At 48.3% G+C, this 71,324-nt stretch overlaps 1 protein-coding gene across 1 annotated transcript; it reads right to left on the reverse strand.

Moving 5' to 3' along the window:
* Positions 1–23,104: 23,104 nt before the first annotated feature.
* Positions 23,105–27,630, reverse strand: ZNF706 (zinc finger protein 706). The gene is made up of 4 exons (XM_084282829.1): positions 27,478–27,630; positions 25,290–25,426; positions 24,098–24,205; positions 23,105–23,428 (listed from the first exon to the last, which is right to left on the reverse strand). The coding sequence occupies exons 2-3, from the start codon at positions 25,422–25,424 to the stop codon at positions 24,110–24,112; spliced, it is 231 nt and encodes a 76-aa protein (XP_084138955.1). The 5' UTR covers positions 25,425–25,426; positions 27,478–27,630; the 3' UTR covers positions 23,105–23,428; positions 24,098–24,109.
* Positions 27,631–71,324: the final 43,694 nt, after the last annotated feature.

The following is a 71,324-nucleotide window of genomic DNA, read 5'->3' on the forward strand; positions in this document are numbered from 1 at the left end:
TATTTTTCTCTTTGCACCTGACCTAAGGCAAGGACTTTTCCCTTGGTTCTAATATCAGGAGAAAAAAATAAAAAATAAATCCTGAAGTTATGGCTACCTACTAAGCTATTCTAACTTATTTAGTGATGGTCTTTACATAATCAGGTCTTATATAGGACTACAGGCTTTCTGATTATCCCCTGCTCAACACACATGAAAGGCAGGCTTGTAATTCATGCTACGATGCAGGATGCTGTGAGCAGCAGTGGAGAGGACCACCCCGAGGCTGAGTCACGCCACCTACACCAGACACCTCGCCCAGGAGGCTGTGAGTCAGCCGTGAGAGCACCCATCTCCCCGCGGATGGCAGGGACAGGGACGGCTGGCACACGGCAGCTGCCCAGATTTTCGGTGGCTGGGCTTAGGTGAACTCTGCCCCGGCTCCCTGCCATCAGAAATAGGGCATTCTGCCTTTAAATCCCGGTGTTCACAAGTTATGGACTGATCTGAACCCCTTTGCTTTGCTCAGCCTACTCGAGTTTGGTGCTGGAAAGCTGCTCTGCCTCTTCGAGAGCTGCCTCTGGGAGCATTTGTCAAACTGAGAGCATTTACAGGAGACTCCTGCTCTGTAATGGGGCCTCATAAGTCCCTTTGAAACTGCTGATATCTACTGGGAAGAGGGACGGCGGCCTTCTTGCAGGGGTCACAGGGCTTTCTTCATCTTGGCTCCCACCACCAGACACACCATTTTGGCTTCCCACCAAAGCCAGCATCACTCCCGCTGGTCCTTATGGACTCAGGGGGTTCATTTATGTCTCTGCAGTGCGTGCCAGGTGCTGATTTTTCCTTTCAACAAGCATTTCCTTTCATTTATCTACATTGCATCTCCCGTGCCTTGTATTGCCCTTCAGCTCCCTTCAGGTTCTTGAAAGCTCTTTGCTCCTCTGGTCACAGCTTTACTTCATTACTGCCCTATAGCTCAGAAGGGCTCGTGCACAACATTGTGCCTTTTGGACAAACTGTCACCAGCCAGAGGCTCGCGTGGCTTTGTGCTGATGCCGTGCTCTGAAGCCTCTTACGGAGGCTTATTTTCTTGTTAAGTAGCCCTTCTCAACCTGGACACGCTCTCCTATTGACTTAAAGGTCATGTTTAACCTCCAAAATCCCCGTCCAGAACTCTGCGGGCTGCAACGCGAATTTTTGAGCAGAGAAGGATCGAGTCTGGGGAAAAAACTGCAAGGAATGATGCTGCAGAGAAATATCCTACCATCTCCTAAACACCCTGCCTGAGCTCTTGGCTTCTCTTGTGGCTACAGAATGCTACCTAAGCCATACAGCCCATGTCGCAGTTTCCCTTTGGAACAAATTATAACATTTTTAGCTAAACATTTATGGTTTAAGCATCATTTTTTATTTAGGAATAGAAAACAGTGCAGTTAACATTCTGAGCTGTTTGCACTCGTTTTAAATAACTCGTTTTGGTGATGGATGGCTTATGTTTGATTGTTAGACTGGTTTGCACCGAACTGTAATCCAGTAATCAGATGGTTCATTGCTGCAGTTCTGTGCAAGAATTAATTGGGACACCAGGTGCTTGCCTTGTACACCTTAGGTAGAAGTTCCTGAGAACAAGATGCTTCTGTGTGATTGTTGTTCTAGCCTGAAACTGTGTTAAATTCATTAGATTGGAAACCGAGTGGCATGGAGAACATTTGAGAGGGTGAGAAGATTATTGGCCTCTGGGCTGCTAGGCTGTTGTTGTGAGCTTTGAGGATATTTCCCCTTTTTCTCGTCTGTTTTAAAGTGAGCGTGAAACATCTGCGAAGCCTTTTCTACAACGTGCCAGGAGTTTTTAGACAACTCCTTCACATATCAACCCTTATTGTGTCCTATCCATTATTTCCCGTAACCCTTTCTTTGTACAGCCCAACAATTGAATACTAATTACACAAGGGCAAGCTACCTGATTCATCACCAAGCCTTTCATTTTCTGACAAGGTTAGCCACGGCCGGCGTATTTTCCAATAACCTCTTCATTCCTAATATCCTGTTCAAGGTATTCATGCAGCTTCCAGTGCCCATCAAATCCGGAGCGATAAAAAATAACCAGAAATCATGCTAGTATCTGTCACTCACTATTCTTCTGTTTTACAAGCTTGTCATCCAGTTAGGGAACATAAGATACACTGTGTGACTAGTCCAATACCACTAACAGACAGCAACTTGTCAAAATGAACATTTGCAGACAACCCACAGCATAAAAATGTTTTTTTTCTTTTTCTTTTTTTTTTTTTTTTTTTTTTTTTTTTTTTCTGAAGCGTTTGAGAACACTTACAAACAACAATCACATTCAGGAAAGCCTGAGAGTAGCATCCAACCCAACAAAGTCTAAACTTGTGTTTTGGACTCAGTGAGCACTACTCCTTATTCCAAGTGCGCTGTGTGCCTGCTCGTGTGCAGCACTAACCACGTGGCTTCTTCAGCAGTGAAATGAATTAAAACGCCAAGTAATGGGGCTTATATTGTTCATTTTATTCTCTGTGGCTCTTCTGCTCTGCAAAATCTGGAGTGACACCTATGTAGGTACACGGGGCACGTGATGAAGCAGCCTCAGGCACCGAGGCCATCCATCAGACTCTCTCCACCCCCACAACTCAACACCCTGTTAGGAAAGGGCTCTGGCCTCTGGCTGGTCCTGAACGATGCCTGGGGAGCTTTCTCACGCTGCAGTGGAAGTCTATGGGGAATTTTGTGGGTTTCCACAGGTGCTGTCCCCAGCTATTAGCCTGCAGGGTGACCAGCTGCTGAGGTGGCCGTGCTGAGGCTCTGGGTGAATGCTGCAGGCAAGCAGCGGGGTCAGGGCTCTGTGCTCCGGGATTTCTGCCTGGTTATGGGATTGCAGAGAAGAATCGTCCTGGAAGATGCCACAAGGGAAAAAGATGCCCAGGAGAACAAGCCAATTTCTAAAAACAACCGAGGGCTGAGGAATGAACAGTCCTGTTAGGCACCCAGAACAGGGATTTCAGGAGAAGGCCTACGTGCCTCAGCAAGGAGATTTTCAGTGAAGCTAACTGCCAAAAAGGAGGCGAATAATAAGAGGAAACAAGGACAGGGAGCAAATCAAGAGTATAAAAGCACTGCTTGCGGATTTGGGAACAAAATCAGGAAGGCCAAAGCCCCCTTGGTGGTAAAACTAGCAAGAGACCTGAAGGGTTCGAAGGAGTATGCTAGTAACGTAGAAAAGTTCAGGTAAAAAATAGTGTTTTTGTTTTTTTTTGTGTTTTGTTTTGTATGAAAGAGGTGAATAACCTGGGTGAGTAACCCAGGGGGCACACCAGGGGACCGGAGGGACTTTGCTGCATCCTCTGAGGGCAGCAAGCCCTCCTGGAGCGCGTGGGCACGATCCATAATTCCTGCCAGAAAGAGTGATGCTCGTCAGAGAGGTGAGCGAGGTGGGGATTTTAGGTGGGCTCCAACTGGATGGGCTGGATCCAGCCGCCAGGCACCGCCAGGGCAAAAGTGCTGAGCTCCACCGAGGTGGTTCGATGGGCAGGATCAGCCCTTCTGCAGAGCTTTCCTTTACTGCATCGGGAACATCCTGGGGTAGCGTTAATGCAGGGTTTAGATGCTGTAATTTGAAAGCTACGAGGAAATCTCCTTCATTCTGAACACAAGAGGTGTCATTTTCTCTACTTGTGGAGCCTTACAACCATCCCCTAAAGGAAGATTTCCCTTTCCCCATTTGACTAAAGCAGTACAATAAGCAAGACGGCACAGCATGGGCAGGGAAATGGCACACGTGCTTTCATCTCACTGGGCATAAATCAGAAGTGTAAGCCCAGCTCTTTGCCTGACACCTTGGCACTGGTGGTTGTTCTCCATCAGGATTTGCCATGCAAGGAAACCTCATGGCTTTGTGGTGATTTTTATTTCCAGTTGAGCAAAGACAAGCAAGTCCAGGCTGGCAGGGCTTCCCTATTCTACCTCATTCAGCTGAGTGGTCCCTGGAGGAGATGACCTCGCATGAGGTCTGTGCCATGTGGAAATGGCAATTCAAGTTTTATAATATATAAATATATAAACATTTTTTTTCCCCAGGAAGAACCTGTGTCCTTACAATAATATTCCTGGGATGTTAGGGGCAGGCAGAATAACACAGGGGCTTGGGATATTTATTGTTTTACCACCACAGAGCACTGAAAACTTTAAAACTACTTGTGACTCCACCTGAAGAGTCGATTAAATGGAGGAATTTATAGCTTGCTGTGAAGGTATCCTGCCTTTAGGATCCTTTCTTCTTCTTTTTTTTTTTTTTCTTTTCTTTTTTTTTTTTTTCTTTCCTTCTTCTTCTGCCTTTTTTTTTTTTTTCTCTTTTTTTTCTTTTTCCTTGTAACAAAAACAACCCCTGCTATGCAAAGACCAGAATTACTCATCCCATGCTGATGGATTGCCGTACCCATTGTGCTCTATTCTGAGCAGTCACACTTTTCAGCTGGTACCTGGAAAGAACAGCAGCTCTTCAGAGGCTGCCTGGGATGGTTAGAAAATACCTGCCTGGGTGAGTCACCAGGGAGCAGAGGGGGAGAAGGAAGCCTGGAAGCGTTTACTTTTGCAGAACTGTTGCACGCAAAGAAGGGATATTCAAAGAAAATGAGCGTGGAGTTGCTGTGTCCAGCCTGTAATTTAGCACGAAAAACATTTAATTTATTATTATTATTTCCTTTAATAAAACAAAGAAGAAATCTTCACTTCTCAGTTGGAACATTGTTGAAATATTCAGCATGGCCACACCAGTCATAAAAGCTCCCCCACCCTTTTTTTCCTTATAAGCCTTGACTTTAGCCTCCTGTTTTGCAGCTATCAGAGGACACGTTGGCAAACCCAATGGGACAACATCGGATTGAAGAGGGAATTAACCCCAAGAGAGTTGTCAAGCTGTGGTTAGCACCTCAGGGGCTCAGGTTAGTTTGCCTGGAGGTCAACCCTGAGTGTCCTGTCCAGCTCTCCCTTGCTGCACACACTGGAAAAAGGGGAAGAAGTCTCCTAGATCGGCTGCGCTGCCTCAAAACCACCTCCTCTGAATTACGTAGTGATTCCTGCTGGAGACATTCGTGGCCCTCTAATACCCAGAGCGGTAATTTTTGCACTCAGTAGCTGTTTAACACAAGTAGCTGGGAGGCCGTGGCATTAACCACCAGCAGTAATTAGCCATCTCCCTTTAATGGCCCTGCGTCCTCACACACAGAGCCCCAGACGAGCTGGATGGTGGCCAGTGGCAAGCAAAAGCAATCTCCTGGCAGTGACGGTCCCGAAAAGAGCGAAACTAAATAAGAAAATTGCAGCCTGCAGACTTATACGGGTCTCTCAAGACTGGGTGTGAGCTTCCTACAATCTGGCCTCGCTGGGCATTGGCAAGATTAATTCCTGGGGCATCTGGCTCAGTAGCCAGGGTTGTGTAACAAAACAGAGCCGTGTGGGCCATGGGATTTCCTTGGGATTTCCACTGGGGAGGGCACCGAATGGCACTGGGGGAGCAGGAGAGATTGCACTGGACCAGTAAGGACGAGAAGAGCAGGCTTGTAGGGTTGTAGGAGCCCTGGGAGCTGGGGCACGGAGCCTTTTCTTCAGGGCAGTGCTGCTGAGGAGCTGGGTGGCCAAGCAAATACCCCAGGTACCCAACTCCACACCTCAGTTTCCCCATAAATAGAAAAAAAAAAAAACTCAAAATATTGCCCAGTGCTCAAGACATGGGGCCATACCAGGCTGTTTTTACTTATGCTGGAGCAAGTCAGCCGCTTTCTGTGCAAGTCCTTCTGACTTGAGCTGTGTAGGAGTCGAGAAAATTGCCCCCTGACTTTTTCCCGTAGAGCCTGCAGCAAGATGAGCTATATTTAATCTGTGATCTCGCACAGGCTGCCTCACGCAGCCATGCGAATCGGATCCAGTTTGGATTAAGGTCCAGCGCCTGGTGTGGGCCAGCAGGTTCTCTGTACCAAGACATTTAGGGTTTTGAGTGTAGCAAGGGCTCTACCTTGCTACAGCCTGCTTTTTTAACATCTTTAGGAAAACTTTCATTTTAAATTGGCGTATTTGCTTGTTTTTTAAAGTGGCAGTGACTTATGCAATCAAAGTCAAGAAGGGAAGGGAAGGGAAGGGAAGGGAAGGGAAGGGAAGGGAAGGGAAGGGAAGGGAAGGGAAGGGAAGGGAAGGGAAGGGAAGGGAAGGGAAGGGAAGGGAAGGGAAGGGAAGGGAAGGGAAGGGAAGGGAAGGGAAGGGAAGGGAAGGGAAGGGAAGGGAAGGGAAGGGAAGGGAAGGGAAGGGAAGGGAAGGGAAGGGAAGGGAAGGACCCCAGGTCCTGAAGGGTGCCCATCAGTCCACAGCAAGGTTTCGACAGGCCCCAAAGAAACAAGGCTTAGAGTTCAAACATCCTCATTAGTTGCTTGATTGGGAAAATGCTATTTATGAGTGCTGTTTACAAGACTGATGCCTGTGAGTATTGCCACTACTCAAATAGTAATTAATTAATTGCAATGTGTGGCAGCTCTGGGACAACTTTGCTGGATGAGGTCTGTGAGGCTGATTAATGCCTTCTCCAAGTCAGTACCAGCAGCAACCAGGGAGAGTTTTGAGAGTCAAAGCTGGTCTGGAAGGCCACCAGATCTTCCAGCCCGCACCTACTGCACATCCTCATCATATTTTCAAGCCTGTCAGAAGGTCTCCGTCTGAATTTTAGACAAAGCTGCAGCCCCCAGCCAACAGCCAGGGAGGTTTTATTATGGATGGGTCCTTGGTGGGGTTCCTGCAACAAGCTGAGCCAAGCAAGCAGCACGCGAGTTTGCACATTTGAGAGAAAAACCAGCCGAAGAGGAATGATCCAAATCCAACCCAACACCATCTGCCACTCGAGACACTGTAGCTGTATACAAAGCCTCATTAGCACCTGATGAGAGGGAGGCTGGGCCCACAAATACATGTATATTTGCAACACAAGGCACGTGCCATGCTTCAGCATGGCATCCCTCATCCCCTTGGCAGCTCTGCTGGGGCAGAAACCTGTTGGGAAGCTGGGGGCCAGGTGTGGCCTCTTCTAGGGGTTGCACCACATCCAAACATCCCCAGGGAAGAGCCTGGCAAGCCTCGTGGTCCATGGCCTAGGGCAGATGAGGGTGAAGCCTAGCTCGGCTGAATTTCTGCTCCATCAGCCCAAGGGGGGAGAGCTGAAACCAGCAGAACTGTGAGGAATCCCAAAGTATTATTATTATTACTTATTGCTTTATTTTTTAACTGAACACTCGTGTTTCCATGCTGTCTCCCATGGAGATGGAGGCGCTGGCTGCACCACGAGGTGCAGAGCGATGGCACCGGAGGGCAGGCAGAGGCGGTGTGGGAGCGGCAGGGATGGAAAGCACGGCTTCAGAGCAGAAACGATCCAGAGATCAAAAAAAGTAATTAAACGGAGAGAGGCAGAATTAAAGGGTCACGTCAGGGCTGCCATGTGGTAGCTGCATGAAAGCTGTCATGCGAGTGCAGCTGGGGATAGGAATGAGGAATTGACACGGGCTATTGCCCTGTGAGCTCTGTTTCTTTCGAGTGCACCCTCAGCAAGTTTGCCAATGACACCAAGCTGGGTGGTGTGGTCAACAGGCAGGAGGGAAGGGATGGCAGCCAGAGGGACCTGGGCAGGCCTGAGAGCTGGGCCTGTGTGAGCCTCTGAGGTTCAACAAGGCCGAGTGTGAGGTCCTGCATCTGGACCAGGGCAATCCCAAGCACAAAAACAGGCTGGGTGGAGAATGGGTTGAGAGCAGCCCTGAGGAGATGACCTGGGGGTGGTGGTTGGTGAAAAGCTTGACATGAGCTGGCAATGTGTGCTTGCAGCCCAGAAAGCCAACCATATCCTGGGCTGCACCAAAAGCAGCATGGCCAGCAGGGCGAGGGAGGTGCTGGGGCCCCCAGCACAAGGGCATGGAGCTGTTGGAGCGAATACAGAGGAGGGCCATGAGGATGCTCAGGGGGCTGGAGCCCCTGTCCTGTGCAGACAGGCTGAGGGAGCTGGGGGTGTTTGGCCTGGAGGAGAGAAGGCCCCGGGCAGAGCTTACAGCGGCCTGCCAGTGCCTAAAGGGGGCTGCAGGACAGCTGGGGAGGGACTCTGTGTCAGGGGGTGTAGGGATAGGGCAAGGGGGAATGGCTTTAAGCTAATAGAAAGTGAATTTAGGATAGATATTTGGAATAAATTCTTCACTGTGAGGGTGGTGAGGCCCTGGCACAGGCTGCCCAGAGAAGCTGTGGCTGCCCCATCCCTGGAGGTGCTCAAGGCCAGGCTGGATGGGGCTTTGGGCAGCCTGGGCTGGTGGGAGGTGTCCCTGCCCATGGCAGGGGGATGGCAGGGAGATGGAACTGGATGGGCTTTAAGGTCCCTTCCCACCTGAGCTGTTGTATGGTTCGATGATAATTACAGCCTGGAAACACTGCGTCAGGCAGACTCTTATCCTCTGCCTCCTTTCATAATCACAGCACTTGCACTTCTAAAACGATTCAGTTGATTTAGCATTTCGGATTCAATTTCAGGCACACAAGGGGATGCATCAGCCTGGATTATTTCCTGCCAGACAACCCTGCCCCGACCAACACCAGAGAAGCCCGTGGAGGTGTGCGGCAGCCCTGGAGAAGGAGTTTCTATGGTGACATTTGCAGCAAGCAAGCGTGTGTGTGGCTTCTCCTGGTGCTCCGGCAAGGGGATGAATTTCAAGGAGTCCCAGCTCCAGTGGGAGCCTCCTCGCTCGGCAGCTGTAACACAAATCCACGTGTGCATCCCCTTTGTGCATACAGCCAAAGCCAAGGAGAGCCACAACGCCCCGCGTGGAAGCACAGCAGTGGTTTCATGCCTCGTTCTGCGAGGTTTTCAACCCTTTCTTCCCTGGGATGGCTCAGCAAGTAGGAAAATGAGGAGGTGATGCTCTGCTGGTTTTTAAAGTCATTTTTTGCATGCCTTGTTGTACCTCAGTGGAGCTTGCTCGGTCTTCTCATGTTGGCAGGTTTCCAGCAAATGCCTGTGGCCCTTTTCACAGAGGCAGGCACGTGAGCTCCGGTACCCCAGCCAAGCGTTACTTGGGTAATTACAAGGAGCTGCGTGTAGCTGAATCATTTTTCCTGTTGAGGCTTCTCTCGCCGTTCCGGCTCCGTGGAGCCCTCTCCTTTCTTCCCCTTTCACAGTTTTGCACTGCTCTGGGCTGCTCTGAGGCTGCTCCTGCTGCAGGAAGCGCTGCATGGCACCGCAGGCTCAGGCTGACCCCAGGACTTATAAAAAATTTGATATGCCTTATCATTATCAGGGGCTCTGTGTTTGTTTTTTTTTTTTTTTTTTTTTTTTTTGGGGGGGGGGGGTACTCAGCAGATTTTGGGCACTACTCCCTGCTCTCCCCACCAGTCACTACCTAAAACCCAGGACTTGTGCTCCCAGGTGTTTAACCTCTACATCAGGGAGGTGGTGAAGCAGAGGGATGCCCCTGTGGGGGAACTTGGGGTTAATAAGTGAGTTTTTGTTAGGCGGAGCTGTCAGCATGGCCCTTTGGGGTTCCCCACATTTTGGGATGGCAGCAGAGCTTGTTGCCTTGGTAACACACTTGCTTAGGGAAGAGCATCCAGAGAAATCCCATTAGGATGGAGGGAGCCCTTTCGGGGAGGGCCACCACAGAACCTCAGCCCGATTTTTCCCCCTCTAATGCATACAAAAACCCGAGCCAGGAGTCACCAGGAGCACACCACAGCAAGCAGGGCTCACACAGGGTCAGGAGCCTCCACAGCCAGCCTGGGGAGTGTGGATGCCAGCCCAAATGGTGTCAATGACTCCAAAATGTTGCCGTGCTCCCAGGGCACCCGTCTGCAGAGCCGTGCTGCTGGGTGCCGGGCCCGTTTCCTTCATGTGCCGGTTTTCCACATCCCATAATGGGACCTTGCAAAATGGGAGGGCGGTGGAAGGAGGGAAGGCAGGGTGGGAAAGCCCTGCCTGGATCAACGCGTGGTTGCTGGCAGCATCCCGTGTTTGCTGTGCCCCAAGGGTTTGGCTGTGTGCTTTACAAGGTAGGTGAGGTCCTCAACGATTTTCAGAAGGAAGAGGAGAAGGGATCTGGGCACGTGTTAATTAAGGGGGATTTCCTGTGCACCTGAGGCACAGAGAGAAAGGGAAATAGGCAGCACTGTGCAGGAGAGGGATGGGGGTGGCTTGGGGAGCATCCCTGGCATGGGATCTGTGGGAGGGAGAGAGGAAAAACTGGGCTTGGACAGCTTATGGGCAAAAAGGCAAAGCCTGCCCAGAGGGAATGGGGTGATGAGGGTTTACTCAGCAGAGGAGGGAGCTGGAGAAGAAGGAAGCGCAGGAAAGGATGCCAAAATGCCTGACTGCAGTGCCATGATATGCTCTTCATCACCCTCATTAATCATTAACTGGAGCACACCAGCCACGTGGGCCCACAGCTATGGGGCTGCCAGCCTGGGAAGTACGGGCCAGTGCAGAGTCCCACCTCCGAGCATCTCACAACCCTCTGTAACTTCTTCGTTTGATTGTTAAAGCACTTGGGCAAACAGTGGCTCACAGCTGTTGGCCAAACCTGATTATTTTGCTGTGGAGTGATACACAAGGAGCTATCACAAAACAACAATAGCCTGTTGCTGGAAAAATTGTTTTATGCCTGAGGATTATTGCTAGTGATCCATTATCCACGGCTCCGCAGAAGGAGAGGCTTCCAATTTCCCTGACACAACCATCCTGATCTCTAAAACAGTTAAAATGGGTAACAGCCATCAGGCTCTCCATTTTGGGTTTAAATCCCCTGTGGACATGAGCTTGGAGCAGGCATTAACCACGATGGGAGTCAGCAGGGGCTGCTGCATAGGGGGGCATCGTGGGCACGTGGCTGAGCCCCCCAGTGAGGGAAGATGCCCCAAGAGCTGTCTCCGTGCCTTCCCTCTCCATGGGGTTTCGTATCATAGTATCATAGTATCATAGAATCGTAGAAGGTTGGAAGAGACCTCCAAGATCACCCGGTCCAACCATCCCCCTACTAACACTGTCACCCACTGAGCCGTGTCCCCAAGCACCATGTCCAACCTCTCCTTGAGCACCCCCAGGGACAGTGACTCCACCACCTCCCTGGGCACCCCGTCCCAGTGCCTGGCTGCTCTTTCTGACAGAAATGTCTCCTCATTTCCAACCTGAACCTCCCCTGGCGCAACTTGAGGCCAGTCCCTCTAGTCCTATCACTGGTTACCTGTGAGAAGAGGCCGACCCCCAGCTCCCCACACCTTCCTTTCAGGTAGTTGCAGAGAGCAATGAGGTCTCCCCTGAGCCTCCTCTTCCCCAGACCAACCACCCCCAGCTCCCTCAGCCGCTCCTCACAGGCCTTGTGCTCCATGCCCTTCACCAGCTTCATAGCCCTGCTCTGGACATGCTCCAGGGCCTTGATGTCCTTCTTGTAGTGAATGGCCCAAAGCTGAACACAATACTTGAGGTGCGGCCTCTACTGCCCCAATTCTCCCTGCTGTTTTGTCCCCTCTCCACTTTCTTTGTCCTGTCTCAGCCATTCCTTCAGCTAAACTGGCCTCAGGCTCCTCAAGCCTCAGGTTGAGGACCTCCAAGGTTTCCTGAGGATGAGCTTGGAGGTCTGAGCAGCAGGCAGCACTGTCCTGAGGGTGGTTCAAGCACATGCCAACAACCAAGAGCTTTCTGGAGTCACCTGCTCTGGGTTTCAGCCCACAGTTTGGGTTGCAGAGCTGCAATATCCCCGTGCTTCTCTTCAACAGCAGTTCCGCTGGCACAGAAGCTTCGGAGAAGCTTCAGCCAGGAAGCTGAGGAGGATTAAAAAGGCATTTAAAAACACCTTTAGGAAGAGATGTGATATTTAAAAATTAATCAGTTGATCGTGTTTTTAAATCACAGTTTATCTGCATATAGAAGAAGACCAGGGGGTTGGGTTCTGCCTTAGAAATATTCAGACTGCAAGAGCAGGACTGCCCTCACTAACATTAGCTTTCTACAAGCCAAGTCTTTTCTAAAATAATTGCCAAAATCCATGCAGGGTCAGAGCCCCGTGAGGAGATGTTTCCTCCACCCCTAAGCCCACCTTGACCCCACTCCCCCCCCCCCCCCCCGAGCCACCTCGAGGAGGCCAAAGGACATCAGTAAAGTCCTCAGGGAGCACCCAGCACTTGTGTGGTGGTGGAAACCCCAACCCCATCTGTATTTTAGCATAGGAATTGCAGCACATTGGAAATTAGGTGCTCGAGACCAAGGAAATGGCAAGGTGCTGACCCCGATTAGCAGCTCTTCGTTCATTACCAAGCCTTAATTTAACGACTGGAAGTGAAAAGATGGCTCACGCTCCCTGTGGCAACCTTCAGCACTAACACAAGCTTCTGGCTCGACTCCGGAGACGGAAAAAACACCAGATACAATAAGATTACAAACAGACACAAAAAACAGCAGGTACAATAAAATTACAAAGATTGTCTGGAGAAACAGCCCAGTAACAAATAGGAAGGAGCTGCTTGGAAGAAGCTAGACAAGAACATTACGAATTCATTTTAACTGCAGCAATCGCTACCAAACAGCTGGGAGGATGGTAGAAGCGCAGGGTTATTACACTGTGCAAAATTTGAGGTAATTTCTTCCTGAAATTTGCTTTTTTTCCCCTCACTTTATCGAATTCACTGGGTAAGGTCTTTCTAGAACTCCTTGTGCACAAGTAACAAGCCACCCCCAGGGCAGGTGGAGCAGCAGATCCAAGCCACGTGAAATCAGCCCCTGGTGGACACAAAACCAAGAAGACGCTGGCAGGAGGCTGTGGGGAAGGCTGAGGAGGACGTGGCCATGGTGGATGGTGGAGGCCAGGGCCCTGTGCCACCACGGGATGCACTCACACGGCCTGGGGCCTTGCAGGCCGCAGGTTGGGGCTATGGATGTGTGATCACAGCTCTTGTCTGCCTGGGTCAATGTTTGGTTCCTGAATGAGTTAATTAAAAGAAACACAGAAGTTATCTTCCAACTGTGGGTCCGTGGATGTTTAGAGAGGAGAAGGCTGCTGCTCTGAAACCGAGTGGATTTTGCAGCTCGTGATTAATTCTCCCGAGCATGTGGGAGCCGGGCGGAACAATTACGGCTGCGGGCAGTTTGATCCTCTTTGCCACGAGGAGAAAATGGAAGGGCTGCAGAAGGAGACAGCATTATATCCCAAATCTCCTTATTTCGTAGGGGAACAAAATGTACTTTTATGCCCGTGCAGTTCGCAGCGCAGAGCCAAAGCTTTCTTCCTCTTACCCCAGGGTGCTTTCATTTGTGCTGCCTGCCCATTCCCTGCCAGTCAAAGGCTATACATTATTAATGTACAGCCTAAACGCTGCTCTCACTCATCCCTTTGCTCTCAAAAGCGCCGCTTACATGAAGAGGACAAGGAGGATTTGGCCCAAAGATTTTAATCGTGTCACTCTGGTGAATTGGTTTAACGCAGGTTTAAATGGGAAGCTTTTTGTTCTGATTTTTTTTGTGGGTGTTTTAATTACTGAACCGGTTATTGTTGGGCTAATTTAAATCAGCATGGAAGGGAAATACCCTGGTAGCTTCCTGAAGGAGTAGCCCTGTAGCTCTGCTTGAAATGGCAAGAAACTGGCACTGTAAATAAAGCTTTATAAATGGAGATTATGAACAGCTTGTCATTTTTTTTTAAAGGGAAAGTATCCGTGCAGGAAGAGATGCCACCTGCAGAGGAAGCTTGACATTTGGGGCTAATCCTGCTCCAGCTGAAGCTGACTCAGCTCCTGGGCTGTGTTTTTGACTGCTCGTGGCCCTGTTTCAAAACTGAATGACCCCGATGGACAGAAGCCAAGGGCCAGAGCCAGCCAGCGCTGCTCCTCGGATTTGTTGGGCACTCGTGCTGGGTATGTGGCCTCTCTCGTAGGGATTTGATAGCGCCTGTCCTCATTTTGCACCGTGCCAAGGAGGAGGGAAGGCGAGTTGGGGATTAATTTCCCTTCACGCCAGACTTGCTTTTTTTTTCCAGACAGAAGGACATTAACTGAAAATTAAATGAGGTGAAGCCCAAGGAAGGAAGAAGGAGGAACAAACAGGTTGGGCAGGAGATGCTGGAAACCCAGTAAGGCAGAGCTTCGGGATGTTAGCAGCCCGAGGTTCACCTGGGGTAAAGCATGAGGTTGACCTTGACCTGAGCATTAATTATGTTAGATAGATAGTGGTGGAACACACCAAAGTGTTTTTAGGAGCTGTGTGGCTTCTCATTTTGGAAGGGGCGATGCTCAGTACCGTGGTGGTTTGAAGCATGGGGACAGTGGGTCAGGGCTGCTCTGAGCCCTCCTGGCTGGGGCATGCCCAGTAGGCATGTCCTGTAGGGGAAAAACATACCAATGTGAACTAAGGAAAAGGACTTTATGGCTGTGTGTACTTGGGAAGTGCCAAAGGAGGGGTGTGGAGCAGGAGCCAGCTACACCACGGGACGCTGCAAAGGTGGTGGCTGAGCACAGCCGGATGGGGATGTGCAAGAAAATCATGAGAACAGTGACCAGGGGGACAGCAGCGGCAGCCTGGCAGCTGCTGGTGACTTGTGGGATGCATCCTAAGCAAAGAAGAGCTTCGTGGAGGGGTCTGAAGGAAGGCAGTGAGGTCTTGGGCAGTGCAAAGAGGAGGCTAATAGAAGAAAGCAACGGATCAGGAGAACAAACTTCTGGGCAGCTGTCTGGGTAGCAATGCTCTAAGTTATCAGCAGGGCCAGGGAGTACACGTGAAGGCTTTATGCAAGAGGCAGGTACATTTTCTTTCAGTTGGATGGAGCGACAGCTTTTGGCTAGGCATTCACATGCAAATGGCAGAGGGGGGCTGCGATTTATTCCACAGCAAAGAGGCAGATTGAGGAGCTATTGGGAGCAAAAATGGTAGCTGAATCATGGTTTTGAAGAGGAAGGACTTGTCCAGCTCTCTGAGAAAGCTGGCTGGAGACGGGGATGAGGAAGAGTCCGCCAGGAGAATGGGAAGACTAGAAAATGGTAGCCAGTGGAAGACAAAATTAATACCAATAATAACGCTGTTTTGGAAATAGCTTCCTGAATTAAAAGATGGATTGTTACTAAACAATATGAATTCACAGATTGGGAAAGATTCTTAAAGCAGGCCTTAATTTATTTATTTTATTATTATTTTATTAGCAGAAACAAGAGATGCCTACCTAAAAAAAAAAAAAAAAAAGTGATGTGTCTCACACCACAAAGTCCGGTAACTAAAAGATTTAACCAAGGGTAACCATTGGGGTTGTTTGTTTAATGTCTTTGCATATGTCCTAATCCACCAAATTAAAAGGTAAATTCTACACACTAATTCTAGTCTGCTCGTGTTCGCTCTCCAGGGGGACATTACCAGCGTTGCATGTTGTAAGTAGCTGGACGACTAACCTTCAGCTAGAATAACATTTCAGTATTTTGTCGTAATCGGATTTAGCAATCAAGCCAAGAAGCTCTTGGTAGAGCTTGAAACTGCTGGAGAACCAGAGTCATTTGTAAAGAAATTCTGGGACGCGGCGCTCTTTGGGTTCATCGCTGGCCTTTATTTTTTGGTGGCATTTTTCAATGCTCCTATTCCGCTGTTGTAGCCTGCTCTTGAGCAGTGCCTGCTTCATTGGGCTTTCCTGTCCATTTCCTCCCTTGGAGCTCCCTGGAAATGGAAGGACTTCCTTTCTCTCCCTGCCAGCTCGACGGCACATGGCCTGCTGGAGTCAAATTCTGGTCAAAATCAGCTCGTAAACATCCCCACTGACAATGAAGTCCCAGCATCAGCTTTGTTTAAATTTCCGTCCAGTTTTTCCCCTTCCTGAGACACCAGCTCTAAGCAAGCCTGCTCAAGACTATGCGGGGAGATGAGTGTCCGGGTAAGTGTCAGCGCAGCACGTGGCATAGGCACAGCCACAACGAGGAGGCATGGAAGGGGAAAAAAGCTCACTCGAGGAGTTAGCACATTAGTGAGATGGATGGTGCATCAGTAATTGCAAAGTATCTGCCACCGGTGCCATATAAAGCACCATCTCCTCCAGACATTGTCAGTTTATTGCCTTTAAATGGACTTTGACCATCATTAACAATCAATCAATTGAGAGCCAGCTTCCAGTGTTCACAAGCAAACACTTCCTGAAAGCAAATGCAGAGTAAATTGTTCTTGCAGCCTTTTGCTGGGATCTAACCTCTTCCTCTCCTCCTTTCCTCACTATCAAGGAAAAGCTGTTATTTCTTTGCTGATCTTGTAAAGAAAGACAGGCTCCCTGGGAAGCTGTCTGAGCTTAATGCATGCTCCCGAGGAGCTCAAAATACATCACAGGGACACTCAGGATGGGATTTGGCCCCCCGTGACCGTGGTCCATGTGCCGTGGTGAGGAGGGAGGACTCCTCTCCTGTCTCTCACACTCCCATCAAGCTCACCCTGCCTCCCTGCTCTGGGGTTTGGCAGCCTCCCCGGGGCTGACCCCTCTCCTGGCCAGCAGGAGCTGGTGGGATCATTTTCTGTCGGAGTGCTGGCTTGGTTCGTCCTGTGGAGGTGCCCAAAAACACCTAGTGTTTAGGATTGCCCTTAAAACACCCCCTTTCTACTGTATTTGGCTGTGTTCAGCCAGAGGGGGTTAAAATTCCTGCTCTAGGGGAAGCTCGGCACGACTCCAGTGTGACTGCACGAGCCTCCCTTCCAGGGGACAGCACGTCTACAGATGCCAGCTTGCTCCTGCCCCTTCGCAGCAATGAAAGGTGAAGTCAGGCCACCACCAGCTAAAAATAGATGGTGCAATCAAGCCAGTGTTAGCTTCACGCTGGACAGTTTCATTGTTACATGATTGCACTCCTACGCCTTCACCGCCCCAGCTGGGATAAAGGGGGTGACACGGAGATGTTCGGGTCCTGAGAAAAGGCCCGGAGCCTCCCAGCGAGTGGGACAATTAATTTCCCAAGTGTCCAGGACAGCGGTTTCCAAATCTCTGTCTATGGGGCACCAGCATCTGTGAGGTCCACGCAGAGTCACGCTGCCCACACAGCCTTTGCAATTAAAGGGCTTACGATAAAACAGCAGGGCAGGGCGGAAGAAATGTTGAGGATTGAGTGACTGCAGCTCAGAAACATCCGATGACTTTATGAACTGCAGTTTGTGAAGTCTGCCTTACCTTGCATTCAGTACTGTGTGGGATTTCTAGGCTAGAGCATCTCCTGCGTGCCCAGTAATTGCAGCTTCTTTTCGGTGCAGAGGGCAGAGGAACCGGACTTGATTCATAGATCGAGTCACAGAGGTGCTCAAACTAGCAGATTTCTGCACAAACACACGAATATTCACCAAATGACAAAACTAATTTCCTGTCAGGTGATGTAGAATGAAATTATTACTTGAGAAAAACAGCGGCGTGCTCCGTCCGTGTAGAAGGCAGTCTAAAAGCTGAGAAGTTTTCCTCATTAGTTAGTGGCACAGTTATGACCCAAACGGCGTCACTTTCTTTCCGATGCATAGGAGCAAATTCTTTGAATGATTTACTGCAGCAGCAAGAAGCAGCTGTGTGCTATTTCTCAACATGGCCCTGAATAAACAGTATTGCTTAGATCTCTGGAGAAATGCTGTCTTTTAGCATTGATTTGGTAAGAGCTAACCGCAGCGGCAGACGCTCTTTAGAAAATGTATCTAAGACGAGTTGAGCATTTTCCGTAAATCATGATCTAAACATGTTCTAAACAAACAAACAAAATAAACGAGCAAGTGGGATCTAGTCACAAATGTAAATTATTTTTCCCTGTGGTCCTGCATGAAGGAGCTCCACTGCACAGGCAGCTGTTCTGGTCAGCTCTCATAGCACACGAGATCTGAATCACAGCCCCCTCAAAACCAAAAAGTGCCATTGTGTTGAGTGTTGCTGCAACAGAAAGTCAGTAACGACTGTTAGAAGGCTCCTAACGCCAGCACAGCACACACTAACATTTTAGACTTTTTTTTTTTTTTGAGATGATATTTCTTCCATTATTCTTTCGTTTGGAAGTAAACAATTCTTGCCCTTCAAAAGATGCACGGTATTTCAAAAGAAAGCAATCGTTTTATTGCAAAATACGCAGGAACCACTAAAAGAAAACACATCGACCAAAAGAGAGAGAAAGTTATCATCAGGCAGTGGCTACTGGGACTTGAAGGCACATCGGGAAGAAGGAGCTGAAAATGAAGGCCCACCCTGTTGGCCTGGGAGCATGAGGTGTAACTGATGTACATTTGTTTTCCAGGTGTACTTTCATCTTGCAAAGCACCATTATAGTACACCAAGAAGGCTTGGGTATTGCCCCAATACTACTAAACAGAAGGTAAAGAACATAAATAGGATGAACTGATGACGGTCTGGATGGCACAAGCCTCCACGTGAAAAGTGAAAACGAAGGAGAGGGAGCAACCATTAAAGCTTAGGAACAATCCTGAAAAGCGGGGAAGAAAAGATCAGAGTGAAGTCTGGTGAGAAGTCGTTCAGTCATTTACTCTAATTAGCAGTGTGCAGGTTTAGGCAGAGCCTAGCAGCTACTGCACATTGAGATTTATGGGGTCAGCCCAGTCTGCTGCATCTCTCCCCCGCTGCCGTACTCCTGCTGGCGTGCAGCCATGGCTGATGTGAGGCCGGGCAAACACCGAGCACAGCTCAGACTTTAATGAGAAAGTTCACAGCTCTGACTCGTTCGGGACCCTGAGCTTATCAGAGCGAAGTATAAATAGCCTCTGATATCTTCGTAGTGAGCAAAGGGTGCAAAAAGCCACCACCACCACCACCAAGTCAGCCTAAATTGCCTGAGCCCACCCCGGGGCGCTGAGCTCAGGGCGAGGCCTTGTCTGCACGCTGCCTCTCGGACACCAGCTCGGCCCAGGCTGTCCCCATGACACTAAAAAAAGTGTCTTTAAAGACCCGTGTGTTTTAATTTCTGTGGATTCTGGCAGGCAGGTGACTGGTTTTTAGGTGGCTCTAAAGCAGGCAAGGTAACAGCTTCACTGGCAGAGTGGAAAAAAAGAAAACAGCCAAGGGTATAAGAGAGAAATACAAAGAGTCTATAAATATCTATAAAAAGATGAAGTTAAGCTGAGGTACATTACTTGTCAGGGAAGGAAATCAAATGAAAGAGGTTTACCAGTAAGTAATAAAGAGCAGTTTTGACTCAAGTCCACACACTCCAAGAAGTTAACAACTAAATAAAGCACGACACGAAGTGGAAAGAGTAACCTGAAAGTATTTATAGGATTTAGGTGGTAGTTCTAGCCTGTGCTGATATAACTAATGTATGCCAGTCCCTGAATGTGCCTGTTCCACCTACTCTGTGGTAGCCTTTGCCAGCACTTCGGGTCACATTTTGGACAATGTGTAAGTGAAGAACACAGCCACACTGGAGATGATACAGAGAAGAGCACAGGCAATCAACAGACTTTGAAATCGTGACCTATGAAGAGTGACTGAATTACCTGGGTTTACTTAACAGAGGGGCCCACAAAGAGGACATGATGGCAGTGTTCAGCTGAGGGCACTGCTCATCAGATCTGTTGTCAGTAGGAACAATAAGTAATGGACTTAACTCGCAGGGATGAACTGTTGCTGTGATAACCCTCCAGCTGTGAGGTTCAGCAGCGGGACGTGCTGCTTACAAGGTCAGGGGATGCCCTTGGTTGGAAGCTTTTATGGAAAAGAGAAAGAATTGTGATAGTCTTGGCAGATCTGACCCAATCTCCAAGCAAGGAGACGGCCTGGGTAGCTTTTGGAGACCTCCTTCAGCCCTTCCATCTCCTGCATTTACCACTGTTTTGTGTAACACCTCTTTGAAAGCTACCACAATAACACTGCTCCCTCAGGGACTCTCAAGTGTACCTACATGAAAAAACGTAAGACGGTAAACAACGCACTGAAGTTTTCCAAAGAGTTTCCAAAACACTGATAGCAAAATTCCACAGACAGAGCAGACCTTCACGCCTTTCCCCCGCCTGGACCGCAGCAACGGCTCTGGTGGTGCTGCACGATGTGGAAAATCACGGACTGGACGCATGTCCAAACCTGAGGCTGGGGGCTGAATTCAAAATCCGCTGTAAAAACCTGTCAGGTTCTAAGTAAATAAATTGAAAGCCCCAAAATGCAGTAGAGTGAGCAGGCAGGAACACACGCTGACCTTTACACTGTTTATGAGTGCTGTAGGACGAATGGACCTCACCGGCCAGAGCTCGGGAGACCACCCTTGTAGCAAAGCCAGATAGTCCCCGACTCGATGCTGTGGCAATGGGAAACGAGGCAGACCTCGAGCCACTCTGATGACAAAAGAAATTCCACTCGTTAGCTCATTTTATCGGGACAGGGCAAGGGCTCAATACAGCTTACAGAAATGCTACAAATTCCTTCAGTGCCATGCGGTTTGCAAACAGCCCCTGGTCATTGGCTTCACTTGAGCTGAAGTGTTTGCAGCTTTGGAACAAATAACCCAGAGGGACAGTCTCCGGGGACATTTCAAGAGCGCTGCATAAAGCCAACTATTTCCTTACGGCTACATTGCAACCGCCTCCCACGTCCACTGCGGATTTTTCCTGGCTTTTTTGGTAGCCAGAACCCAGAATCTCTCAGAAAGAGGCTAGAACCGAGCTCCTGCACCTCTGCTTTACCCCAGTGAGCCCGGGCGACGCAGCTCCTCGAGCTGTTCGTAGCGATTACTCAGCGCTCCCTGGGATGACCTCATCTAACTACACGTGCTCACTTACTTTCTGGGAATTAAGTGGGATTTTTTGCAAAACATTCTGAGCCTCGCTTAAAATTGGATTTTAGATACTTCCAGAAGAGACATGGGCTTTTAAAAACCCCAAATCCCTTCCTAACGTTGTTCCACAAGCACCCATACCCATACTGATGACACAAGAACGCTTTACCTAAACGCTGTCCCTACACAAAGGTGACTCTTAAGAGGACATGGGAAACTTTAATTTACAGTTGGATGGCTTCAAGCTCCAGGACTGTCCACAGCTAGGAAATTCATTTCCTAAGTGCAGCGATGATTGTTTATAAAAGCAGGCAGGAATTAGGCCATTTTACATTTTATTTTTTTTTATTTTTTATTTTTTAATTCTCTTTAATCAGCCTTTAATCTGACCTTCCAGGCACGAGGAATATCACAGATATCCTAAATGAGGACTATTCCCCCATTTCGTGAAGCATTCCCGCTACACTCATGAAGCCCTTATAACAAGTCAGTGACCGCTTTCATTTGCTCCTGTATTTTGAGACTGCAGCTACTGCACCCAGGGGTCTTACTGCACTGAGGGTCACCCTTGCCTCCTACAAACACCAGTTCATAGGGTATTCTCAAATTGGGCATCACACAGTTTGGGAAACACAGTCCTAACTTCACCATCCCGCTAGCGATGCAGCTTTCCAGCTCTTCAGCGCTCATAAAGAGAGATTGTTTTAAGAAACAAAATCTTTTTATTTAATGCTACACAATCTGGATCGAAGGAACAGATACTTCACCTCAAGACCAAGCCATACGGATACATCCCAGAACATTTTCCAAAGTAAAACCAGGTTACCAAACAGCAGTCAGGGCAGGAAGCATCTTTATCCATTTGCACTCGGCATTATTTTAGACAAACTACAGCATCAGAACAGTTAAGCACGCCTCCCCCGTACAGCACAAAGGTTGAGAGCGGATTTCTTGCCTCGTGGGAGCCAGTTGGTCAGGATGTAGTCACTGATAACATCAAAGAAAAAAAATAAATGCAGGGTTACATTCTGATGTCAGGTGTACAAGTGCAGTAGTGGGTTACTCGCGGAGGAGAACAACATCACCTATAAAAGTTAAGTGGCACACAGGTTACCCCAGAGTGACTCCAGTACAGAGAAACTTCATGTCAAAGGAGGTATTTACACAGGTACTGTCACAGCAGAGGGGACGGGAAGCTAGGCTCACAGAAGTAGTTCATTAAAGAGCAAATGAGGGGACGAGGACAAAGGCTTCGACTTTATATAATAAAATACCAAGTGCATTCTTTGAAGTGAATGAGTCTTTGAGGCTACGGTCCTAGACTTCAGGAAGCCATCTGAGGGTGACAGGTACAGCCCTGCTGCGCAGCAACGGCACCTGGACCACCACCATTTTTATTTTTACATCCTTTTTTAACTACAGTAAGCCACAGCAGTTGTAGCGTTGCTTCTTACTGGGAGCTCCCAAGGAAAGCTCTGAGTAAGCCCCCTCCACGTCCCAAAGACAGGGTTTTGTACATCAGACCCTGTTTTTTCCCTACTTCTGCACCGTGCATCTGGGATTAGAGCTGAGCCCAGAACGTTTAAAGGCTAATCATGGTTAGCTTCTCAAGTGTTTTTGGCCAGAGTTGTTATCCAGCTTTTTCTTGTCACTGCAACTTTTAATCACATGCAATTTCTTAAGCTAGCCATAGTTTCAGTTGCTTTGGCTCCCTTCCAACAGGCTTATTTTAAGCTGGTCGTGAAGAGAGGTTATTAGTGGCTGGCTATTTTATGTATTTCCTGAAGAGCTGCTACTGCCATAACCAGATGCATTTAGAGGGGGAAACACATGCTCGAGTATCTTCAAAACTCCTTCTCAAATCAAATTTTCAACTCAGAGCTGCTTCTAACTACTATCTGCGAGCACTTTTCAAGCCAGCATCCCCAGAAGCACTAAATCCTATCACCTCCCAGCTTCCTCAGGCACCTACCAAGGATCACAAGCCTACCCAGAGTCTCTCCAGTGGAGGACAAGAACCCCCTTTGAAATGGCTCGTGGTACAGACTCCAACACACAGGGCAGAAGCGTAGAAGGAAGTCTCCCGATTCTCATGCAGCTTCTAGGAGCTGGCCGTGCCTCTCGAGCCTGTAACTTGAACGCTAGCGACCGAGCTCAAGCAGGCAGCACATCGAGCAGGGAATCCGAGCAGCTTCCCTCTTCACTTCAGATTAACCTACTGTAATGTACATTACTGTCAGTGGAACGATACTGCTCGTGTTTTGGCAGGACGGGGAAAATTCCACTCTGTCTTTTATTATTTTTATAAGGCAGACAATGCAGGAAGTTGAAACAGAACTTCTACAGGCGTTTAATCTGTGATATTGTAAAATCAAAGTACTACTTTATTAAATGAGTTATTTTACACAATATGAACATCAATATAATTACAATTGTAAAAAATTCTTTTTTTTTTTTTTTTTATAACAAGTATGGACTGATTTTTCAGGATTTCCAAAGAGGGCACAACTGTACATTTACACAGAATTGTCTTTGCATGAAGCCCGAGAGGGAACAGCATAAAAATATGAACGTTTCTGTAGCCCCTTCATTTTTGCTGATCAACAGTTTTAGAAAAGCAGCTGCAGGTTTGTTATGTAAGGTCTGACAGTAGAAGAGTCAATAGGTGCCATGACTTCACCTACAAAAAACAAGAACAACTCCGTTAAGCTGAACTATTGCACGATGCTGTTTACCTTTCAGCGAATGAAATGCCATAATACCGTTTTTTGCCTCATTTCAGCCTTTAATTATAACCACTTTTAGTTACAGCCTCACAACTGGCCGTTGGGGAATCTCTTCTAGAGTTAACGCAGAGGTTACATTTTGTATTTGAATGCAGAAAAATCTGCATTCACTTGCATAGCTTCAGGAACAAAGAAGGCTGAATTGTTGGAAATATTCTAAACAATTCTGCTTTCATAACATGTTTTGTAGCCCACAGATCCCATTTATTATAAATACTTTGTTCAAAGCAAAAAGTGCAAGAGCTAATGTTTCAAAGCAGTAAGTAATGAACAAAGTATTCCTCCAACTCTAAGGATGACCATTTCAAAGAACATCAATACCTTTCAAAACATCCTCTGGACACAGTGAAATGCCACAACCACTTCAGCTGTGTAAGTATTAGCTTTCTTCTTGATATAACAATTCAGAAGTTTAAATTTAATTTACAGTTACATATTTCTTTATATTAAAGAAAATGAAGCAACTTGTAAGCCCCAGTTGGTGGGGGTAAAGAACCCAACAAACAAAAAACTGGTTCATAATATACCTTCTCAAATAATGATTTAAAAATTAAGGTAATGACCTGTAGACAACTTTATGCCTGAACATCAGCCAGCTCTGGAGGAAGTGGAGTCTTAGGATGCTTGCTTTCAAAGTGCTGTTTGAAGGTCTTGGGATCCGGCATTTGTGTCTGATTGAAGAGAGACATTTAACTTTACAAGAGGTAGAAGATACTACAAAACCTGTTCGCCCCCTGGTTTATTTATTTATTTATTTTAAATATCAGGTTTTCTGAGAGATACTTAATTTTAAGTACTAGTATCATATTGCCCTGGCATCTTCACCAGCAGTTATTATTCTTACTAGCAATCTGCCTGCAAATCGTGTGTTTCATACGCTAGTTTGGTGAAAAACCCACCTCCTCATTTCCAACAGCTAAGAGGTGAGCATTCATCTTTTTCCAGATCAGATCTTTATGAAAGCTATTCACCGTTTATCAAGAGGCCAGAGTTGTGTTGCACAGTCCGACCCTCTACTTGGCACAAGCAGTCTCAGACTATTGCCACAACATATCTGGGCAGTTGTTGCTTGGAAAGTAATGGCTGCTACAGTCCCATTCCACAAAAAGAGAAGCTGGCTACAAGTACTTAAGTGAGCAGCCCTTAGTTTGGAACCTTGATTAAGACATTCAAAAGTGACAGATCTATTCTAAAATTGACCATTTAAGTGAAAATGGCAAGTTTATACTTCAGCTCCAGCACTGGAACACTCCAGAAGAACACCCAGAAGGAAAGTCCCATCTGAACAGCGCTCAGATTTCTGTTCTCTCATCAAGCCTTCTACCCTAACAGAAGTTCCTGTATATTGAACTTGCACTAAAGCTTTTGGCAGCATCCAATACCACCTTTCCCTCTGCACATTGTCATCAATGACCAGGGATGTTAGGGCAAGCCAATTCCATCACAAAGAAATGATCTTTCGACCCAGAGGTTAATCAGGAAGTATTTACAGCATACTGTAAGTGCACACAGCCCTTACAATTTAGGGAGAGAACTACCTGAAACCACTACGTGACCTCTCAATTTCTCCTATCTCAGTTATCAATACAGCTGAGTGATCTGTAAGCAAATAACAGAACAGATACAAATGCTCACAGTAACAAACTAGACAGCCACTTAAAAGTACTTTAGTTTACGCTATATAATCTAAAAGTTCTGCTCTCGGCCTGGAGACAGACCTGCCCACAATACTGCTTTGCCTTCAGTATCTCTTACCCTACAGACAGTGCAGGTATATATCAAGGCAGCCTTGGCTGCAGCCTTCTGATCATGTCCTTGTTTCTTTTTTTGCTCAGCTTGCTTTTTGGCATTTTTCTGCTGCGACTGAATCTTCTGCTGTCCACGAGCCATATCTACAAACAAAAAGAAGACATTTAGTCTACAAGTGTGAGAAACTACCGCTGCTAGCCGACCCAGAAGCTGTAACTACAAACGTAAGCAGTCATGGGCTGTCCATGCACTCTGGCCGACAACTCCTGTAATTCATACACAACAAACATCTGTTCAGGCTCTTTACTTTGTGAAGATCCTCTGGTCTTCCTATCTAAGAAGGTGCAACAGTTTTTTAGTCCATACTAAAGTTTCTGCCTCTGAAAAGCTTCCAGGTTTCATTTTGACAAATGTCTTCAATACATGGAGACTCAGCCTTTACTGCTGGAGCTTGGAACAGGTTTCAAGAAGGGTAACTCAGAAACATTCCCCAAGCTGCATCACGGTCTTCTGGTGTACCTGCTGTGATCTGCTTTGGAATCAGGAATGGTAAGAATGATGTGTCATCCCTCTTTATCCAAGGCTGTTTTTAGGGGTGGCCACCCTTCTCGATCTCCAGCTGATTTTACATGCATGCATACACATTTCTTGGAAAGACAGACACAAAGCTGTGTCCGTCAGAAGCCACTATTCGACACAGCCCAGGAGCACCAAGGAAGCAAACACTACAGCCACCTGCCATCAGGAGGTCCACCACAAACAGAAACAAGCTACGAAAGCCACATTTGATGGAGCAGCAAAGCAGCATGTTCCACACCAGGAAGGCTCCACCTGCGTGCAGCCCACCAGGACACTCAGCTCAGCCTGTTCCCAAGCAGGACCGGGGCGCACGGCCACGGCAGGGATCAGACTGTGGTTATACAAGCCAGCAACCCACTTCCAGCTATTATCTTCCTCACAGTCCCTGGCGTCCCACGCATAATCCAGTTGCGTGGCTCTCACAGCGACGCGAGGCTTACTGCACAAGCACAGGAGAGCTCCTGGAGTCCACTGTCTTGAGAACAGCCTGTCCAAACACAGGCCGAGCTCCGTCAACACACAAAAAGCCCTCACTGCCATTAGAGAAGCGATGCTTCCCTGAAACACCCCTCCATCTGGGCATCCACCAGAACCACAGGGATTTCCAGACGCGGAGCATCAGAGCGCCCAGCACCACGCGGAAGGACAGCCCTGACCCGAAGCAGCTGGCAGGCAGCTCTCCGGCCATGCTCCCATTTTTTCAGGGTGGATCACGCCACCACACAGCCCCGGGCAGCGACATCGGGCTATGTTTTCAGCGCGCCCTCCTCCTTCATCATCCGTTTCTGTAAGAGTCCAAGCACTTCCAGAGAGATCATTTGTACGGCTAACAAATTGTCTGAAGGCAAGAAAACACCGATTGTACCACCATGAATGCAGCGATGTGACATTCAACAGGGCGTTAAACTGAGCCCAGCAGCCTGTGTCACTGCCAGCAGCTCCTAGACACCCCGAAACACCCCAGCCAGGGCCTCTCGCTGTTGATGTGCATCACGGCTCGGCACGAACCCCGTTAAAAAATACAATATGAGGTGCTGCCAGCTGCTTTGCGCACGCTATAAAGAGCCACAGGGTGTATTTCAGTTCCATTTTCTCGCGATCGGAGCGATCTTTTCAGAGCCAGGGGCAGCTGAGGGGCATTTTCGTGCAGGATTTTTGGCGTTTTTGTGTTCCAGCCCCTGGCAGGGAGCTGCTGAGGGCCACGCCGCCCAGCCCAGTCACGCTGACCTTGGGTGCAGCGGGCGGGCGGTGCTGCCGGGCAGGCCCCGCAGCAGCACACACAGCCGGGAACATCTGCTGAGGAGCCATCGGCCTCCGCACGACGCCTGCGAGCGGAAAACCGAGCGCTTGAACGCCACAAATCGCACCGATAGGGCTGAAAACGCAGAGAACGAGGCCTCGAGGAGGGGATAATTAAGACTAGTGGGGTTAATAGGACACGAGGAGAGGAATAAAACGCCCCCAAAGTTTGTTTATGGGCAGAAAAGGAGGCACAGCGCCCGCCGCCGCCCCGCACCCGCAGCCCGGGGAGGCCGCGGAGCCCGGGCAGGGCCCGGCGAGGCCGCCCCGAGCCCCCGCTGCCCGCCCGGCCCCGGCCCCGGCCCCTGCCCCTCACCCGGCCTGGGAGCTGCGGCCTCAGGGCGGCCCCGGCGAGCGGCAGGAGAAGGCTCCGCGCGGCCCCGCTGCAGCCGCCGCCGCCTGCCCGCGAGGAGGAGGAGGAGGAGGAGGAAGGAGGAGGAAGAGGAAGGTGGAGGAAGGAGGAGGAGGAGGCCGGGCACGGCGCATGCACGGCTCCGCCCCGCGCCCGCCGGCAAATGGCGGCGCCACCGCCGTTACATAACGAGGGGGGGCCGCGGGGGAGATGGCTGCTGAGGGTTGTGGCATCGTTAGGGTGGAAAAGCCCTCAGAGAACACCAGTCCCAAACATCCCCACACCACCCCTGTCACCACTGAGCCGTGTCCCCAAGCACCACGTCCAACCTCTCCTTGAGCACCCCCAGGGGCGGTGACTCCACCACCTCCCTGGGCACCCCGTCCCAACACATCACTGCTCCTTCTGACAGAAATGTCTCCTCATTTCCACCCTGAACCACCCCTGGCACAGCTTGAGGCCATTCCCTCTGGTCCCGTCACCTGTAAGAAGAGTTCAACCCCCAGTGCGGGGAGCAGGCCTGGTAAAGGATCAGTTTTGGGACAGATCCTCACGTATCCCAGAGGAATGTGTACGCCTTCCTCACTCACACACCCACACAGAAAAGGGGAAAGGGAGCAGGCTGACAGCCCACCGCTCTTTGATCAATTGCTGCATTTTTGAAATAAACCTGGGGTCCCCAAACACTCCTGCATCTGGGGCAAAACAGTAAAACACAAACACGCTTACCCTCACTAATTACTAGGTGTTGGCACTTTACAGGTCAGGCTAGATGACTCTTACGTTCCCTTCCCATCCGAGAGAGAAGAAAAGCTACAAAAAAAAAGTCCTCAAAACAACAATGGTGCCATTGTTACGAGTCATGCCCGTAGCGTGACAGCAGCGACAGGGCAGCTGCGTAGCAAATTTGGAGACTTAAGTCACTGCAAGTAGGTCTGGATGTGACTACAACTAACACAGTCAAGCTATAAGCATCTGATTTAAATATATATACATACACACACACATATATATATACACGTATATATAATGTCTTTTCCCAACATTCCCATTTTCAATAATTTCTTCCACATTAAAGTGACAGTGCTGAAAACGCACGTACTTGATCAATGACATCCACAGTCCACACCGCATTCAGATGGTCGTGTCAGTGGGTTTTGAACCTTATGGAAAGCACAACTCTAAAAAACCCTGAAAGTGCACGTGTGTGGGGTTGTGGGGTTGCAGGGTGAGGTGGCCAGCTTGGGTTTGGTGTTTGGAACAGGTGGCTTTCAGAATGAGGTTTTGCATTGATCAGAAAGAAGGTTGTGAAGTGAAAAAATAGCTTCTCTCCTGGCTGATGCTGTTCTGGGACGGCTGCTAACCTCAGCAGAGTTACCAGAGTCTGCTTTCAAGGGTCGTGTCCCCATAGGGAGTCACTGCCACGCACCGGGCTGGATGAGAATTTCAAATAAAGCTGATTTCTTGACCACACATTGAGCTCTGGCTTGTCTCTGAACCTTCTCCTGCTGTCGGCAGAACAGAGATCTTGCAGGACAGAGGACCACGGTCACCCCTCCGGCTGCTTTGTCTACAGCTGCTTGTGCTGTAGCCCCTGGTCACAGCTTCGGGTCCTATATTGCCCAAATCATTTTGCAACTGAGACACTTCCAAAGAGACTGTTAGGAAACAGAACCAACTGTGAAAAAAGAAAACGAGTCCCCATAGCTGACATTTCTATTATGAAGATAAAAAAAGAAAATTTCCCTTTTGCTCTCAATGATTTTTCAGAATTTATTCACCGGGTGAAAGCGATTTATCACACCGAAGGGGATATTTACATGCACACGTATGTGCAGGCTAGCAGAAAGGTGCAGGGTGGGTACAGTGAGCTGGTGGAGGCGAAGCCGGGCTGTGTGCTGGATGTTTTGCATAGCTCTGTCAAAACGAGGCAGTTAATTGCAGTTTATCTGGCTGACGGACTTCCTGTGCTTTGTGTTGCTCCCATATGAGGTAAAGCAAGCCAGAGTATATGAATGAAAGCAAAAATAGAAGTTAAAATGAAGAATACAATAAGGCTTTAGATTGAGATGTCGTATTTTCAAATTACTAGAAATATATTGTATTTTTTTCTGTCTTCTTGTTTATTTATTTATTTATTTATTTTATTTTAAAACAACTCTCGAGCACCACTGATGTTACCAAGTATTCTGCGTTAAAATAGAGTAAAAAAAATCAATAATACCTCTCAGTAGTTAAGGTTAGACCAAGTGTAAGGAGCTTGCCAGTATGTCCAAGCCAAGCCATACAGAAATGTTTCAGAGGCTGGAATTCACTGCAACCTGTAGGGACATCATACACATAGAAAATAGCTCCAAATGGTATTGTTAAGGCACTGTAGCTCCTGTGGAGCCCCTGAGTGCAGTCTATATTTAAAAAAAAAAAAAAAAAAGAGAGAGAGAGAGAGAGAGAAAGAGAGGGATCTTTTCATGACACAATTTATCAGAAATAAGGTTTTAATTCAAGGCCAAGTATCAAGGTGGTGAACAACAGGTTGAAAAGGACTGAGTGCTAAGGGCAGTAGTCACTTACAGGATGATGGTAAGAGCTATATAGGGTAGGAGTATAAGAAATTCCACATCTATTAGTACAGTCTTATTTTATTTACAGATACAAACAATGGGAAGAATGATGTATGGCAAGATTATTTGTTAATTATAATTTTTAACAGTCCTGGCTGTTAGTTACTCTCATGCTTATTTCCCATCTCGTTGAACTCTAGGACCCCATCATTTCCTGGGCACGCACAGGGGTGCGATTTCTGTCACGAGGCCAAAATCCCTGTCCTGCTCAGCAGCAGCTGGCTGGCACTCGGCTCTCACTGCAAGTCAGCTTGGGCTATCTCCCTTCAGAGCGACGGGTGTCATTAAACCCACGTCGAGCACTGTGGTGCTGCGGTGCAGGGCAGGTTGGCTCCCAGCAGAACAGGTGGGGCTGCATCTCCCTTCTGAATCAGCTCCTGCGGGCGCCTGCCAGGTCCTCCCACTGCCGTTCCTCGCCACGTCTTCCTCCTGCTTCTTTTCTGGCGTGCTTGCTCTCGATCTGATGCCACAACCATCAGACGTCACCTCGTCAGCCAAACGCTGGCTGGCGGCCGCGGGCTGCCTTTTGCTGTCCACGTGTGGGATGTGTACATGCTGGCATCGTGTGCGTGGCTATCAAGAGATTTTATTTGGTGCCCCACCACGGCACGTCTGCACGTCTTCACGAGTGAAAGGGGACGTGCCCCAGGCCTGTGAGTGATAGAGATCGCACTGCATTTTGTGGATGCAGAGCAACGCTGACAGGAACACAACCAGAAAAGATTGGCTCTGCAGCAAAAGGGTGCAAAGCTTAGGCTTTGAAGCCAAGATCCTTTGGAAGGGTGTCCAAAGCTGGTGCAATGGTCAGTCAGGGACAATGCTGCTGAATTTCAGGGGCAGGGTGACACCGTTGTAGGCAGAGCACCAGACAGGATGGAATCCTCCCCTGTTAGTATTGCCATAACCCATCGTGTACCAGCACTTACCATAGCGGGGGGGCCTGGCAGTGGCATTTTGCTCACTTACCCTTCCTTTGCCTTATGGACTTTACTTCCTCCCTCCTCTGTGTGTTAATATATCATTTTTTTCCCTGTAAAAGCATTTTTCTCAACCACTGCTTCAGCTTTCATACGTCCAGTTCGTGCCTGGGTGACAAAATATCGACTCCTGTCCCCCTTTTGCCCCTTGTGTGCTACTTTTCCACAGCCGGGATGTTGGCATCTCACAGGCTTGTCCAACATTGCTGTCGTGGCACACACCAAAAAGAGTGAGATCTTAAACCAGATGCTTGTTTTTCGTGTTCACTAGATTTTTAGCTCTGCTCTTGCATGAGATGCTACCAAATCATGACACATACCTACTGCAGAAAGAAACGTTTTGAGGCATGTGAGGGTATGCATCTAGTGCACAGCATGCTGATCCACAAGTCGCTTCAGTGAACGCTCCTTTTTGTTGGAAGGAGGAAAAAATGTCCACAGGAGGATGTGACACGGAGCTGCCTACATCCTCTGAGAGACAAAAAAAGAGAGGGCTTGAGGAAAAGGCTCGTGCAGATTGACAGAGAGGGAGGCAGTCAGAAGCTGGGAGATTCAGGTGCCAAGAGGTTGGCAAGGCACTTGAGAGAGCAGGGCAAAGCTTGCCCTGTGGCCTGGAAGTATTTTGCAGTCTCTCCTCTTTGAAATTCACGTTTTTGGATGTGGCTCCTGCTAAAAACAGGGCGCAAATGCCTTTCTCAGCATGTCACAACTTTCGGACCAACCCACATAGGCGAACTGGAGACCTTGAGAACATATGCTTCCGTCCTATGTAAACAGCCAAAAATAGATTTCAGCTTTGCACAGCATTACATACAGTTTCTATTTTTAAATGCACACAAATTAATCTCATGCATTCATTCCTTTTTTTGCACGTGCCCTCCATTCATGCTTTTGAGTCTGATGTGTGCTGAAGTCCCCGCCTTATCTTGAAAACCAATTTATCTGCAGATTTTGAGTGAAGAATACCAAGATTTCACTCCTGCTCCGAGGATATATTTAAATATGTGTATGAGGAATGAGAAAAATCCTTGCACCATGCCACGTGCATATTAAAACATGTGCAGCAATTGTAATTAGAACCTCTTACAAGCATGCCAGCCTTGTTCACAACTTGTCTCTAGCCTCGAGGAGGGCAATACGTCCCTCTGTCTGTGCTCTGGGGTGGTTGCACATCCCAGAGAGGCCTCTACATCGAGGCTTAAAACATCTGCCGGCTCTGCTTGCTTCCTTCTGCAGCCCATCTGCAAGGCTCCACCCTTGTACCAGCAAATATTTCGGTAGCTGCTTACTGTACCTTGCAGAAGTGGTGCTTTTCTTCCACAGCCAGCCCCTCCATCTGTCTTTCAGTCATCCACGTGCAGATTTCGTTGCCGTTCTGGGACTGCTAAGCCGTTTGAAGCCCTTTCTGCTGGCCAAATAGCATGTGAAATGGTGCTGGCAGGGAAGCAGAGGCCAAGGACACATCCCAGAATGACACATCCTACGATGAGCACACAGGAATGGGCTCCGCAGCTGCTGACCATGCCCTGTGGAAGGAAAGCAGCCTTGGGCATCCAAAAGCACCACACACGTTGCTGGTGCTCCCAGGTCTGCAGCGCTGGCTCAGCCTCAGCAGTCTGCTGCTTCAGGAAGAGATCAGCGAGGAACATCTGCTGGATTGCAGCTCTTTCCTCTTCTGGTGCCCCGTTACCCTCACGCTGAAACCCCCGTGGGACTTAAAGGCAGGAATCCAAAGAGCCTGCTACAAACACAGGCAAAGGGCTGCTCTTTTGCTTTGTACTTTAGCCTGGCTCCTGCTTAGGAACTGCACGAGAAAACCAAGGAGGATGAATTATGCTTCTGTGAAAACCCTCAGCGCACACCTCCAGTCAGGCAAGACACAATAACACTTCGAGGACAGTCCCAGAGCTGAAAAGAGCTGGGTATGGGGTAGCACTAGGTGCAGACTTTGCATATGAGTATTTACAAGGCAAGAACAATTTCAGGCTCTCAATTAGGGCCTGATCCTGTCCTTGCTCAGAGATAGGAGCTCAACACCTGCTTGCTGCACTCTCCCTGTCCCCAGGCCAAGCGTGCAGCCCCTGCCATCCTTCACATAAATCTTCCTCTTCCCACGTCTCCCGTGTGCCCTTCTCCAAGCCAGCTGTCCCGGCTTCTTGCTGACACCCTCCCATGCCTGGCAGCCCCAGTAACAAATAACTCCAGCTGCACAAAGCTCACACCAAGGGCTGCCGGCACAGCCCAAGCCCTCGCACCCTTCAGCTGCTCCCTATTTTAAAACGTGCACCTTTGAGCATGATAAATTTAGACGGGAAGTAATCCCCCAGGCCTCTTGCTTCTGTGTTCTTCTCTGGCACCATGAAGAGGTCTTTCATGTGAGAAATCTTTTCATCACATATAGAAGATCATTAGCAAATCCTGGTTTTTAGGTTCTTTGATAACCCAAAGAACCTGAGCTAACATTGAGCAGGGCTTTGCTGAGAGCAGGTACCAACAAAGGCTGGCACCAAGGCTGGCCTCCCATTTACAATTATTTTTTGTGATTCCACGCAGTCAGATCCCAGGCTGTTCCCATGGCTCCCACCAGTTGTTTTAAGCAGGATAATTGAATTTTTCTCTTGGCTTTCTGACTGTGCTGTGGACACGGCGTCCTTGGGTGACAGGCACTGCAGATTCGCCCTGCCCCAGAGGTCCATGTCTCTGGTGTCCAGCAGTCCTGGTGGAGACACTGACTGATTTATGGGGTGTCCAGAAGTTCTGGAGATCTTCACAAATTCCTTCTTCGGCTGCCCACATAGGCAAAATTCCCACAGAGAAACACCAAAGGCTGTTCCCAGTACTGCTCCAGCAGATCTTGAAGCAGCTGTGTGTGGAGAGCAGGCTGGTGGAAGGCCTCGAGCTGATGTAGCTGCTCTGAAGCTCAAATCCCTTTTTTCTCAGCTCTAACCCCAAACCCTGCACAGGCACAGAGCCTCACGCTCCTCACAGGCGCTGCAGCTCTTAACACCATTAATTAGGCCTGGAAAACGACCTTTGTGCTCAGCGTGGCTGGAGGGCCCGCAGCTCTCCCGGCTCGGCTCGGGGCAAACAGGGGTGATAAGGGTGAGAACCCGTGGCTGTGCTGGCTCAGCACTGGAGGTGGCTTTCCACCACACCCGGCTGTAAAGCAGGTGGAAATGTTTGTCTTGGGAAATAGGAGGAGGTGGAAGGAGCCACCCTCCTGCTTAGCTCAGCTCAGGGCAGAGAAAAGGCTTTGGTCAAGTCAGCGCTCTGTGAATTTGGGGAGGATTTCGTGACAGCCCTGAGGAATCAGAGAAGGGCTGTTCCACTGCCCTGTGACAGAAAGGCTGCAGCAGCGATATCCAGCACGGCACCCGTAATCCTCCAAAAGCATCCCATAAAAGACATCTGATATTCTTCAAAGGAAGGGCTGAAACCAGGTTGGGCAAGGCTGGTGTGCGCGAACAAGTTCCAGCCTGTCACAAAAACCTTCACTGGAGGCACAGCAGAGCCTGGAGAAGCCAAACCCAGCCCCTTTGGGGTCGCTGCTCTCAGATAAAGCCTCCACCTCTGCCTTTCCAGCACCGGCTTTGGATGGGGCTAGCGGTGACTGAAGCGTGGCCTTGGCCAGCCCCAGCCTGGATAAGGACAGACAGCGTCACGGAGCCCCCACCAGCAGACACAGAGGAGCTCGGCTGAGCTCAGGGCTCCGCTTCGGCCTCAGATCTCGCCGGGCTTCAAATTCTTTCCATTAGCTTTATCTTAACCTTTCTGTTCCACACACAATGATATCAGAGCTGCTTAGGCTCCACTGGCACGGCTCCTGTGCTCGCTGTTGCATTTTGTTGGCAGCAGCAGACTGGCCGAGGTAAATTTGGGCTCACTGGCTGATTTCAGGCAAAACCTGCAGGAGCAGTTAACCATCAGGGGCAGCCGTCCAGGCACAGGGCAATCGCCCCCTGGCCTGGAGGTTGTGCCGAGGCTGCTCACAGACACCAGAGAGTCCACATGGAAGAGGCACTGTGTCCCTCCCACCCACGTTTTGGTGGGAATCTGTGTCTTGTTGGATGCCAGAGGATCCAGCTATAAATCCACGGGGAAACCAGGCTTTCCTGCCTCTGCTGCTCAACTTCTTTTTAACATTTTGTGGTAAGGGGGTTTCTTTTTCTTTGTTTTATAACCCAGAGTGCCAAATCGCAAGAAACTCTCAGGTGCCGACGAACTTCCAGTCATCCTTTTGCTTGGCAAAATCCGCATTAGCCCAAAACTGCAGCCTGAGAGAAACAACCGAGGAGATGCCTGTCATCAGCAAATGATAGCAACTGTTAATTATGCAGTGGTGCTATAAATGTGCCGCGCTGCGTGGTGATGAAAAAGCACCACTCGGAAAGACTCACGGCTTCCAAAAGGCAGAGCAAACCGAGGCGCTACCGAGCGAGCACGAGAGCAGCCACGTTTCCCAGCGGTGGGGTCCTGATGCTTGTGCTGGAGCTGCAAGAAGCACCGCCAGTGCGTGAGGAGGTGGCAGATATATGGGATTGTTTGACTTGATATATGGGATTGTTTGCCTTGAGGCTCAGTTATGCCAGCAAGCAGCCCCCCAGGGTTTGCTCCCCAGCTTGTGGGGGATGCTGAAGAGGGAAGCCCTCATTGTATGGTGGGATTTCCCCAGAAGCCTCGCTGGGACCCAGTGAAGGTTCTCTGGAGCTGGAGGGGCTGCTTGCTGGTTCCTGAATAAATAATATATTGCTTTCCTTCAGGGCATTAATATGCATTAGGCAGAAGAGCTGAACAAGCTCATTTTTTTAACCGATCCCCACCAGATTTATGACAGCTCAGAAAGCATGAGGGCATGGCAGGGAGCTGCTTTGTCGAAGCGCCCATCTGTACGGCAACAGAGCTGCCCGTGGGCATCTTCTCGGCACGCATCACTTCACCAGGAGACCTAAAATAATTCCTGGCCAATGCTGTTATTTGCTTGACCTTCCTGAAATATGTGGTGGCATGGGCTGCCCGGCCAGCACACGCAGGGAAAGAGCCCGTGAGAGCAGGAAACGTGACGCATGGCCACTGCCGGGCAGGTCCCGGCGCTTCCCAGAGGAGCTTCCCCTCCCTGCGTCAGGGCTGGCGCAACCAGGGGCACCTCTCGCAGCGGTGACGACATCTGGAGTGATTGAAGCTGTTGTAAGAGATGATTAGGGATGCCTCTCTCATCGCTGGTTTCGTTGTTTATTTCTTTTCTTGTCTGGATGAATTTGGTGCATGCGAAGCCTGCAAAAAGAGTGTGGCTGTCTTATTCCAGGAAACCAAGCAGAGGCTGGTACCCAAAGGCTTGTGGCCACAGACCCTTTACTCCAAGGTAAAGGGCTCACGAATTATCCCAGCTCCCCCTCTTTCTTCTTTTAAAGATAATCTTCCCTCTCAGCCCAAAGCAGAAACACAAAATGAACAGCACAAGCACTGCTGGAGGAAAATATGCCAGCTCCCCTCTCACAGTGCCCACAGGCTGGGAGCTCAGCCCCAAATCCCCACTGGACCTCAGCCCCAGCACCTTCCTCAGAAGGAAGATTTTTGTTTCCCTTCGCATTAAAGGTGTAGGGTTTTGCACCAGCTATCATTCTGGACTACACGACCAATACATTATGTCAAAATAAATGTTAGAAATGAAATTTCACAACGTTTCATTATGCATTTTCTCTGGATTTGCCTGCACAAAGTTCTCCCAAACTGAAGTATGAGGTTTGGGTATTTCTTTCTGTCTGAATAACTGCAATGTGGCGCTGGCTGAGGAAGGACAGTCGCCTCTTAAACGTGGCGAGACTGCATGAGGCGTGCAGCTACATTTAGGAACGTTTTCTCTTGCCCACAGTAATATTTATGTATATTTGATGGGTCGTAACTGCTCCATTAACTTCAGAGGATGTCGGAAAGAGCCTTGAATGAGAGCCCTGGTGTTTTGATTATTATATGATCGTTTGTGTTTATATACTTATGGGCTGAAAACATTTCTGAAAACATTGGTCTGGCCTCATTATTCAGAGCAACTTCTTGGTGAAGAAATTGTTAAAATCTTGAAATGCATTAGACATATGTGCAGCGTGCAAGAGCTGAGGGCTCCATCCTTCCCTCACCCAAAGCTGCCGATTTCCAAGGACCGGAGCTTTCTAGGGCGGTAATTAAGCTTTAAATGGAGAGATCAAATGTAAAATAAAGATCTCATTAGCCTTGACGGAGCGCAGGCTTTCTCCACGGCAGAAGGGCGAGCGAGTGTGGAGGGTGGGATAAGAGGAAATGGGTCTGATGCGTGCTGACCCACGTGTGTCTGTGTGAGGCAGGGGAAGAGAGTTTTCCTCAGGGCACAGCAGGGTTAAGCTGGGCGTTTAGGTCTGAAATTGCTCCAGTAACGTTCCTATGCAAATGCAAGCTGGAGCCTTGAAAATAAAAAAATAAATAAAAAAAAAGAGCCATGGTGCCAAGTGACTGCAACAAGACAGGGCAAGAGCTAGCGAGGATGAGGCTGGCCCCAGCGCTCCCTTTTGACAAGATAATAACAGCTGAAGGGACGTAGGCTGGCTCCTTAAGACGAGTATAACTCGTCCTTAGCAGCGTGGAGCAACGCAACCGCAGCTTGCAGCAGCTTTGTGGGCGTCGTGGTGTGACGAGACAGAGAGAAACATTTGTCCAGTGGAAACCCATGGAAATGGGCTTGCACTCTGTGAGATGTTTTACTCTCCCTGGTGGTGGTGAAGCCACCGCTGGGTGTCCTGGGCTCCAGGGGCTGATCCGGGCTCGGGGAGAGCCGTGCTTGGGAGGGCAGTGCCACGTTGCTGTGCCCCAGCCTGTCTCACTCTACTTACCCCATTTCTTGGTGGCTCCCCAGCTGGGGACAGAGCCTGCAAGCCACCTGCTGCAGGAGGGACTTGCTTTCCTTTGAGCCTGGCAGGTGTCTGCTTTCAGAAAATCGTTCTGCTCCCACTTGGGAATAAAGGAATTCCCCCAGCGACCTTCCTGTACTTTTGTGTCTTCCTTCGTCGGATGGAGCTGGGTCAGCCAGGAGCTTCAATGAAACAGGCGCGAGGCAGGTGCTGGCAGTTCATCACCACCAGCAAGTGCCAAGGAAATCATCACCAGCAGCTTCATCCCTGCCCGTCCTGGTGCTGGCAGCGCCGCAGCCAGGCGTGATGGATGTTGCTCCCTGCTGGTAAAGCTGGGGAAGGCCCAGCAGGAGGGCAGCAGGATCGTTTTGCGCCTGCTTCTGGCCTCCTGGTGTGGCATTTTGGCAGCTCTGGGCAGCCCCCCACATCCTCGCTCCGATGGCAATGGGGGAAGTGGAGTGAGAGAGTGAAACGCCTGGCTGGAAAGCAGCCCCTGCTAACAAGGTGACTTTTCATTTAGACCCCAAATGCTTGGAGCCTTTGGGAGAACTGTGCTGCAATTTGCACTCACTGTGTGCCAGAGGAAGCCCACTGCCTTCGGAGGAGGCATCCGGGTAGCAGCGAGCTGCTTTCTTCTCAGGCAGCCCTTCCCTTCCAGCATCTCCTCACAGATCCTGGCTGAGTTACTATGGCAATCAGAGCACATCGGGGGCATTTACGCTGAACTCGCTGTCACCAGGGCCACAGGGGAGGAAAACCAGCAGGCCAGGCTGCTTAACTCCTGAGTTAAGTGTCAAGGGAAGCAAGGAAAGGGCTGGAAGCAGCTGGAAAGGACCGGAGGCCCTGCGCCTTCCTCCAGGTCCTGCTCTGCAGCCCCGAGCTCTGCCGCCCTCCAGCTCCACGCTGCCCCAGCCAGGCTATTTTTATCGCTGGGACCGCAGTTTTTTACTTACTAATCTTATCCTGTGGTGCTGATTACTCCTGATTACGATGGAATTTAAACTTCCTTAATGGCTGTGTGCTGCACGGCATAAATCAGAGGATGGCGTTGGCAGCCGGAGCTGGGGAATGGGGCACGGCTTGGGCTGCTGCAAGGGAGCCGCGTGTCGTGCCAGGAGCAGGCACTGCCAGCTCGTGTGAAAGAAGCTGTAAGAACCTACACGGCTTTATTCTTCCTTTTTACTTGACTGAACAGTCAGTCAGGAAGAGTTTTTAAGTCACCATCGCAAATAGCCAGAAGAGGGAAACCCAAGCAGCTGTCAGGACGGATTTCCCTGGAAAGCTGCGCACAAACCGCTGCCCGTATTTACATTGTTCAAGCACATTTTTCTAGCTCTGAAGGATTCACTAGGGCATATGATGTACTATTTCCAATCGGATGAGCTAAGTTTTCAGTAAATCGTTCTGCTTTGCCATAATCCATCTTTTTTATTTTATTTTTTCTTGTATCTGTTGGAATTATTTAATCTATCATCTCTGCAAAAAGTTAAGCTGCATTGGTTAATTGAGAGAAGAGAAGAGAAGAGAAGAGAAGAGAAGAGAAGAGAAGAGAAGAGAAGAGAAGAGAAGAGAAGAGAAGAGAAGAGAAGAGAAGAGAAGAGAAGAGAAGAGAAGAGAAGAGAAGAGAAGAGAAGAGAAGAGAAGAGAAGAGAAGAGAAGAGAAGAGAAGAGAAGAGAAGAGAAGAGAAGAGAAGAGGAGTGTGTCAGTCCTGCCTCGGACAAACTATCATTTATCCTCCAATACCTCCACGTCGTGCTCTTTAATGTGTAGTTAGGAGAAAGAATTGCCACGGTCCTAGGGACTACATTTGCACTTAAATGAATTTTTAAACATTTTCCAGTTTAACCTTCCTGATGGAACAGACATGTTTGCCTCTGGAAAAAAAGGAGAAGAAAAAAAAAAAGGAAAAACAATAAATAATATATCCACTGAGCGCTTCACCTTGGGAAAGGGCTTATTTTCCACATCAGTCTGTTCACCAGAAAAATATCGTCATGTACCTACCAGTTCACAGCCCAGGTAGCACCACAGGAGCAACCCCAGGGGTGATTTAGTAGCACGGAACTGCTGGCATTGTCAGTGGCACAACCATGTGGGCATTTTCTCAGCACATCACTCGTCTTAGGGACAAGCCACGATGGCTTTCTACACGTGCTGCATTTACTCCGTTCCCCTGTCGTTGCAGAAGGCCAAGATGGGAAAACGAGGCCTGTGTCGATGCACAGCACAGCCACAAATTCGAGGAATGCTTCCCAGGCAAGTTAAAGCAAATTAGTAATTACCGTGAGTGACAGGTGCTCTGCAGCCACCACGGAGCAGCCTCGATGAATACTGAAAATCTCCGAGCAGAGGAGTTGCAGCTCTGGCTGTCAGCACGGCTATAATTAGGCAGCGCTAAGCGAAATGGCTTCTGCTCAGATGTTCTCCCTCGAGGATCCACAGATCTGGACAGTCTTAGGAAGGAAGGAGATTAAAAAGGGCTGCTTTTGAGCCGTGGGGCCTGCGGCTGCCAGTCGAAATGGGAACCAAATGTGGTGGGCACGGGGCTTGGGCAAGAGCGGGGCGGCTCTGCCTCTCAGCCCAGGGTGTCAGGCTTTGCATTCCCCTCGTGCCTTATTTTCCAGGGCCTCCGAGCACCTCCCAAGCACTCGAGTTATGCCTCTCAAGCAGCCAGGAGTATTAATCACTTGAAGGATGAGTTAATAATCTCGGAGTTGTTGAGACACGCTGAAGGACAAGCTGATAAATTTTCATTGCGCGGTGGGGAAGCGCTCCTCGGGCGGGGAGAGCAGGTCGATGACAAGCGCAGAAGTCTCCGGGGAAGCAGATGAAGAGGCAGAAGTTTTCTGTGCGAGCAGGAACAGTCACTTCTAAATAAATAAGAAAAAAAACTCCTGTGGAAAAGTCAAGCAGTGTTAAAAGAGATCCAGATCTCCCTGCTTGAGGATTAATCTTTGTATACAAGCTAATTGTTGTAGTATAATTTCTCCAGCAAGGTTTTCTTCAGCATCGTGCCTCTGATTTTTTTTTTTACAGTTCAGAGAAAATAAACACCCATGGAGCATTCGTGGACAGAAATAGCCCCCCAGTTATCAGTGAGCTCTTGGGTGTTTTTCACGCTGGATATCTCAGCCCCAACCTTGTTCTTCACGTGCAGTGTATCGGGAAGAGCTCACCTTTGAGGACACCACAGCGGCCTGTGAGGAACAGGGCTGTGACCACAGCAGTGACAGCAGCAGCAGCAGCTGTGATGGATATTAAGGTGTCACTGCTGCAATCAGCCCTGTCTGTGGTGTCGAACTCAGCCCAAAAGAGCAGGGCTGAGCTTCCCCCAGTGCTTTCACGGGCAAAGCCAGTGCCACCCACGCGGGCTCAGGAGAGAAAGAAGCGCAGGGGTGACGCCGACACAGTTCGGGACAACGAAGGAGGGGGAGAGGCTTCGTTTTGGAGTGGGAAGTGGGAGTACAGCTCCCGGATGAGTCAGTGAGGAAGAGCCCCCGCAGAGGAGTCTCACACCTCAGAGCTGCTCGCTGCTGCCTCTCGGCTCCTGTCCTACTTTCCAGGGAAGCCGCAAAGTTCACTGCATTCTCGTAATGCCCCCAACAGCAATTCCGAGCAACCTGCACCGTCACGGCACTCCTTCAGCTCCACAAAGAGGAATCCGAAGGTGACAGACAGCGCTGCTCACCGGCGCTCCTCCTTGCGTGAGTAAGAGCTGAGCGAGGCAGGGAGGGAGCTTCTGTGAATCACACGGGAGTGTAACGTTGTCTTTTATGTATCTGTGCAGAAAATGATGAGGCAGAGAGGATGAAGAAGCACTCTGGGAACTCCACTCCACATCAGTTGTGCGTTACCTGATTTATTCTGAGGTAATCACTGCCTAAAACAAAGAAACCTGGCCGCTTTTCCCAAAGCCCTGTGTGTAGCCCTCTGTTCTTGACCAACAAAAAGGACTTCGTGTCAAGTGTACACTGGCCTCCCCTGACTCTGCAGAAAAACCTGCCTCATTCAGGAATTTCTTTACCTTGCACAGCGTCCTGGAACAACCAATGCTGGCAGGCACCTCTGGAGATCATTTCGAGTTCCCTGCTCTGCTGGGTTTTGGGCATCTCCAAGGATTGAGGCTCCAGAACCTGGCTGGGCAACCTGCACCAGTGCTCTGCCACCCTCACATTAAAATGCTTTTCCTGAAGTGGAATTTCCTTTATTTGGGTCTGTGCTCGTGCCTCGTCCTTTCACTGGGTGGCACTGAGAAGAGTCTGGCTCCGTCCTCTTTATCTTCCTTATCTTTCCAAATCCGTGACATTCCCTGTAGCAGCAGAGAGGATCGACTGGATTGTATTGCTGGAAGGGCACAGACCTCGCTTCCCAGTCTGTGGAAACCACTTTGAATTCACGACTAATTTGTTTGCATTTGGTTTTTATCAAACATCAGGCACCACCTGTACCACGGAAAGTGAGACCTTTCAAAGCTCCCGTAAAGAGCTCAATTGCAGCTCTTTAATGCAGATCTTTAACGTGCTTCTTTTCTTCCCTACGCTTAATTTGCACTCGCAAATTCCCATCTGAGGATGCTGTAGAAGTGCCAGCGCAGCACCAAGTAGCTCTCACACGCTGGAGCCGGCCTGTAACGAGGTGGGGCTGATTCCTAATGACAGCCACAAGCTGGCACGTTTGCAGCCAGTCAAGAAGCATCACTCACTTACTCGGCTCCCAACACGGGCGTATTGGTAAAGCACCTCCTGGCTGTTAGGGTACGGGAGAATCTAAAAGGGCTTGAAGTGGAAAAGGAAGCTCTCCCTTACATTTATGTTCTTGCAGACAAAAACTGCTTTCTGGAGCAAAGGTCCCCCAAACTGCACGCTGGGGATTTCTGGGAATACATCACTGTTCTGTTTAGCAAGATCTCTTCTGATGTGTACATTATCCACTGGCCTTTTTCATCACAGTCGCGATATGATCAGCTACAACCCTCAGTCCCTTCCCTCTGCAGTCCTCTCGGACCTGTGGGTGGCTCTTTCTCTCTTCTTACGCACTTACGGGTGGCTTTTTCTCTCTTCTTAGGCAGTCTTCTTACAGTCAGGATGGCTCTGACATAGCTTTAGCTGACCAAATATGTTTCAGAGCTACCTCAAGGTACAGAAGAAAGACACCTCCCACAGGTAACCGCTTCAGAGCACTGTCTGAGGTGGTAACATTGAGCAGCCTTCCAGAAGCGCCTCGCTCTCTGCATTACTGATTAAGATGCCTTGATATCTGCTTGGTTTTGATGTTTGATACCAAAACGGCTCTTACCTCGTACACATCTTGCATTCTGCCCTAGACAACACTACCTTATCTTCACTTATCTTCACCAGCGCCGCGCAGCACATCATCCTGCACTCCTCTTCCATGTTGCCAACACTTTGAAACTTCATTAGCACGTGCCACGATAAAAAGTGAAAATCTTTAATAGGATCAGGCCCAAAATCTCGAGGAGTTCCAGTATTAATTTCCTTCCCACTCAATAATCCTTTGTTGACGTTGCCTTGTGCTGGCTCCTTACCCGCTCTGTCTGTCCAGCCCTAAGGCTATCCTGCACCCTGCAAGGCCGGTATGATTACAAGGAATCAAATCAACCTGATTTAAGAAATTATCTCACCAATCTGGTGTCCAGGTAGATGAGTTATGCCTGGAAAACCAACAAGAGATACCAGGCGAATTTGCCATAATCATTTTATCTTACCTCGTTTTCTACTTACCTTCAGGTCTTAATTATTCTTTTCTTCAGAACTTGTTCTAAAGATTGCCTATGATTGCAGGAAGACTGATGAGCCTTTGACTGCCAAGATAATCTTTGTCTTTTTAATAAGCATGAGTACGGTGCCTCCTGTTCTGCTGTCAGACAGGAGCAGTGCTAGCTTAAGGGATTTTTAAGCTCTCTGTTCCTGGGATGGCGGTTTTACGCGCCAGTTCTTCAACACTCTCGATAGAGATGATTTTGTTTCTTCTCTCAGCCTGAGCACACCAAATGCTGTGAGTTTCTCTCCCACTTCACTTACAGTTCCTCCTGTGTCTCCATCTTTTTTCCAGCCTAGCTTTCTTTTCCAGCGTAGCAGGAGTGGGAAAAGAAGTCTTTTCTGCCTTGGGGTTGTGTGAACGTGCAAGTTATTGCAGATTCCCTCTGAGAAGAGAAAGGTGATCATGAGATCGCGTTACATGCAAGGCCACCTTTCGCTACCCACTGTTTCATTCACCTTCCACCATAACATTTTACAAATATACAGACCTCTCTTATTGATGGGCTTTGGAGGAGAGCTGAGGAGTCCTGACAATGTGAGGCTGGAGATGGTACATTAAACTCCAGGGGAGCTCCTGGCAAAGTACCTGAAGAAGCACTTACGTCAGGGAATAAAGGTAAAACTGTTCAATTAAAGCCTTTGGCTTAGGCAGAGGCTTAGGCAGAGGCCTCTTCTTTTCCTCAGGTGCAGATTTTATGTCAGGCAAGGCAGCAGCCCATGGGTAATTCATCTGTTGCTAATCTGGTGGAAAAATTACATCAGCTGGCTAACTTTTCTAAGGATTAATGTGATTCTAATTCATACCCTAGCTTTATTGACCTTTGGCTGCGTAAAGTCCAGGTGAGCCTGCTGGAGTTTGCAGCTCCCCGTCTCCTTGCTTTACAGCTCACAGAAAGGCTTTTTGCACCAATACGTAACAGAAATCAAGGATGCTTTTGTAAAGTCTCACTAAAAATCATTCTAGTTTCTACCCCAGAATTTTTGCATGTGGGAGAGAAACAGGCATGTGTTTATTTTAATATAAGGAGGATCACATGGCTCTCGCTGATGGAATAAAAATATTATTTAATCAGGGATTATAATTGTACACTGGTTTTGCGTGTTTGTAAACTATGTAATGGAGATGTTTTAGCATGTCTTAATGGACTATGAGTGAAGGTAGTGTTTTGGTAAAGCTAATCTTTTGCAACCCTACAGTAGTAATATTAGATAAATACAATAGCCATGGCTTAAAGATGCATATGCAAATTGTATAATTTCTCAAAATTATTAAAGAGTATATTTGTAGAGAGGAAAAAAAAAAAAAAGTCTGATATCTGTCATGCAGTCCTTGTGATTTTTTAAAAGGATGAGCTAAGGAAAAGTTCAGGTCTAGGCACCAGGAAATGCTGAAGTCCTGCAGAAGGTAGTGGGAGGCGTTCTGGATCTGAAGCCCTTGCAGGAACGACTCCGTCATGCTTGCACTGTTTATTGAAAGCCATTTCAGTGAACTCTGCAGCTGGATGATTGATTCTCCGCTCTTGTTCAGAGGGAGGATTTTTTAATCATGTTAACTGAGCAGCAGGAAGGTGCACTTGGATATATGCTGAACAATAAACATTTTACAGTGGGATATTGAATTTTCTACCAACTTGGCATCTCCCCCAGGCTTCCTGCCAGAACCAGAGCACACTGTTGAAACTGGAAAGTTTGGCAGTTCGGAGAAATCTGCGTTTTATGCTGGTTTCCAAACGGACTCAAGCCGGTTAACAGCATGCAGGAGTTATAATCAGGGCAGCTTACACCTGGAGCGCAGTGTTTGTCTTGGATGTCTTTTTGGCAGGGCCTGCATGGCTGTCAAATGCGGAGAAAGGGAGATGTGGAGCAGGCCGTCCACACGACATGGGAGAAATTCACAAAGGCAGGGCTAGCTGAGCGCTGTGAAATACCTGCGTGCTCATTTCCAACGGGAGTGGCGTAAATCCCAGGGCAGTAAAGGAGAATGCACTGCACAGCAATGCCTGACACTGGAGTGTCAGTCATTCATTGATTCATTTTGTAAAAAGAAGAGGAACAAGTTGTTTATTTCGCCAGAACGTACAACCTGTCGGTTTCAGAGATGCAGAAAGCTGACACGAGATGTGCTGGCATGCAGGAAAAGCTACAGCTGATTAGAAACTATAATCCTGGGGGTTCAAGAAAATAGCAGCACAAAATCAGCACAAACTGCCAGTCAAATCCTCGCAGGCCTTCCTTTCTGTAAGCTTTGGCTGACACATGAGCATTGCTGGACCTCATTGCAGACAGCAAGTGGAGGAGAAAGCCTTACTCTGCTTGAACAGCTGACCCGTGGGACCTCCCTGAGCAGCAGATTCTCCTGCAAGCCTTATTTCCTAGACAATTTCAGGCTACAGTGCAATGGTCTCCCCACCAGACACTCCCAGAGAGATTTCTCCTGCTGTTGAATAGACAAGATGTGAACTCCTGGGAGTTCTCTTCACAGCACGTTACCGATTCGGTATGAGAACTCCATGGTAACTTGATTATACGGACTTGTTTTTGAAAGGAAATGGGTCAATTAGCAGCATTTTCTCAGTCGTTACTTTGTTCTAGATACAGGATTAGTAAAATCTCATGCCCCATGAAGTGTATTTGGATTGCCTTCTTGTGGCCAACACTCTGTTCTTGAACCCCAAGCAGTGGTTTCATGTGCATCATGATTGTACATAAAGGAAAACCTGCAGCTCACTAAGAACTTGGGTTTTGGGGCTGTCTCTCCAGGCTGGAGGCAGAGCTGTGTTCAAAGGAAAATCGCTCCCAGAAGCCAAACCTACACAAGCAAATGTTTCCACTGTCTGCTACGTCTTCCCTCCACCCTGCTGGCCCTCACAGAGAACCCACTCCAGAGGTTTTCCAGAGCCTTGCTGTCGCTTTCAGTTTGCCCATCTCTAGCTTCACGCTAACTGAAAACTCCTTTCTTCTTATCCTCACAAGGCAGCCGCCCAAAATACACAGCTTATTCACTTCCCAAACCTGTAAGATTTCCAGCGACAAAAAGCAGCTCGTTTTCGTTGCCTTGGTATTCCCCCCACATACATTGAAACAAACCAAAGAATTTGGGAGCCGTCATTTTCCTGACCTTCCAGATAAGCTGCTTGCCTGCCAGAGATACAGTAATCCTGTCGGATACCCATGCATCTCCAGGCAACTCCAAAACTGCAGCAGAAATACCGAGGGAAACAAAATATATACATAAGTTTAGTTGAAAGTCCTCAAAACTAATGGCTCAAGGGGTAAGGAAAAATGGATGCAACAGCTACAGTCTCCTTGCTTCTTGAACGTGGCTGGGCGTAGGAAAGCAGTGTGCTGTCAACTATAACCTGAATACTTGCTAGCCCCAGAGAATTGCTCGCTGTGCAGACAGAAATTGTGTGATGAGGATACAAATGCAGCGAGCCTGAGAAGAGGAGGGCTGGAAGCGAGGGCCTGCGGCTGCAGGAGCAGCTCTGGCAGAAGTGAGCCGAGCCCCCCAGCAGGTGGTGGTCTCTGACAGCTTCAGCTGCTGCAGCTCGAGCAGGAGCAGGCTCTGCTACCGAGACAGGGAAATCCCTGCAGGTGCCCCATTTATTTCTCGGTGGAGAAGCAGCAGGATGGGTTGCCCCACGTTTCTAAGACTTCCACTGCTGTGTGCTTACAGTGGGTGAGAGTTGACTTCAAGTGTCCTGGAGGACAAAACACAGATGTCTCATCATGCCCAGCTATTGAAAGGCAGGACTGTGGTCTGGCTGTGTGCAGAGTTCCTGGTACTCAGTCACCAAACAATACGAAGCTGTAGGGCTCCCTGGCTCAGTCACTCTGGTTTCACTTTGCTCCAGCACTGACCTTTATATGCCCAGGACTTCTGTCCTCATGATACAGAGTGTACCACAGGGACACCAACCACCCAAGCTTGTACAGGATGCACAGTCTGGCACATTACAAAGTTTCCAACATGGACTGGATTTTTTGCACAGGGTTGAGCACTGTTTCCTTCCAACTGACTGTCCATAAGCATATTTGTAATGTGGAGTATTGGCTTCACGGTATTGATGCTAGGCAGTAAGTGTAATGCAGCAGGACACAAAAAGCTTATGGCAGAGGGGCAGAAGGGACTCTGGAACAGCACAGCACAAAGCCTAAACATTCCTGCTATTATCACGAAAGTCATGACACTGCTAATAGTTCTGCTGACCCACTCCTGGGGCTGGACCTTTGCCCTGGGAGCTGCAGGATTAGCAGAATACAGTTCAGGCTGCAAAATCCAAATCCATCCCAAATCAGAAACTGTTAAAATGAAGGCTGACAGCAAAACAATCTCCTGTAGGTGACATAGCTATGCTGCAAAGCCAGGAACAAAAGCCAGTTGTCCAAGCTAGCATGACCCAAGATGCTGCCTTTCTGCCTCTCCTGGCCTTTCACAGCATGCTGCTATGAGTACTGCAGCCTCCTCCTTCACAAAACTCCCCATCCAACCTCCACACCCAAACAAAAGCTGCAGATATATATACGGATTTTAATGCACATGTACAAGAGGTGGTGGAATGATGGTTGCACAGTCATCTTCTGTGTTCTGAAGTGGTTTATTTGGCTTTGTGACCTTAAATTCTGTGGCTGTTTAACTGGTGAGGTTTTCAAAGAGCAAATGGAAAAGAAACCTACTACACGGCCTCATATCTACATCTGTATGGGTCACGAAAGGGTCTGGATCATCTACTTGATGATACCCAGCTCTTTGCTTTAGCAGAGTATTTAACTGTTCTGAGACATTGGCACTGAGTTGCCACGCTCTCTGAGAGCCATCACTAAGGGGAGTTATGATGTCTCTGTCCGATGTTCAACAACACAGCGTCCCATGGCAGTCAGAAGTAGCTCCTCAATCCCTGGCGGTCCTATGCTGGAATCTAATGCATCTTCAAGGAGTTTAGCTGCCAAGTTCTTAAGAGTCCCTTCTGAGAACATTAGCTTTTAAAACAGATTTTAATGTTTTAATAGCTTGGGGTACAGTTACATCCTTGGCTCCATGCTAAACTCATGCCTCGGTGGGTGGAGGCACTCCAGTTTGCACAAATTTGTGTGTGCTTGTTTGTGCAAAATGACTATATGTGATTTGCATGTGGGCAAGAACAAGTGTTTTATCACTGGTCCCAGCTGAGCTATTTTTAGGATTTTTTTTTTCAAGATGAAATTCAACCTGAGGCAGGGAAATGATATGCGAAATCTCAAAGAAACGAAGTTTGGCACACGCAGGGAAATAGGGTGGAGCAGCACCCTCCGCTACACCCTGACAAGCTCTGAAGTAACACCAGAAACCTGAAACCAACGAAGAAAGTTTTTCATCTTTCTTCATGAAATTTATTGTTTCCTGAATAGTTTTGAAAATTTCCCTCATATATATATATATATTTATTTTTTTTTTCGGTTCAAGCTCCTTACTAAGATACCAATTCCTGTAAAAACCACCAAAAACCATTGGTCTGTCCCCTCTGAAGGACACCCACCATGCAGCTCTCACAACCCGCCCCGAAGCGGGTGGCACACCTATGTTCACCAAAGCCAAGCACTTTTGTGCCCTTTATCTTCGCGTTTTCCCTCACTCCATTGCCCCAGCTGCCTTTTCTGCCTGCCTGTGCTCAGCCCCTGTGCACCCTAAGCCGCAGCTCCTCGCCAGCTCGGTTATTTTCCCTAATTTACTTCAGCCCCCCCCGCGGGGCCGGGTGCCGGCGGGAGGCCGCGGGGGCCATTTTGCCGGCGGCGGGGCTGGCGCGGCGCTGGCAGCCGCGAGATGGCGGCCGTGCGCTGCCGGCCGCGGGCTGGCTCTGGCCTCATGGCGGTGGGCAGCGTGTCTCCGACCTGTGCTGTCCTTTATGTTCCTGATCCCTTTATGTGCACGGCCCACGGTGTCCCACACAGAGCGGGAAGCATTGACACTTTATGTTTCTCCCTTGCCTGCAGCAAGCCACTCTCCTCCTCCTCCTCAGTCTTCCCCCTCACACCTTATGTCCTTACTTCAGAAGATCAGAAGCAGCAGTCACCCATGCCGCTAAGTGCAGCTGGCCATGGTGTGTTGCTGAAACCCATCCTGAGAAAGGTGTGTGGGAGCTGCTCCTTTTGGGCTGCCTTCCCCAGCACGGGAGCGAGCCAGGCACTTCGAGCCCAGCCACCCCAGACCACCCCCTTCTGCTGCTTGCAACAGTTTGACTATTAAATGCAAGGGATATAGTTTAATCTTCAGGCTTTGTGAAGGCAGCGTGACTTGAACCACTTCTCTCCTTCTGCAGTGAAAATACAAGATATATATTTATTTCCCATTATATTTAAAAGGATAAAAACTGTGTTGTTTTTAGCTTGCATACCTACCTACCTACACTGTCTCCTGCTCATGCCTCTAGTGAACCACGCTGCTACCCTCACCTTTCTGGCACTTCTCTGAATAAGATAATCACGCTACTCCAACGTACTACCACTCACTCTTCTTGCTCTGTGCATAAATTACTTTTCCGTAATTGCCTTTCTTGACTCATAGCTTGAGCCTGCAGGTGCTGAATCTCTTGTGAATGGTACCAAGTGGCATCATTCCTGCTCGCGTTATTTCAGGCCTGAAATAAGCCTGTGGCTGGATGCAGGGTTAAAAACAGAACAAAATAGGCCTTGAATAGTGTGAAGCAGGAGTTATTCTGCTTTGAAGGGCTGGTATCATATACTGTAGGGAGGAGCTAGTGCCAACTGGCCATGAGTTTTATGAACCTGTGCAGTGGTTTAGCTATGAAAAGAGCTGAGTCGGGTGTAGATTCATGCTCTGTCAGTCAAAAGTCATGCTACTGCAGAAGTGAAGAAGGTGTGTCTGGAGTCCTGTGAAGATCTGAGACAGATGTAACCAAACATGTAGCAAAATTTCAGAATATTTCTGCTTTTCTGAAAAGTACAGTTGTCTGTAAAAGCTGTAGAACAGTTGCAGCATTGGGAATACTCTGAGCAGAAGAAAGGATTGGAGCTGAACAGTTCACAATAGTCTTCAGGAGCACTTGGTCAAAAGAATACTTTTTAAAATGTAGCCTACTAGCTAATAATCCATCTAATTTAATAATTACTGAATGCAATGAAGCATCTAAGCATCTGAGCATCTGCTTTTTTTTTTTTTTTTTTTTTTTTTTTTTTTTTTTAAGAGCTGCTGTTTTGTAAGGTAGTTTACTTCTATATTGCCATCAAAAGAGAGAGAGAGAAAATGAAGTATGTTCTGCTACTGCAAGCCCATCAGTGCATCAGTGCATGAACATCTTTTCTCATGCACTTGGAGAGAGCAGGATATTAGAAATCTTGCCCCTGTGGGACCCATTGCTATTTTCCCTTTTCTGTTTTTTTGTTGGCACACATTACCTGTAGGTGTGAGCTTGAGCTTCCTGTAGGATGTTTCCTGGCAGCTGTTTGGTTACTCTGTACTCTGAGGTGTGAAAGACACCTATACTTACACGTACTTTCCAATAGTCTTGTAGTCACTGTGGCTATGTGTCCACAAGGTTTATAACGGTAGTTGCATCCTTAAGTCACAAAGCACTTTAAAATGGGAAATGATGCATTATCCCCATTTTAGGTGCATTGGCTGCGTTTATACTAGTCAACAAAACATGCCCAGGCCCTCAGCTGGCATGGAGCAGCCTGTGTTCATGTGTTTCCCTCCAAAGCAGAGTGGCTGCTGTCTACATGTCTATGGGGAACGGCCTGGGGTTGTGCTAACTCCTCCGCAATGCTGCCAGTTGGCTTCAGCGAAACCAATGCCAAGGATTATGTCAACAGTTTATAAAGGATTGAATTCCAATGCCCTGGAACATCCCCTGGCAGGGGTTCATTTATACTACAGACATAGCCAGAGAAAGTGCTTTTCCCAAGGTCGCACAGTATGCTCTGAGCCTTAATCTTGGGAGATTCTCTGAGAGATGCAGTTCCTTAGGACACGGTACACTAAATATCCCACAGAGCTTGTGGATGTGCCTGGGCTTTGACATAGAGGTGCTGGTGCTGTCCCTTCCCTTCACATAGACAGAATTTTTAAATATAGTTTCCTCGGTCTTTTCCCGGTCTGGGAACACACAGCAAGCAAAATAAACTCTTAGGACTGAAAGCAGCTGAATTATACCAGGGCTAAATTTGCGTTGTTATATGAATCACCTTTAGAAAAAGGGATTTGCTGAACTGTCCTGGGGCAGTGGATAACAGCTAAGCTCCAAGGCTTAAAACTAGGCATGAAACACACAATTTGAAGCACAGTGGAAGAATTATAATATTTGTCTTCCCATGTTTAGCTTGGGTTCATTTAAAATTCCATTTAATTCCGTTTAATTCCATTTCTAATTCCTATTCCAATAAACCAAGACACTTTATTGCTATTGTGACATAAGGCTTTTGGGTATCTGTTTTACAAGCAACTTTCAGTGAGAGTCAGAGTGCTTGAAACTGGATTTTGGTGAAATGTAGCTGCCTTAGATCCAGAAAGCAACCCCAAATACCTTCTCTTCTGCACAGCCAAAATCTGAAGTACCTACATTGCCTATAAAATGAAGGGAATGCACTGAGAAAGTAGGCACATGTAAACTCCCTCACAGTCTAGACTTCCAGCATAAAAAGCCCTAAAATCCACCAGGTTTCACCCTCTTTTTACCCATATGACTAGCTTTGAGCTCACCACCAGGCACTGCGGCTGCTGCCATGAGAAAGTGACCTGTAATGGTGACACATCTTCGTGCCACTGGAAATGAGCTCGATGGTTGGCATTCTCCTGTAGCATTGGGAAGCACCTGGATCCAACGCTCTGCTCAGCCCGAGGGCATTCAAACCCACGGTTCTCATTAGCATTTATATTCTCTAACCACCAAGACTGGGGCTGTCAAGAGGAGAGCTGGGCTTAGACAGGAAGGCAGGAAGAGAGAAAGCCCGAGGGTATGTGTGGGTGGGTGGAGGAAAGCCTGGATTATGATCACGCTGAGGAGGAGGAATTGCGAGGTGGTCTCCCATTTTGGGGGAGAGTCCTCCAGTCACTAAATTATGAGATAAAAGGGGGATGGTTATCTCTGCCTTTTCCTTTGGCTGCTCAGGTGAAAGTAGTACTCAGCTCAGTAAAGCATCTCCCTTCGAAGGCTGTTTGAACTTCAGGAGGGTGAAGAAGTACAGGAAAGAGGAGAGGGTTTGAAGCTCAGGCTGCACCTTGTGGCCCTTGCTCAGAGCACAGGAGCACTGCATCACCTGTGGGGACACCCCACCCCACCTGCTGACCCTGCCAGCAGCCTGACCACCTAATTCTGAGGCTGTCAGTCACTGTAATGGCTGTGGGCATTACAGTCCCCACATTTTAGGGGATGTATTTTCCTGTGATGGATGCTCAAAGGTGGCTTCTCGAGGTGGTCCCATGCCCACGCCCTGCCATGCAGACTTCTCATGAAGGCCATGGTACAGAGCCAGGGCCTCTCCAGAAACATTAATACCACACAGCAGGGACAAGAGCCTAGCTCTCTAGTTGTGCCCTGAAGCTTTCTATGATCTGATATGGTAATATTCATTATATGTCTATAACACCAAGAGGGGAGTATGCTGCCTTCCACAGTGATGGTCCAGCCGAGATCTTCAGCTTCCAACGGAGCCCTTGGAGAACAGAAAGCCCTTGTCTGCTCTGATATTAATAATTTTAATTAAACTTGTAGACTTCACATAATTGCTGGAAAAAAATAATGAATGTCTTTGGACATGATGTTTTCTGGCTTTATTTGCCTTCCCCTTCTGCACACAAGTGTGTACATGCCCACATGAACACCCAGATGCAGGGCCTCGGTAGGCTGCACCTCACCAGCTGTGTCAGCCTTTGGGCTGAAGGACAACAATCCCACTGAAATATCTGCCAAGCCCTTACAGCAGTGATGGACAAACAATACTTTATCCCCGTGGCTGCTCCAAAAAAAAAAAAAAGAAATCTTTTGGTTGTGACTTGTTCCCTTGTATATATTGGGACAATGCCCAAGTCCATGCATGCTATACCCCAATTTAAGTTACAAGGAGGCTCCACCAGAAATGACAGATAATATCATCTTGAGAACTTGTCGGGTGTTATTTCCCATTCAGGTCTGTGGATGTGTTTACGTGTTTGGTAGCGCTGCAAGTTGGTTGATTTATTACGGTTATTGTGGTATGCATCCTTTTAATTGGGTGTTAAAAGGCAAACAAGATTAGATTAAGCCAGAGGTTATTGGAGGGTGATTTGCTGAACTTAAAGTAAATTAATAAGTGTATGGCTGGTGATTCTAATGGCAAGAACTTTTTTTGTCACTGTTTCTCTGTCATCAGTGCAGATTCTGTTTTTTCGCCATAGGTGTGCTGTAGGATGGTCAGAACGCTTGGTTTGGTGTCTCTGTGTTGGCTTAGGCATGCAAACTGTGTCTGAGCCTAAGGGAAAAAAGTCGGTAGAGCAAATGAAAAGTGACAATTACTTTATTTTGTACAGGAACACTCTCCCTGGAGGACTCTTTGCATCTGGTTTCATGGGCTTTGCTTGGAGAAATGATCTTTCACAAATCTCAGCCTTACTCTTCAGACTAGTTCATGCCTGATATCAGCTGAACCCAAGCAATCCTTTGCCCTAATCACACAGGATAACTTCCACTTCTTTGAGGCTTCCAGAGCATCACTGATGCCAGCAGGCAGAGGCTGCACTTCTCTTGTTTACACACGTACAAATGTGCTGCTAGTGCCTCCCTGTCTTTGCAGTTTCATCTCTTTGCTATTCCCCAGCTCGATCTCACTCTAACATCAGTAGGATCACTTTCAAAAGCTGCTCTGCACTTACAGGGGTTCAAATTCCCTCTGATTTTTGTGGACAAAATTGCCTGGTTATTAAAAAAAAATATATTAAAATGCCTTCTGGGAATATTCACAGTCTGTGGGCTCTGAAGGTGTGGAATAGGTCTACAGTGTGAGTACAGCTAATCCTGCTGCAGGGGAGATGATGGACTGGCTGGTTTCCTGAGGCTCCTGTTACCTCTTTCTTCTATGGCCCTTTGGTCAGACAGAAAAGCATGTCTAGGTAAAAAAAACAAACAAACAAATAAAAACCACCGTTATGTTCTTTACGTAATGCCAGTCAGACGGAAGGATTCCAGTTCATCCAGCAAAGTGTAGGAGAAGTATCGCAGGTGCAATTTGCAGCAACCACAGATGAGATTTTCAATCGGCTCCTGGCCTAGCTGGTTCAATTAATGAATTCTGCCAATTTATATCAGCTGAGAATCTGGTCTCTGAGGTTTTCATCTGCATTAAGTTCTCAGGGCTGGGATACATTTTGGGAAGGGCATGTTCTGTATTCAAGTAATGATAGCAGCCCAGTGATGGGCCTCAGTCCACAGCCATGTTTTCTTCTCCAGAGGCTTTGTTTTCCACATGCTAGATTCCATTTTTCTATATTTTTAACTTAAGGCACCTTTTTGTTTGTTTGTTTTTCCTTGACACCAAATCCTACATGTATGTTGGGAGAAATTCCTATTATTGTGGTCATCACTGAGATGAAGGCCATAGATTGGGGTCTGGCATCCAGGGTGGCCAACACAAGGCACCAGCCTTCCTGGACGGTACAGAGCTGAGTAAGATCTGGCCATAAAATGGTTTCTTATACTAGAAGTCAGCTTGACAGCCTGCCTGGGAGCCAAGAAAGCCAGATGTGGTTGGATTGGAAGTTTGGATGCTCCACATCATGTTTTCCATCCTTTTTCAGCCTACCCGAGCTGACATACATAAATATGAGTTTTATGAGAACTTTATTCTCATGCTCTTTTCTCTTCGCAAGGTCATTCCCAGCATATTAACTAGCTCTTAGTCTCTGAAATGCCAAGCTGTGAAAATGTTGAGAAGAACAGGACTGTCCCTTGCTACTGTACGTGGTATCCGCTGGGGCAAGATCTTAACAATCTGGCATCCAGGAGCCACAGTTTTATGGAATGACTGCGTCCTGATTGCCAAGGGACCAGAACAAATTGAAATGAACTGAGGGAGCTTTCAAGATATTTGAGATGAATCTTCATGGAGATGAGTGCATTTTTATGTCCTTTTCCTAAAAGTCATAGGCAAAATGTCAACAGTCGTGGGACTGTTTGTTCAGCCGTTTTGTTTGAAAGCTGGTAAACTGAGATGTATTTCAGTGCCGTTGTTTAAAGATAAATGTTGTTAAAGAAACCCAGAGCCAATTGGTTTATTATGAGCTCTCCTAGTGTTTTTGTCCTGTCTCCTTTGAAGTCTGCATGTTCTGCCTCGTTATTGTTTGACATTATCTGAAGAGAACACCATGAGTGATGCATTGGCTTTACTTAACGAAGTGCAACAGAGAAACCAGCATTTGGGCAAAATAACTTTTATATTTCTTTACTGCTTGGCTGTGAGGGAGACGCTACATTAATTTCACAGCAAGGAAGGAAAATGTTCTCTTCTCAACATGTTTTAGATGGTCTAAATAAAAGGTTTATGGATTATCCAATATCAGAAGTGCTCAAAGATTGTGTTCTTTTTTTTGGTGCTACTTGTAAAATTCAAGCTCATAAAAAGATGTGTTCTTTTAATTTGCTTTTGTTATTGTTGAAATTCACCCAGTGTTAGAGGGTTTGCGCTAATAGGGAGTCCAGCCAGATAAATGCATGTGGAGCTGTTTTGAAGGGCTAACCAGTCTTAAATTACCCGTGCTGTTCCACCGTGTGCCCCGAGGGAAGGTCATTGTGATCTGCACAATGTGCAGCAGCTTGAGACAAAGAAATATAGAACGTATTATAGAACTGAAAGGATGTGCTATCACCCTTCCCAAGGGGCCGTTTTGTGGCAGTTTTGCAGTTTTGCTGCCTCCCTCACAGTTTCAGAGGGGGCAAGTTGGGTGCAGAGCAACAGGACCCGAAGGTTTGGGTGAAGATCTCAACCTTCAGCTCACCAAAATCCTTACTACAGGACACCAAGGCCTGCTCCCCGCTGGCTTGGCAGCTCGAGCATCACACGTGCCCACCAGCCCGAGGGGCAGAGCGAGGATTCGTGCTGCACAGGTGCTGTGCTGCTGTGCGGAGCTGGCCATGTGCTGGCTCCGCTCCTTGTCTGCTGTTCATCTGCCGGCGTGCCCTAATCAATAGGCACCATCCTTGCTCGTAGCACCGACAAGTCGGTGCAGAGCCTGCTCGCTCACTGCTCGCCATGCTCTTGCTTGGCACGAGGTTTGCACAGCAACTTTCCCACGCTGTCTCCTTCCAAACGCCGCCCGTGGAAAGCAAACGGGATCCACGGGGCCCTGCCCTCGCCAGGAACGGCCTCTCTGCAACGGGGATCTGCTGCGAGGGCTGTAAGGGAGACACGGCTCCGGAGGAGGGCTCGGGTGGAGGAGATAAACGCTTCTTCTGCAGCGATATCTCCTCTGGGACGGCGGCCAAGCAGTGCCGCGGAAGTTGTTAATTTTATTCTGTGCACCTAATGGAGAGCTCTCCCGCCTAGGAGTTCGTGTCCTCCGAGCCCAGATAGAGAACGGCTTATGGAGGATGAGGAGAGATAATCCTTCTAATTGTCTTTTAATAATTGCTAGCGTTTCATCTCTATCTCAGATATTTGACTGAGCCCTCGGGGCTCCGAGTTTCAAGAGGCAACAGGTTCTGTCAGGAAGGATGCGCAGTCCCTGCTCCATGGGAGAGCTCCATGGGAGAGCTCGGGATTTGCCTCCTTGCTTTGTGCCTGCTGCTCTAGGCTGCCTGCTCCTGCTCCAGCAGCTGCAGCATCACAGGCACACGGTGAAATACCCCAAAACTGAGCCCCAGCTCCTCTCTTTTTTCCCCTCCCGCTCACGCATCAGGCAGGGGGATCAGCTGGACCTAAAGACCCTGCTGAAGGAAAGAGCCAGGAGATAACTGCAGAGGTGGATAGAGGAGGTAGATGATGCCAAATTAACCCAGTGCCTTTCTTTTATAAGGTAACCAACCTTGCCAACAAGGCAGATGGCGTCATTCTTCACCAAGAGGTTGAAATAAAGACAGAAGAGTGAAGATGTATAAGAAATGGGAATTTTGAAGTGAGGAAAACACCGACAAACAGGAAGATCGTGATGGATTACGATGGGATGAGAACAAACGTGCCAGAAGCAATTACTGGTGGAATTCCTCCGGGTCTGGACTCGGAGTGGACCTTATTTAATGCTTCGCTCCCAGCTGTGGCACTGGACGTCAGGAGGAGCCGGTGGCAGTAACTGGTGACACAGTGCTGGGTATGGGCAGTAATGGGGCGCGTGAGATGCTGCCCACAGAAAGCTTGTTGGCCTGAGCAAAGAGCAGTGGTAGGTAAAAGAAATGAGGTAGTAGGGACTAATTGATCTGAGAAATAGTAAGTTCTGCCACGAGCTAGGTGCTCCTCAGCTAGAAATAGGGGCAGAAACCCTAGAAACCCTAGAAATGAGGCACAAACCCTAGCCAGGCACAGCAAGAAGACACTGCCTTCTGCCAGTTCCTTGTCCAATGCTCAGGGATGGGGCTATGGGCTCTGAGCTGGCTGGTGCAAGGGGGCAGATGTTCAGTTCCTGGGCACTGTCTGCTACCAACAAGTCTGTTTCCCGTGGGGAGAAGACGTCTGGCTGTCCAGGAGTGTGCTGCTGTGGATCTTCCTGCAATACCCCAGTCAGCAGGTGGCAAGGAGGAAATGATGCATCTCCTCCTTTAAAGTCACTGAGGGAGCTGCATGGCCACTGATTCATAAATCCTACCCAGTCTTCAGGCAGTGCTATTTCCTGGTGACATACACACGTGTACCTGTGGCTACATGCAGGACTGAGAAGGGCCCAGCACTCACTGGGATGCCATACCAGCAGCAAAATGGGCAGTGAAGAAATAGAAAGAACGTGCCCCGTATTTTTCCATACCAACACTTGCACATGTTCACGGTGGTGCTTCTAAAGCCCCATTTTGGCCAGTGTACACGTGTGCACATGTGTATATGTATGTATAGATATCCAAAATGTGGGGAGGGGAAGGGGGAGTGGGGAAGCAGATGACTAATTTCAAATACAGACATTAAAATACACTAAATTTACATGCCTGTGTTACAGGACATTATAATTTCAAGGATAATATTCTGGAGACATCACTGTGAAGTTATTTTTGTAGTTAAATTGTGGACATTAGTGCAATTTGTGTTACTAAAATGGCCCATAGTTCCAGTTCACCCCAGAGACAAATCATAGCATCACAGATTCACAGAATGGTTTGTGTTGGAAGGGACCTTAAAGACCATCTGATTCCAGCCCCCTGCCATGGGCAGGGACACCTCCCACCAGCCCAGGCTGCCCAAAGCCCCATCCAGCCTGGCCTTGAGCACCTCCAGGGATGGGGCAGCCACAGCTTCTCTGGGCAGCCTGTGCCAGGGCCTCACCACCCTCACAGTGAAGAATTTCTTCCTAATGTCTTATCTAAATCTATCCTCTTTTAGTTTAAGACCATTTCCCCTTTTTCTGTCATCTGCCTGAGTAAAGAGTCCCTCTCCATCCTTTCTATAAGCCCCTTTAAAGTATCAGAAGGCTGCAATAGGGTCTCCCCGGTGCCTTCCCAGCTCTCTCAGCCCTAAAACTCACAGCAGGAGGCAGGAAAACTAAAGCCTATAGCAGAGGATGGTTTCGATCCATCGACCTCTGGGTTATGGGCCCAGCACGCTTCCGCTGCGCCACTCTGCTCACTGCCAGCAGCATTTTATAGTTGATGCAGGAAAGTGATGGAAATCAGCACCCAGGAGGAGCTGCTGTGACAGGGGAAATCCTCCCTGCTGCAAAACTAAGCGTGTCTGGGGTTTCTTCTCGAAGTGTGTACGCAGCTTGGAAAAACAGAGCTGCAGTGATTGAACTGGGGGAGATGGGAATGAGAAGGATCTTCACGGGGTGAGTTATTCCACCCTGGCAGACCCGGGCTTTCCCCAGAATTGCAGTCAGATTGCAGCCACTCCTGTGTTTCCCTGGAGACTTTTGCTAGTCACAGACCTGCCGGTTCATCCTTGGAAGCTTTTGATGAGAAGGTCATGATGGGTACCCTCTTCTGCATTCCTAACAGAGCTGCCACCCTGGAAAGTCTGCTGTGAAGTTAGCATCGTGGACACAAGGACACAAAATAAACTCGTGTAGTAGATTTGAACTGTTTGCTTACGTATTTTCAGTCCTGCTTCCAACACAGATAGGCCTTGTCTTGGTCATTAAATCATCTTGTGAGAAAAGTCTAATGCTATTTTTGGTTAAGTTACTCCTTCTCAAATAGCCAGGTTTTAATTTGAAATGTTTTACCCCAGATATTGGCTTTCATATGACTTAGTGAAAAAAATGTTAAACGGAATTATTCAACTATTAAAAAGGAAAAAAAAATAGAGTAAACTGTATGTTTGCTGTCTCCGGGGAAGTGTTGGAAACACCAGAGTTAGGTATTGGTGGGAAGGAGAGAGAAGAAAGCGGAGAAGTTGCATTTCCATAAATCACATTAAAAAAATCTGCCCACGTTTTATCAAATTTTGGAAAAAAAAATAGGGTAAACTAACATTTTCCCCCTCCTACTGTCTTTATTGGCAATGCTTGAACTTTTTTTGGCCGACAATATGAAACAGGGGTAAGTAGAAAAGCACATGAAACAGCCCGGGGCAGCGCAGAAACATTTCGGCCCTGAGAGGCAGACGTGTGCAGGGCTGAGCGAGAGCCGTGCTGGGGGAAACGTGGAGCGTTTCAACTGAAATGCAGAAAGATGCCAGGTAAAGAGTGAAAAATCACGATGAGAGACACTTTATCACTAAAACTCTTCTGGTGGGGTAATAACTGTACAAGGCAGTAGTGCACATCTTAGGCCTTTATCCTTAGATGTGCACTTACATTGTCCTGGGGAACTTTGTCCTGTTGATAACTTAAATCCCCTGTTTCTTCCAGCACACATTAAAACCCCTTTCCCCAGAAGCTCAGTGGAATAAATGCCCATATATCTCTTTTCTCTGCTGCTGGAGGTCCTCAGGCTGCCTCCACACAACTCCTACGCAGACTGCGGAGAATATTTACAAGCCGTCTCTCTCACACGTGTCTTGGTGCATGAACAGCTCTTGTTTTATTTATTGTAGGAGGTTTCTATTTTGGGAGCTATTTAAGTTGGGGCCAATAGGCTTTGAGGTAGCTCAAGCTACATCATAGGCTTAATGCTATGAACAGTTTTGAAGTGTAACAGGTGATATGACAATGCAAAATGACTTTGAACTTTTCACTCTCAAAGACTAAAAGGAACCGAGGGCCTCAAGTAGCAGTATTTGACAACTACTAGATCAAAAATGTCCATTTAAGTAGTACCCTGCCTCTCACACTGACCAGGGCCACACACTTCAGAGCTGACTATGGGAAAAAATTGACCATACAAGTGATTTCTTGGCACCTCAGTAAGTAAGTGGGGGTCTTGAACTACTGCACCTATGAGTGTGTTTACTAGGAAGAGTGTTCCAGCGTGTAAGACATTAAACTTGTGTTCAGGAGACACAATATTTTTTTTTTCTGTACCACAGATTGTCAAAAAGCCCTAGGCAATTCAATTTTCCCATCTTCCAGTTTCCCAGCTGTAAAATTCCTTGTCTTGGTAGGTCACTGAGGCATATTTGGATACCATCATGATGGTGCCCCCGTAGCATGCAGAAAGTTATTGGGATGCCAAGAGGAAATGCCATCACGCTATGCCCCCTCATAGGATGTGGTGTGATGGGCAGGAGCACCAGGGCTGTGTGCTGATGGTGTCTGCAGACAGCAATTTCTTGGACTTTAGATCCATCAAAATGGGCTTAGGTGACGTACACTCCTATGCATACACACGCTTCAACTAAAACTCCCAGAGATTAGGTGGAAAATTATTTTTCTATACCCAGTGGAGTCTGTGCCTCTTGACAGAAGCCAGCAGTTATTGCCTCTGAGCATGGCTGCTGTGATACGATCTCCTCCCACAGGAACTCCGTGCAGACTCGCACATGCTTTACACAGGACACCGAGTCGGTGTCAGACGTAATGATTTATGGTCACTGTTCAGCCAGCCTGAACCCCTTGAGCGGATGGGTGACCTTGAGTTACTGGAGTTTGGACTCTCTTGCCAATTCCTTGAACTGTCCCCCAGATAAAGTTTATTGTGAGTGTCTGTCTTGCCCAATCCGAAGGCAGAAAAATGTGTTTAGCTAACTAGCTGCGAGATATCCTCTGCATTTTTTTCATTGCTCGACTGAAGCAAAATATGACCTTAAAAGCATCAGTAAATAATGCAGCTTTCATGTAAACACATCAGATACACATCTGTGATTTCTTTGTTCTTTACTGATAATAGAGAAGTTGTAGCAGGGAGGCATGTGCATACCTTCCACTGTGTGGGCTCCTTTCCACCCCTTCAACAGTGGCCCTTACTGACCAAGAAGTCTTTCAGGGAGCTTCCTGTGAAGAAAGGAGATAGGCCAAGGGGGTCTGGAGGAGCTGGGTGCTCTTCTTGGTTTTACCAGAAATTTATCCTCCCTAAAAGCAGTCATTCCTACCCAGGGATGCTGAGAGATGCTTCCTCCACAGAGATTTTGGGTGGGGAGCCTGGAAATCTTGTCTTCCTTTTATGTGTTGTTGTGTGGACTGCCAGCCTGCTCTGAACTTGCCCTGCACATCCTCACAGCCCTGCTTTGGGATTTGGCAGGGTGGGGAACATGTAGCTCAAATCTTCTGCAGCAGGCTCCTGAAGGAAAAATGTCTGGGAACATCAATCCACTGCTAAAGAGCTGGTGTGTGATCATAGACCCATAATATGGCCTAGATGAAAGGAAAAATGCCAACGGGTTGCCTTCCTCAGTAAAAATACATCATCAAAATTTGAAATAATAAGTAAACACTTTAGTACAACAACTCACTAAGTATTTCAGTTTTACATATTTCAGAGAACTGCTTAGCACACACTGTTCTGGCTATAAACTACAGATGAGCCAAAACTAGGATCATTCACCTTTCGTCTTCAGCTGAAAGCTCTGTTATCTGTGCTGTTTCAAAACCAGCAAATAAGTTTGGACAGAGATCTGTGAAATTAAAAATAGGTCTCAGTTTATGAGGACCTGCCACAGACAGAGTAATGTAACTTGATTCATTGATGAGATTTATCTGGATTTAGAGCAAGTAAGAAACATATACTTTGAAAATGAGTAGACATGCTTGGTGTTTGGGATTTGCCTTAATCTGAAGGGATGTGCTCGGTCTCAGCAGGACTGCTGGAGGAATAAGCAATGAGAGAAGGGGAGGAGCAATGATATCTCAGTGATATCACACGAGGAAACAGGCCCCCAAGCCAAAGGCAACCTTGCACTAACAGAAGCTGTAATAAGTGCAAAATTCATCACTAGCTATGTCCTGGTCCTCAGGTAATCACTGTGTATTGAACGAAGCAGGAGAAATGTGATTTTCTGCAGGATGATCCCAAATGCGATAATAACGGTGGAATATTAGCCAAAGGCTCTGCGTCCTTGGTAAGCGGGGTGGGGTAGGAGCAGGGATTAGGCAAGAATCCTAAACTGGCACTTCATATACGTCTTAATTTTTGCCCTAGAACTAAATATTGGATCCAAGAGGGCTTCAGCTGTTGATAAACCAGAGGCTGCGTCCCACCAAAGCTCGGGCTTTCGGGCAGCCCGTACTGCGGGGACGGACAGCGGGCGGCCTTCACTACGCGACCGTAGGGCCTGTCCTTGTGGTGCCACCACACGGGTGCATAACCACGGCGATCCTGACCCCTGATCTTCAGAGCTGCCCCGACTGCTTGGTGTCCGGGCCTTGTTTTGTGACCCTGCAGGGTGTTTGGGCCTTATTTTGTGACCCTGCAGCCGACACCGTGTGCTGTGGGGTGGTGTAACAAGCACGCCGGCTGTGGAGAGCGCGTCCACGAATGCGAAACTCAAACAACCTCTTGACCCACGATCCACCCAGGGTTCAATCCACTCCGCTCCATCAGATAGAAACCGCTGGCAGCTATGCAAATAGTCCATCCTGCCTGTCTTGTTGGCCTTCCCTCCGCCTGGCCTAATTAGTGTGGTGAGTAAATAGAGGAATGAGGTCAAACACAGGGCTGCATTTGCCTTGAAATGGCTCCAGAGGGGCCGCTCGATGCCGTGGTGCCCAAAGAGCTGCTGTGGGAGGGCAGCCACAACACCAGGCCATCCAGAGGCCGGGTGAGCAGGAGCGGGGTGGGAGAGCTGTCAGCCCCTGGAACCGAGGGTTAAAGTGAATAAAATACCATCTTTATCCACCGATCTGTATAACAATCAGTATTTCCCCTTGTTCGGGCTCTGGACTTGTGCTCACACATTCCTCTGCTTCAGATGCATTTCCAGGGCAAATTACAGCAGCATCTGACATGGCAGGGGTTTTTTAGCACTGTGCTGGGCGCCAGGTAATTTTTTTTTTTTAAGTATTAAGTCAAGACAGTCTGCTAGGGAGGCAGGCAAGCCCAGTCAAGTTGTCGCATACTCTCTCTGTGGTATGAAGCCAAACTGTGAAGTTTTCCAAGTATTTTAATGAGTGTGTTTCAGACTTTTTTATTAACTTTTAATGCCTTTTACTCCTGGCAGTTCTAACTGCTACGCTACAGGAAAGGCCGTGCCTCCCTCCAGTGCCGTTCCGGATAAATAGGCCTTAACCACAAATTAACACGTATATCTTGTACTGCTTCTGCAGCTACAGGCTCCATGGTCTGTCTGAGAGTTGCTGTTTGTAGTTTTGCTCTGTAAAGCCCCAGCTGGGTGAGGATCCAGCAGAAAGAGCTTCTTCCTAGGTGCCTGGGCACTGGGGACAGCTTGGGGAGAAATGCAGGGATGGCAGCATCGTTTGCAGGGCTGGCATGAAGGGGTTTTGGGGGAAGGAAGCACCCTTGGGGAATGGAGCTGGGTGGCATGATGGGGAGGGAAAGGGGAGAGGAGGGGAGGAGAAGCTCACAGCATGGGAGAGAAACACTGAGGCTTTGTCCTGCCCTGAGCCTTTTGCACAGGGACCACCTGCTTCGGTCCTGGTGGCCCAACCTCTTGCTTTGCAGTTGAAATTAAAGGCTAAGGAGTGCTTCCAGCAAAACAAAACTGTGGGAGGAGCACACACAGAGACCTGCGTTGGCAGCTGGGCCTCCCCATGGCCCTGGGGACCATGCGGGGTGGCTGCAGCGCAGGCAGGGCTGAGCCTCCACGAGGGGCTGGCAAGCAGGGACGTGGGCCAAGTGCTGGTGCTCTGGCAGGGAGCAATGGAGCCGCTCCTCAGCAGAGCTCTCACCATCACTGGTGGTTTTCCACAGCCCAGGGAGGAGGGCTGAGGTGGGCAGAGCATGGCCTTTCCCCCAAGGCGTTGTTGTAGTCCCAGCCCTGAGAGTGATGGTGGAGGTGCTGCACCCCCGGGGCTCTGCACTGTTTCTAAATAAATCTCTTTTCCTTTCTTTGCCAGCTTGCTTCTGGATTAGGAGGTGGGAGGGAGGATTCAGCAGTCTTGAAGGTGGATGATGTCCATAAAACGTTGACTTGCTCCTTCCAGAAGCCTCTTTCCAGATCCCCTTTGGCAGCAAACTTCAAAATCGGGATTGGCATCTGTATTTCTCTATAAAAGAGCCTGTTCCAACCCAGGCCTTTGATCACTCCCTTTTTACCTAGAAAGCAATAAGGATATAACACCTACCTCCTCAGCATGCCCCCCAGCCAGACCTCTCGACATTATTTCAACACGTTCTTCTGACAGAGACAGGCCAGGCTGGAACTACACGCATCCTGTGAGGCTCCTGTTATTTTGCCAGATGTAGGAGATTTCCAATCATGAAAAATATGGACACACACAAGTGGAGCTGACAGACCATCTCTTCATTGTCTTCTGTTGGCTTGGCGCTGATATCCTCTGCCTGGCTTCTCTCTGCAGGATGCCTCAGGTTTAGGTAAGAAACCTGGCTGCAAGGAAACAAAAAGCCACGCAACGAAGCTGCTTTCTCAGTTACACAGTGTATAGAAGGTAATTCTGGATTTTTACAGCGAAGTTCTCCCATTTGGCTGTATGCTGTAGTACAGATAAAATAATGCAAATCTTGCAGATGTAATTAGCAGTATGAAGTTGTGCCTATCTGCTACAAACCTTTTACACGCTGGAGGACAAATAAGCCAGACTGGCATGAGACACTGTTTCCCTGCAATCGCTTTATCTGCCTAGGGTTTATACCCAAGGAAATCACCTGCTTACCTGAGATTGTTGCACAGACATCAAGCCCATGAGTCTGATTTAAGAACTTTTTTTTATGATAATCCAGTCCATGCACTGCTGGGACCGACAAAATGTTCCTGTGGTTTCTCACAACAGCAGTGCAAATGTTGGCATGCCACTTCCCTCTTTGTGGGAAGCATTCCTGCCTGATGTTAGCACCTAAAGTAACCCTTGCCCTACGCATCCTGCTTTGCAGAGTCTCTTGGCAGCGGGGCTGGCCACTTGTGGTGTGTCCCTACGGGGATAGCTGGCTTATGCCAGGAACCGACCGCATTTCAGAAACCTGCTCCTCTGCAGTGCCTGCCCAGAGATGCTGGACTTGCTTTGGGTTCAGACCAGCAGGACTGAAAGACAGCAAGGCCCACTGCAGTTTCAGTCTCTTAGTAGGTATGCCTTAGATATAAAGTCTTCTCTTGGTACTCTGTTCACAACAAACACCAAACAAAATGGGCAAAATGTTCTGCAAAATGTTTGCTCTGTGTTTTCTGCTAGAGTGGCACAAAAATGAGACACAATGAGCACAGACTGAAATAAAGGAAATTTTGTCTGCAAATGAAAAAAAAAAAATTACTGCATTTCTCTTGAAATGTCAGTCCTTCTTCCTGGATAGTCAATCCATGAGAGATGATGTAGGTGTACACCTAAGTATGGGCATCATCACGATTTCCTGTACTCACCAACTTACTTGCATGCAAAACTCCCGGTAGTTCCTCATACTGGAAATTGTTCAACCCAGCTCCGTAAACATTGCACTTATGCCACTGAAGCTGCCTGCAGTTCCTCACCTCTGACTTCAGGGCTTGAGGTGGAGCATTTTTATGGGTTCTCTCATTTCCTGCCCCATGTCCCAGTACCTCTGTGCTACAATGACAAAGCTTGGAGTGCTCCAAGCCCTGTGTGACATGCTGCTGCTGGGCCACTGCATTATTTTATGGAGTGCTGAACTCTGAACACTCTCAGCTGCAGTGGGAACGTGAAATCCCTTGCAGACTCCTCAGCCACCCTGAGGCTCCTGAGATGGCAGCTTTGGGTCTTGTCTCCCACTGCAGCTCCTCCTGGTGTTCCTACAGCGGTGAAGTACCCATGGATTTACTGGGCTCATCTGCAACAGCATCATTAGCAGGACATGCAAATGAGGTCACTCTGCTCTCTGTTTCATAAGATGCCGGTGTCTAATGAAATGGACGGAATTACAACATTTACATTAATTTTTTTTTCCCCTCTGGTAAGCTACTTTTGAAATGTGAGCACAGGCAGGAGTTACAAAGCATTATAGCAGTACCAGGAGTATGAGTTGCAGCACTTATTTTAAGAGAGCCAAAACTACAGAGAATAACCATTACACAGAGCATAGGAAATAAAACAGTAGAAATTAAAGATATAACAACTTTGTGTCATTTCTTGAGTACTGATCTTGGTGGGGGAGCTGAGACCAAAATTCCGAAACATTATCACCTAGCTAAATATTTTACCAAATTAAAATGTTTTTTAAAAAATGTATCCTAGGCTTTCATTTCTAGGTTGCCCTTGTCTTTATTTGTATATATTTATGTGACCAGAATCTTCTGAATTTATTTTCATTAGTTAATCAATCACACCTACTTAATTCAAACAGTGCAAACTCCTTGCTTCGTTTTCTTTAATGATACTGCAGCTGCACGACTCTTGCAATCCCTGTTGTGCCAACCCGCCGGTCATCCAGGCAAAGACCATGCAAATTTGTTTCCACATTTAACTAAATCCAACGAGCAGAGCCAGGGGAATGGTTTTCCACGTGACATAGGGCTGGATGTGTTTGTCTTTGTAATAGCAGATGCCTTGTTGTGATGTTTAATGTAACTTAAAACTGCTTTACAAAACTCCCGTGATGACACTCGGGTTTGCCATGTAACCTGTCCAGCGACTGGAGAAGCCTCAGGGCTGGAGGTTTGGGCAACCTGGGCTGGTGGGAGGTGTCCCTGCCCACGGCAGGGGGCTGGGACTGGGTGGGCTTTAAGGTCCCTTCCCACCCAAACCATTCCTTGATCCTATGAGATTCTGTGTTTGAAACTGCAAGGACAATCATGACAAATATGTCTCGGTGTGTTTTTCCTCTTCCTGTGTAGGTCATTTGGTTTCCAGTCAGATACCTCTCCCAGTTTCTCTTTTTAAAACTAATTTTCAAGGCGGACATTGTTTCAGAAATTCCTGCCGTGTGCTCTGTTGTGCTCTGCCAGCAGCAGGCTCCATGAATTCAGGCAAATTAGGGAGGGTGCCTGGGAAGGCCGTGCTCTTCTGTGCATTTATCCAAACTGATCTTTTAGAGAGCTTTTAGACTTTCCTGCAAAGGATTTCAAGCTGACTAGATGCAGCCTTGACTTGCCCTCAGGCTGCTTTCCCTCAGCAATTGCTTTTTGTTATGCTCTCCGTCCTAAGAGATTTCTCTTGAACTTCTGAAGAGGTTTGCTAAAGCGTCTCTAATTTCTTTTCCCATTTCCTTCAGCATGCCTGCATGTGGTCTTTCGTTTTTACTGCTTTTATGGATCCCAAGCTATATATTAACTATTCTTGATCTTATCTCCCGGTTTCTTAATTCTTCATCATCTGCTCTCAGTAATCAGATAATTGGTTAAAAAAATATCTGTTCTCCTGCAGCCGGAGATGCAACGTGTTAATATTTTCTTTGCCCTTATCATTTCTCTCCGATTACTCTTTAACATCTTTATGAAAGAAAATGCCTTCTCTGTCTTCCTCCTTCCTTTTTTTTCCCCCACTTTCTTTTTCAGATGACCCAGGCCGATCTAAATTTAGTGAAGTACATCAGCGAGTGTGTTCAGCTGTGACTCAAGCACCTTATTGCTCCACTGCCTTCTAAAGGTGAAGCGCCCCAGCAGGCGCTGCTTGCACAAGTTCCCCGTGCTTGCACTCTTGAGTGAAGCCAGCAACAGCTAAACACGAACCAGACACAGAGGCTGGGCTCTAGAAGTGATTTTGGCTCAGACCCTAGCCCTGTTGCACAGTAAGGAGCTTTTTGATTCATTCTTAAGAAAAATAATGCCCCTTTGTGTTTCTGTTGCTGGTTTTTTTTGTTGTTTGTTTTGTTGTTTTTTTTGCAATGCTCACTTGCTCAAGCTGTTGCTTGATCCACACCTCAGCTCTCAGCTGCCGACGGTTGCTAGACCCTGCAATTAGAGCTTGGCTGAGGGAAAACCCCGAAGTGTTTGGCCCTGTTTCTCAACGGGCTGTGTTGAGATCAGCTCCTGGTTCAGCCCAGCGCACACAGCTGGGACACTTGCTGCTCTGGCAGGGAGCACCGGGGCTTTTTAACTCCGGCAGAAAGAGGATGGACACATTTTAATGAGATTTGCATGATCATTTCCTGGCCTGTCTTGGTCCCGGGTCTTGGAGACCTATCAGGTGCTGACAGTGACTGGTCCTTTCCCCTCCTGGACTAAAATGGATCGGACTAACATCCAATCTAAACCTCTCTGGGTGCAACTTGAGACTGTTTCCTTGCGTCTTATCCAGAGTCTGACGCCTTGATGCATCCTCCTTTCAGGTAGCTGTAGAGAGCAACGAGGTCTACCTTCAGCCTCCTCCAAACTAAACAACCAGAGTTTCCCCAGCTGCTCCTCTGAAGTCTTGTTTTCTAAAAGAGAAAAGGTTTATGCAGACATGCACGAGTGTGTGCACATGTACGTGGCTGTGTGTGCCTGGAAGCTGCTGGCTGCCTCCTTCAGATGCCACACTTATCATTAATTCCCCATCCATTTCACAAAAACAAGGGAGCAGAGAGAGGAAAGAGATGCAATAAATTCCCAAACTATGGGAAAAGCAGCCACAGGAGCTTGTAATTTATCACCCACCAGAGGGGCATACGTGGGGCAGTGGTTTTCAAATGTCCTTGCCACAAAAAAAAAAGCCTCCAGCTGGCACGTATTTATTCCTGGAAGCCAATTCAGCCCTCAACAACGCAAACCCCATAGGAGATCAGGTTTTCTGTCTGCTTGGGGCTGCTTTTAGGTTTGTAAGCTGGCTGGGTTTTGGCTGTGGTGGATTTTCCCAAGGAAGGGACATGTCTGGTGCCACCTGCAGCGGCTGTGTGAGAGGTGCTCGAGGGGAAGGTGCTACAACCCAGTGCTCCTCACAGGCTGAGGCATGGCAGCACCCGTCCCTCACCTCCTCTTGGACATCTTGGCTGAACCTCTCCATCCGCGCTGGCTCACAAGTCTTGTGGAGAAGCTTGTGAGAGGAGCCCTGGAGAAGGCAGCGGCATGAAATACACGCTTAAAATACAGCAAAGCTGTAAAAGTGATGGAGCTCACGTTGGGAACAAGGGGAATAGAGGCTCCTGGAGCGAAGGCAGGGGCAGATGTGGGCGAGCCAGCCGGAAAAAAGATCTAGCTGATCTTGATTATTCACACAAGCATCACTCACGAATTCGCACGTTCAGCACGGCTGAAGAGTACTGCGGCTGAAGAGGAGGCCGTGTGTGCAGCGTCCACATTACTCAGCCCCGGCTATTTGATGGATCACGGCTGATAACCGGCCGCAGAGCCATGACCCGAAGCCCGGGCATGTTGCTGCTGGGGCCACTCATCCCTCAGCTGCTGGGAAGGCGAGTGCTGGACGATAAAAGCCGTGAGGGAAGATGCGGGGTCCTGGCTTCACGATGAGGTGGCGCTGCCACAGCAGGAGCTCCAGGGGCAAGGATGGTGCGGGCAGAGAGACTAAAACCTGGGAAAGAGCCGAGAGGAGCTTTTTATAACGTCTCACAAGGTGAATTTTATTGCTCTGTGGGAGATAAGGCTCGGGCCCGGCGTCTGGGCGTCACGGCCTCGTCACTCCCACGTCACGGGGCCGGCAGCTGGATGGAGCTGGGATGCTGGCTCCTTCCACAGTGGTGGGAGAAGCCTGTGATGAGTGTTTTTGCTCGGTTGACAGCAGCTCAGCTCAGATCTTCACCACCCTTTTACCTTGAGCTGTTTACTCATCCTGAAGCGTTGCGCTAACGCAGCCCGCTGCCAAAACCCGGCTCCTCCTCCCCTTCCCGGTGAGGAGAAAAACCTTCCAGCCCTTGGTCTCACCCTGACGTTCCCCCCAAAAATGAATCTGTTCACAACTGCCTCTTCCATGCTCCTGAATGTGGTGTTGGGGCTGTGAGGGGACGGGGCTGGGCCACAGGGCTCCAGCACAGGCTCCAGGAGAGGGATATGGGGCTGGGAGCCAGCCCCAAGCAGAGCCAGAAAGCCAGCTGAAGGGGCCATGGGGCCAGATCCCGGCCTTTCTGCAG

The sequence above is a fragment of the Netta rufina genome, assembly GCF_964035555.1.
Source record: "Netta rufina genome assembly, chromosome: 2".
In the NCBI taxonomy this organism is placed as follows: Eukaryota; Metazoa; Chordata; class Aves; order Anseriformes; family Anatidae; genus Netta; species Netta rufina.

Coding starts and splice junctions, on each gene's coding strand:
- ZNF706 (XM_084282829.1), bottom strand. CDS start 25,424: ATGGCTCGTGGACAGCAGAAGATTCAGTCGCAGCAGAAAAATGCCAAA. Junction 24,206..25,289: donor ATACCTGCACTGTCTGTAGG/GTAAGAGATACT, acceptor CTCTTCAATCAG/ACACAAATGCCGGATCCCAA.